Source organism: Peromyscus eremicus, chromosome 9 (assembly GCF_949786415.1).
Source record: "Peromyscus eremicus chromosome 9, PerEre_H2_v1, whole genome shotgun sequence".
Classification (NCBI taxonomy): domain Eukaryota; kingdom Metazoa; phylum Chordata; class Mammalia; order Rodentia; family Cricetidae; genus Peromyscus; species Peromyscus eremicus.
In genome coordinates, this window is record NC_081425.1 from 99,332,319 (window position 1) to 99,404,407 (window position 72,089).

Genomic DNA, 72,089 nt, shown 5'->3' on the forward strand with positions numbered 1-72,089 from the left:
AATTTGGGACACCATGAAAAGACCAAACCTACGAATAATAGGGGTAGAAGAAGGAGAAGAATACCAACTCAAGGGCACAGAAAATATATTCAACAAGATCATAGAAGAAAACTTTCCCAACTTAAAGAAGGAAATGCCTATGAAGATACAGGAAGCCTATAGAACACCAAACAGACTAGACCCCCCAAAAAAGTCCCCTCGCCACATAATAATTAAACAATTAAACGTACAGAATAAAGAAAGAATATTAAGAGCAGCAAAGGAAAAAGGCCAAGTGACATATAAAAGCAAACCTATCAGAATAACACCCGATTTCTCAATGGAGACTTTGAAAGCCAGAAGGACCTGGACAGATGTAATGCAGACATTAAGAGACCATGGATGTCAGCCTAGACTAATATACCCAGCAAAACTTTCAATCATCATAGATGGAGTGAACAAGACATTCCATGACAAAGCCAGATTTAAACAATATTTATCCACAAACCCAGCCCTACAGAAAGCACTAGAAGGAAAATTCCAACCTAAGGAAGTCAGATACACCCTCGAAAACACAGGCAATAGATAAAGCCACAGCAGTAAACCCCAACAAAGAAAAGTACACACACATCACCACCAAAAAATAACAGGAATGAACAATCACTGGACATTAATATCCCTCAATATCAATGGACTTAATTCACCTATAAAAAGACATAGGCTTACAGAATGGATACGAAAGCAGGACCCATCTTTCTGCTGCATACAAGAAACACATCTCAAATTCAAAGATAGACACTACCTAAAAATAAAAGGCTGGGAAAAGACTTTCCAATCAAACGGTCTTAAGAAACAAGCGGGTGTAGCCATCCTGATATCCAGCAAAATAGACTTCAAACTAAAATCAATCAAAAGAGATCAAGAAGGGCATTACATACTCATCACAGGAAAGATCCACCAAGATGAAGTCTCAATTCTGAACATTTATGCCCCAAACACAAGGGCACCCACATATGTAAAAGAAACATTATTAAAGCTTAAATCACATATAAAAGCCCACACATTAATAGTGGGAGACCTCAACACCCCACTTTCACCACTGGACAGATCCCCCAAATCGAAACTTAACAGAGAAATAAAGGACTTAATTGATGTCATGACTCAAATGGACTTAATCGACATCTACAGAACATTCCATCCTAACAAAAAAGAATATACTTTCTTCTCAGCACCCCATGGAACCTTCTCTAAAATCGACCACATACTTGGTCACAAAACAAATCTAAACAGATACAAAACAATTGGAATAACCTCCTGTGTTCTATCAGACCACCATGGTCTAAAGTTAGATTTCAACAACAACAAAAACTACAGAAAACCTACAATCTCATGGAAACTGAACAATACCCACCTGAATCACCAATGGGTTAAGGAAGAAATAAAGAAAGAAATTAAAGACTTCCTAGAGATCAACGAAAATGAAGACACCACATATCCAAACCTATGGGACACTATGAAAGCAGTACTAAGAGGGAAATTCATAGCACTAAACGCCCACATAAATAAGCTGGAGAAATCTCACACTAGTGAGTTAACAGCACACCTGAAAGTTCTAGAACAGGAAGAAGCAAAGTCTCCCAGGAAAAATACATGCCAGGAAATTATCAAAGTGAGAGCTGAAATCAATAAAATAGAAACAAAGAGAACAATACAAAAAATTAATGAAACAAAGAGTTGGTTCTTTGAGAAAATCAACAAGATAGACAAGCCCTTATCCAAACTAACCAAAAGACAGAGAGAGAGCATCCAAATCAACAAAATCAGAAATGAAAAGGGGGACATAACAACAGACATTGAGGAAATCCAGAGAATCATCAGGTCATACTTCAAAAACCTCTATTCCACAAAACTGGAAAACCTAAAAGAAATGGATAATTTTCTGGATAGTTACCACATACCTAAATTAAATCAAGACCAGATAAACTATTTAAATAGTCCAATAACCCCTAACGAAATAGAAACAGTCATTAAAAGTCTCCCAACCAAAAAAAGCCCAGGACCAGATGGTTTCAGTGCAGAATTCTACCAGATCTTCAAAGAAGAGTTAATACCAATACTCTCTAAATTGTTCCATACAGTAGAAACAGAAGGAACATTACCAAACTCTTTCTATGAGGCTACAATTACCCTGATTCCCAAACCAAACAAGGATACAACAAAGAAAGAGAACTACAGACCGATCTCCCTCATGAACATTGATGCAAAAATACTCAATAAAATACTGGCAAACAGACTCCAAGAATACATCAAAACAATTATCCACCATGATCAAGTAGGATTCATTCCAGGGATGCAAGAATGGTTCAACATACGAAAGTCTGTCAATGTGATACACCATATAAACAAACTCAAAGAAAAAAACCACATGATCATCTCACTAGATGCTGAAAAGGCATTTGACAAAATCCAACACCCCTTCATGATAAAGGTCTTGGAGCGATCAGGAATACAGGGAACATACCTAAACATAATAAAGGCAATTTACAGCAAGCCAACAGCCAACATCAAATTAAATGGAGAGAAACTCAAAGCAATTCCACTAAAATCAAGAACGAGGCAAGGCTGTCCGCTCTCCCCATACTTATTCAATATAGTACTTAAAGTTCTAGCCAGAGCAATAAGACAACATAAGGAGATTAAGGGGATACAAATTGTAAAGGAAGAAGTCAAGCTTTCCCTATTTGCAGATGACATGATAGTATACTTGAGCAACCCCAAAGATTCCACCAAGGAACTGATACAACTTATAAACACCTTCAGCAACATAGCAGGATACAAGATCAACTCAAAAAAATCAGTAGCCCTCCTATATACAATGGACAAAAAAGCTGAGAAGGAAATCAGAGATACATCACCCTTTACTATAGCCACAAATGACATAAAATACCTTGGGGTAACACTAACCAAGCAAATGAAGGACCTATATGACAAGAACTTTAAGTCCCTGAAAAAAGAAATTGAAGAAGATGTCAGAAAATGGAAAGATCTCCCATGCTCATGGATAGGCAGAACTAAAATAGTAAAAATGGCAATCTTACCAAAAGCAATCTACAGATTCAATGCAATCCCCATCAAAATACCAACACAATTCTTCACAGACCTGGAAATAATAATACTCAACTTCATATGGAAAAACAAAAAACCCAGGATAGCCAAAAGAATCCTGTACAATAAAACAACCTCTGGAAGCATCACGATCCCTGACTTCAAGCTGTACTATGGAGCTACAGTAATAAAAACAGCTTGGTACTGACATAAAAACCGACATGTGGACCAATGGAATCGAATTGAAGACCCTGACATTAATCCGCACACCTATGAACAAATAATTTTTGACAAAGAAGCCAAAAGTGCACAATGGAAAAAAGAAAGCATCTTCAACAAATGGTGCTGGTAAAACTGGATATCAACATGTAGAAGGCTGCAAATAGATCCATATCTATCACCGTGCACAAAACTTAAGTCCAAGTGGATCAAGGACCTCAACATAAATCCAGCTACTCTGAACCTGCTAGAAGAGAAAGTAGGAAGTAGTCTTGAACGCATTGGCATAGAAGACCACTTTCTAAATAGAACACCAGTAGCACAGACACTGAGAGAAACAATCAATCAATGGGACCTCTTGAAACTGAGAAGCTTTTGTAGGGCAAAGGATACGGTCAACAAAGCAAAGCGACAGCCTACAGAATGGGAAAAGATCTTCACCAATCCCACATCTGACAGAGGACTGATATCCAGAATATATAAGGAACTCAAGAAATTAGACATCAAAATGCCCAACAGTCCAATTAAGAAATGGGCTATAGAACTAAACAGAGAATTCTCAACAGAGGAAACTCAAATGGCTGAAAGACATTTAAGGAATTGCTCAACATCCCTAATCATCAGGGAAATGCAAATCAAAACAACTCTGAGATACCACCTTACGCCTGTCAGAATGGCTAAGATCAAAAACACTGAAGACACCTTATGCTGGAGAGGATGTGGAGCTAGGGGAACTCTCCTCCACTGCTGGTGGGAATGCAAGCTTGTACAACCACTTTGGAAATCAATATGGCGATTTCTTAGAAAATTGGGAATCCATCTCCCCCAAGATCCAGCTATACCACTCTTGGGCATATACCCAAGGAATGCTCAACCACACCACAAGAGCACTTGTTCAGCTATGTTCATATCAGCATTGTTTGTAATAGCCAGAACATGGAAACAACCTAGATGCCCTTCAACTGAAGAATGGATAAACAAAATGTGGTACATATACACAATGGAATACTACTCAGCAGAGAAAAACAATGACATCATGAGGTTTGCAGACAAATGGATGGACCTAGAAAAAATCATCCTGAGTGAGGTATCCCAGACTCAGAAAGACAAACATGGTATGTACTCACTCATAACAGGATACTAGATGTGGAACAAGGATGACTGGACTGCTACTCACATCACCAGGGAGGCTACCTGGAAAACAGGACCCCAAGAAAGACACAGGGATCGCCCAATGACAGAGAAATGGAATGAGATCTACATGAACAGCCTGGACATGAGTGGGGGTAGTGAAGGGCAAGGGTCGAGGGAAAGAGAGCTTGGGTGAGTGGGAGATCCCAGCTGGATCAACAACAGAGAGGGAGAACAAGGAATAAGAGACCATGGTAAATGAAGACCACATGAGAATAGGAAGAAACAAAGTACTAGAGAGGCCCACAGAAATCCACAAAGATACCCCCACAACAGACTGCTGGCAATGGTCGAGAGACAGTCTGGATTGACCTACTCTGGTGATGGGATGGCCAAACACCCTAATTGTCGTGCTAGAAACCTCATCCAACTACTGAGGGATCTGGATGCAGAGATCCATGACTAGGCCCCAGGTGGATCTCTGGGAGTCCAATTAGCGAGAATGAGGAGGGTTTATATGAGAGAGAATTGTTGAGACCAAGGTCGGATAAAGCACAGAGACAAATAGCCAAACAAATGGAAACACATGAAATATGAACCAATGGCTGAGGGGTCACCAACTGGATCAGGTCCTCTGAGTGGGTGAGACAGTTGATTGGCCTGATCTGTTTGGGAGGCATCCAGGCAGTGGCACCAGGTCCTGTGCTCATTGCATGAGTCGGCTGTTTGAAACCTGGGGCCTATGCAGGGTCCCTTGGCTCGGCCTGGGAGGAGGGGACTGGACCTACCTGGACTGAGTCCACCAGGTTGATCTCAGTCTGTGGGAAGGCTTTGCCCTGGAGGAGATTGGAATGGGGGGCGGGCTGAGGGGAAGGTGAGGGGGGCGGGAGGGGGGAGAACAAGGGAATCTGTGCCTGTATGTAGAACTTAATTGTATTTCAAAATAAAAATTAAAAAAAACAACAACAAACAAACAAACAAACAAGTCCAGTTAACTTAATGAAACCACTACCTAATGAACAGATGTTTGTTTACCAATTTTAGGCAGGTTGAAGAGTATGAATATAATTCTAGATTGAATATAATTCTAGATGGCTAATCACAGAGGTTAGAACTGCAGCCTTTGCAGAGAGACTTGGATTTGACCTTCTGCTTGTAGCTATAGTTTTCTTGGTCCTGCCTGGCCCACGATCAGGACAAATCTCTCTCACCCATCAGTCCTGCAGCTGCTCAGACCCAACCAAGTAAACACACTGAGACTTATATTACTTATAAATTATATGGCCATGGCAGGCTTCTTGTTAACTGTCCTTATATCTTAAATTAACCCATTTCTATTAATCTATAAGTTGCCACGTGGCTCGTGACTTACCAGTATCTTAACATCTGCTTCTTACTGTGGCGGCTGGCAGCATCTCTCTGCCTCAGCCTTCCATTTCTCAGAATTCTCCTCTCTCCTTGTCCCGCCTATACTTCCTGTCTGGCTACTGGCCAATTAGCACTTTATCAATCATCCACAGCATCTGCTAGTGAGAATTCTGGTGAATCAAAGATACCTTCTCCTCCATTTCTTCCATCCAATCTCACCAGAGGAGAACTCAACCAGAAGTTAACCACATGTGGGGGAAAGGAAAGTGGAAAGATTAGAGTGACTTAGAGGGTATTTAGTGCACAGAGCAAGAAAAAATTTTTCACATGTATTTTGTTCCACATCATAATATTTTAAATTAAACCTTTACTTACAAAGTAAACATTCTAAACTCAGGCTTAGAATGCGGTAAATTAAATCTCAGGGCTTAGGGAAAGATCTCTATGCTCTACATGAATATAATCTGTGGTGATTTCACAGCATGAACTAATAAAATAAAGCAAAGAATTCAGGGTCATGTAAAACGGGTAAGTTTGGGCTCTTTCTTCTCCACAATAGACCAGTGGAAGCTCCTGAAGAAAACAGCAAATATGGGCATACAGAATCAGCAACAGATCCTAAGGAGGCCCTGGAAGAGTGTCAAGAAGGCCCAAGATTGACTGGGGTTCTGAACTGTGTGTGAGTTGAAGGGAGTGTGAGCATTGGAGAAGGCCTAGATGATAAAATGGCAAACAGAGCCAGAGAAAGTAGTAGGTGAGAAAAGTCTGGCCAATTTTGCTCTTAGGTGACTCTGAACATCTTTGCAGGTCCTTTTATTGATGAAACTGGCTGCAAAATGGAGGGAAGAACTGGTATTGATCCAGAGCACACTGTGTCTTAGACTAGAGGGGGAAGAGGTGGGAATTGACTGGCCTCCCTCAGTGTTCATTTCTCTGAATTTTCTTTTAGTTTCAAAGTGAGAGTCTCCAGTTATAAGGAATACTTTTCGTTTTGACTATTTGAACAAACTGCAGAATAAACGAAAATAATGAATTATTTAAAGATATTTATAAATATCTTTAAAAATAATTTTCCAAGTAATGGAAGAAAATGGATACTTTAGTTTGAAAAAGTATGAGATAGATTAACATAATTAAGTCATAGAATGATGATAGCTGAATGTTGGAGGCATAAAGATCCTTGGGCTCACAGATCACTAGAGAAATCAGGAATGTTAAACACACAAGGACTCGTCTCAAAGGAGGAAATAAAATACCTTTTATTCCAACCCAGAAGGATGGGAGTGGATTTTATTAATGATCTGGTGACTTTTTTGCTATCTATGTAGACAGAGTGTAGTGTGAGGTCTTTCTGTACACTGTGAATATATGTTGCTCAGATTAGTTGATACATAAAGCTGCATTGGCCTATGGCAGGGCAGGATAAGGTTAGGTGGTACATTTAAACTGAAGATGAGAGGAAAAAGGGTAGAGTCATGGAGACGCCAACCTGCCACCCAAGGAGCAACAAAATGTCAGCAGACCAGTAACTCCATGGCCACATGGCAACATATAGATTAATAGAAATTGGTTGAGTTAACTTATAAGAGCTAGCTAACAAGAAGCCTGACTCATAGGCCATACAGTTTTTAAATAATATAAGCCTCTCTGTGTTTATTTGGCCTGACCATGGGGCAGGCAGGACCAGAGAAACTGCTGGCTACAGCAGAGCTTAACTACCTTTTGTTGTAGAGACAGACCTCACCCAAATCCCCTAGAATGATTTTCTCAGACACTTCCCTCCCCAGACCATAGGGGAGATTTCACATGTACTTTATGGCCTGCTGGCCTCTATGCTATTGGTCAGAGACCACACTAGATTCTAAGCCTTTTAGCTATAGAACTCACCCTCATAGTCACATGTACTACATAAAATAGTCTCTATGTAGTCACACCTTAATCTTTATTGTGTACCTGGAATCAGAATGTTTATTGCCTGGAAACCTTTTGCCAAATTTTACTGTGTTTTAAATATATTGACAATGAACTATCTGGCATGAGACTCCTGGGAAGTATGATTCAGGTCTATGAAGTCAGTCTGAAGCAATTTTTCATTCTCATTTCTTTATGGGTTTGCTTCCCTGCCTGGATACTGGCAGGGTCCCTTCAGCTGAAGAGTGAATTAGTTGAAAGATTATTTTGGTAGCTATTCCTTAAATTAATAAACTACAAGAGTCATAGGCAATATAGCATAAATTCTTAAACTATGTGTGCTATATTTAAATAGAAATTTAATATAAGGATAATAGAATTTCAGATGGAGTTTCAATGAATTTGAAAGATATATATTTATATATACATCTTTAAAATTATATATACCTTTCAAATATATATATCTTATATAAAATTTTATATATATATATATATCATTAAAATTAAAACATGAAGAATATGAATTGGAAGGAATTATGGAGCACTTAGTGAAAATCTATAAAATTGTATCCTGGACAAATTCTGAAATGTTTGACTCTCCAAGGAAGGATAGAGCATTCAAAACCATTCTGAGCTAAAGAGACTATTGTCTACAAAACTTCTTCTTTTACCAGGGACACAGGAAGTGGGGCCAGGAGTTAAATAGGCGTGAAGGGTCTATTCTCAATGACCTTCATCTCAAGCTTGCTAATTGCTTGCAAACTACTTAACATCTGGGAAAAAATGAATTACATTCTATTAACTATCTAAGGTATACCAATTTCAAAGACCATTTGGATTTTAACATTACCATTACATTGTTTTTAAGTTTTTACCTTTTCTTATTTTGTGTGTTGTTATATGTGTGCACATGCATGTTTTTACTGAGGAAATGATGTTTACTTTGACCTCAGAGAAGGATGGGCTTGTTCTTTGGAAAGAAATTTGGTTGAAGAGTCTTTTTTTAATCTGTTGGCCAGTGTGGCAGTCTTTGAGGCGGGAGAGTGTATTTCACAAACAGGAAGAGGAGCAAAGTGACTGGAATCCAGAAATTTAGAGTATTACCAGTCATGGCAGAGAAGTTGGATCTAAGACAAAGGTAAGGACTTCTGCTTCTGCCTTAGGTAAAATGGGAAACTGTGTTATAGTTTTCATATTCAGTAGAAACAAGAACAGAACTTTATATTAAGAACATTCTGGCTACTGGAAAGGTTTAAGGAATGATAAAATGCAAGGCAATGCCCTAAAGAAGTAGTATCATTGTCCTGGGGCAGAGGGTCCACTGGTTTCATCCAGGAGAGAGCAGGGAGGTAGAGCTGACTCAATGGACTGACTTGCATTGTGGAGGTAGATTTATGAAAGTTGGTGATTAGCACTGGGTGATGAACTTGAGAGATACTAATTATGAACATAGTAACAAAGTACTGAGATGAGAATCACAACACAGTCACACTGCTCAGAAAACCCAGGGTTCGGTTTGGTTCATTTCCAGTTTGAGATGCCTATATGATGGCCATCTAGGAGATGGAATTAAAAATCTAGAACACATGAGACTGAAACTCAGCATTAACCAGAGATATCACTTCAGAACACATATGAGGCATACAGCAATTTACAGAGATGATGTCATTTAGAAGACAGCCTAGGGGGCTGGGGAGACGGCTTAGTTGATAAAGCAGATCACCATGATCCACATAAAAGCCACGGGCCAAGGGGCTCTGTAACCATATTATTTGAAAGGCAGAGATAAGAGATCCCAGAAGTAAGCTGGCTAGCTAGATTGGCTGGGTAGCTTCAGGTTAAGCAAGAGAATTTGCCTCAGTAAATAAAGTGGAGGATGATCAATGAAGATACCTACACATACACATGTGTGCATGGAGCAAAATACAGTTCTCTCTCTCTCTCTCTCTCTCTCTCTCTCTCTCTCTCTCTCTCTCTCTCTGTCTCTCTCCACACACACACACACACACACACACACACACACACACACACACAGCAAGAGAGGGGGGGGATTTACAGTACTAGCAGAGGGCATTTGCATTTGGAAACCTCAAATGTAGACACAGGGCTAGAAGGGGAGAAATGAAGCAGCTTGTTTCAGGAAATAATCTGCTACCCACCCTGGAACACGGAACTGTGATAAATAAATTCAGTGAGCCACACATAGAAAAAGAAGACATCAAAGTAGGGGGATGCTTGAAGATAAGTTTCCAGAGGAAGAAAATAAGGATGAGGGAGCAAAATGGAGAATAAAATGACTGAATTTCATTATTTAAACATGTGAACTGTCAGACAATAAAAATAGAAAAGAAAGAGGTGAGAAGCTGTTGGGAGATCTAAAGGTGATAAAAAGGGAGGAAACTTGGAGAGTTTGCTGTTTCTAAGTCAGGAGAAAAACTGCCAGGAGGAAAGGAAGGGTTTTGCCTTGTGAGATATCACAAACTTGCCAAGCAAAGACAGGGACTGAGAAAGTGACCTGGAAATGAACGTATAGGCAAGAGGGATCATTGGTGATGGGTTTGAATAGGTATGAATACATAAAACCATCATTTTATCCTGTCTGCCGAGCCTGTGATCCAAGGAAGTAACTGCAGATGGTCTGTCTCTGTTCTCTGAGCTCTGGGACCTCTACTAGACTAGACCTGAAAGCTAGGAACAGCCCCTGGAAGGGAGTGTGGAGTCTAAACATGTCTGTCCATCCACTGGGACAGCTGTTCCTGGAATAGAAGCTGCAAGACTAAGCTGGCTAACCACAGTGACCACAGTGCTGCTCTTAGTTTGCCTTTGGCTTCCTCACAGTCTAGCAGCTTGAAGGGCCATGTTCATTTAACATGGTAACTCAGGGCTCTACCTTGTACAATTTTAGAAAGTAAGACAGGAGCTTCACCTTTCTGACCTGGTAGTCTTGAAAACTATCATATTTTATTGATTACAAAGGAACCAGTGTGAGCTTGTTATTCCTCACTAATGGAGGGATGTCAATGTATTTGTAGATGTTGGATTTTTGTTTTTGTTTTTTGTTTTGTCTGTTTGCTTGCTTTTAAGAAAGCTGGCTGTGTAACCCTGGGTGGCCTAGAACTCCTGATGTAGACCATGCTCACATCAAACTCATAGAGTTCCACCTGCCTCTGCCTCCAGAGTGCTTACCACACCAGGCATTTGTGGATGTATCTTAAGATCATCTGTGGAACTTCATTCACAGCCTCAATAGAGAAAGAACAGGACTCAAAGTATTGTGAGGGGACTGTGAAGGGAATAGAAAGCAAGTGCAAATTAATTCTACAGTAAGAAGCTGTGAAATTTACTGAACTTAGTATAAGGAGATTGATTTAAGATCCCAGAAAACCAGAATATTAAAAATAGGGAAAAAGAAAAAGAAAACCAGGGTATTTGCTGAACCTGCATTTGAAAACTATAACCACACACACAAACTTTGAAAGGAGCCTTTCAAATACATCCTGAGTTTCAACATCTCCTAGCTGAATAATTGGAAATAATTATCACAGCCATTGAACAGACAGGACCAGAGAGTTAACTATTGTGTCTAGCTCTAAGGAGGGTGACTTTAATGTCAGCCATTGATTCTCCTGGCCCTGTGGTAAAGTGCTGTGAACACCAAAGGCTATCATTCAGAACTTTTCTTCAGCAACTCAGGTTTCTGACTACTTATTCTGATTCATTTTAACAATAACCTTCAAAATTTGCATGTGTGAAGTGTATATACCCTTGTGTTTACATATCATCAAAACTCTATTGATACTGCTATAAATATCGTTGAATATCACATCTTGAAAGAATAAGTAGAAATTTGCAGCACAATAACTCCATCAAGATCTTTAAAGCTCAGCAATTAGCCTTTCTTTCATTGTTTCAGAGCTCTCCAAGCTCAGTCATCTGATCAAACTCCTCTGATTATTTGCTGGAAAATTATTTCAAACTTATATTCAACTATTTGTGTATGCATTTAGTTACAATTTGGCCTACGCATATTCACTAGTTTCACCCACTCAGCAACTACTTACTTTTTGAGCCATTTTTTCTCTACTTTTAAAAAGAAAATTGTAGAATAAAATTTAAATTCTGGCCATAGAAGAGTTACAAAGTAGTTACTCTATTCAATACCCATTTCCCTGATCAGTAACATTTTCATTAGGAAAGTTTGCCAAAGCTAGTAGCAGAGTTGATAAACACTAAATAAAGTCTGCTTTTTACTCTGTTTTCCTAGTTTTTATATAAAGTCATTTTTTCTATCAGTATGTCATACCACCCTTAATTTTCATGTCCCTCAAGCCCCCCTATCTGGTTTTGAAGACCCAACACTTGAACAGGTCTAGCCAAGTTTTCTGTGGAGTGTCCATCACTTTAGGCTAACCTAATACATTGATCATGATTAGAATTGTTAGGTGTAGGGGGTGGGAGAAGACCGTAGAGGCAAAGTGTCCTTGCCACACAATAAGAGGGCAAGTGCTGTCAGCATAACTCATCACTGTTAACATCAAGCTTGATCATGTGGCTCAGGATTGATTGTTGAGTTTTTCCTCTCCAAGGTGACTCATTTGTCTTATTTTTTTTTGTCAGTAAATAATTTATTCTGACAATAAGTGTTTTTAGAACAACAACAAGAAGTCATGAACTCAATACTAACCCATTCTGTACACCTGCAACACTCTTTTTTCTCTTTTTATTGAAAATAGTTATTTTTTTCTCACATAATCTATCCTGATTAGCTTCCCCTCCCTCTACTCAGTCCTGTTCCTCCCAACTTCTATCCAGATCCACCCAGACTCTATTTCCCTTCAGAAACCAATCAGGCTTTTAAGGGATGAGAGTAAAATAAGATCAAACAACACCAACATATCATAATTAGACCAAACAAACAAACAGAAAGAAAAGAGCTCAAGTCTCTTCTATCCTGCACTCTTTAAAGGAAGTCACAAGCCTTCCATACATAAGGAACAGGGAGATGTACTCCACATGCTCTAGGGGGCAGTATCTGCTCAAAGCTCTGCAGACTGAGGCTCCGGGAACCAAATTGTCCAAAAATGAGATAATTTATACAAAGTACTTAGTACTTGGCTCTCACATAATAGGTACTCAACAAAATTATCTCTTCCCAAGAAGCTACAGTATAGTAATAACTCATATAGAAAAGTATAGAGAATATGTAAATACAGAATTATTTTCACTTTTTATCATGAATTACTTCAGAGTATCATTTTAGAAATGTTTATGAGGCCCAGACTAAGTAATTTTAGTAGATTTCCATATTTTGCCACATATATTATTAAGATTCTTTTTAAATTTAATTTTATTTTATTAACTTTTTTTTCATTTATTTTACATACGGTCTACAGTTTCCCCTCTCTTCTCTCCTCCTGATCCCTCCCCTCAACTTCTATCTACCTCCTTTCCCATTAGAAAAAAAAATGCTGTTATAGGAGTTCAGAATCCAACCCCTCACTCTCCTATCACTATTTTTCACACAAGCTCATATATGTCAAAGTTGCTAGGTTTGTCTAGATATTGCTATTTTATTATTTCTACATGTTGGAGTTTTACTTCTTCCTTTCCAATTCACATGACAATTTAGCTTTTGTTTTGTTTGGTTTTGTTTTAAGAAAGAAACAGATTTAGTGTTAAATTGATTAAAAAGAGAACAGCTTTAGGAGTCAGTCTCAGAATTGGAGCTCAGCTCTTATCATTGCTGGTGGGAATGTAAACCAGTGCAGCCACTGGGGGAAATAGTATAAAGTTTCTTTGGAAACTTTAAAATAGAACTTTCATACGATCAGGCTAAACCACTCCTGCTTTCTACTCCAACAAGTGAAAATGACCACATCATAGATACTTGCACATCCGTGGCTTTCAGTCTTCACAACAGTAAAGTTATGTAATTAATTATTACCACAGTTGTGATAAAGAAAATAAAGTTATATAATTAATCATTGACGCAGATGTAATGAAGAAAACATCACACACACACACACACACACACACACACACACACACACACATACTGGAGCATTATCTATCTACAAAGAACATAATTATGTCACCATGATAAACCAAACTCACAAAGACAAATACGAAATGTATTTTCTCTTATTTTCTTTTCCCTGTAAATTTAGTGTGAAGAACATGAGGGAAAAGAAAGGCGGAAAGGAACAGGGTAAGTAGAATTGGATTGGAAATAAAAAATTATAACAGAGAAAGCAACAATGATATAAGTGTATTATATTCATATGTGAAAATGTGTTATTGAAATCCATTTGTTTGCACAATTAGTATGTACTAATATGAAATATGGGCTGTAGGACTACAGGTTGTTTTTCTAATCAGCAAGGCCACAGATCATTTAGGTGGGGCTACAAAAATTAGTTGAGGCAAAATGGTGACACAAAGAAAAACTAGATGAAGTGAAGCTCTTTGGTTTAAAAACATATATAATCCACCCAAAAAATATCCATTTGATATCTGTGGTTTCTTGCTCCCAAAGGCTGGGCTTCTGGGGCAGGTGTGAGAGAACAAGACAAGCCTGTACCCAGAGTGATCCTCCCATGCAGCTGCAGCTAGCCCGTTATTCTCAAATGACGAGGCTTGCACTCTGTCTTGCGAAGAACCTACTCTTATGATCTCAGTGGACGCATTTCAGACACATTCAGCAGGAAGTCGTGGAGAAGGGAGGGAAGAAGACCTGCCAAAGCACAGAGTAAGTATACCCCATCCCTCCTGGTCACACTGTCCATGGTTCTGAAACCACCTGCTTGTAACTCATGGGTTCTGAGGATGATGTTCACACTGCTTGATGCAGTTTCCATTTCCCATGGCCACACTTAGTTGACAATGAGGTCACATCCTTATCTGGAAAGAGAAATCAGAATCTGTGTCCTGCATAACGCATCTGCCTTTCACGTGACTGCTGCAGAAGGCAAATGCCTCTACGAAATGATCATTGTCCTCAGTGGAGCAGACTTGAAGACAAAGAAGAAAGAAAAGCAAACGGAAGTACATGGGGGCAAAATTTACTGGACATGGTCGCTTGATATTTGCTTGTGTAGCTGGAAGGTAGATACCAAAGATGAGCCTGACCTGCAAGCCTTGTGTCTGGGAGACTACTAGTCTACTAAGGTGAAAACATATCCATATTTTAATATTTCAGGTGCTACGCAACTGAGTGTGTAATTTTGATGTAAAACTAGTGAGCATGAGAATAAAACTTACTGATGTTGCATTGATCTAAAAATTTTTTAAAAAGTAGTTTTATGTTCCTCAATTTAATTTTATTTAAGGGGATTTCTGAGCCCCTAAAGGCAAACAATACATGTCTGGTGCTGTGGCATGTCTTTCTGTATGCTGTGAATATGTGTTGCTATGAATGGTTAATAAAGATGCTCCATGCTATGGATAATCAAGTTATAGCCAGGCAGGAAATCCAGGAGAGGGACAGGAAGATGAAGGGCAGAGTCAGGAGTCACTAGTCAGACACAGAGGAAGCAAGATGACAAGGCAGAACTGAGAAAAGGTACCAAGCCACATGGCTAAACATAAGTAAGAATTATGGGTTAATTTATATTCTAAGAGCTAGTCAGTAATAAGCCTGAGCTAATGGCTGAGCAGTTGTAATTAATATAAGCTTCTGAATGATTATTTTACAAGCGAGCTGTGGGACCATAGGGCTAGATGGGACCAGAGAAAATATCCAACTACAGGTTGATATGAAATAGATGAGACTAGATTATAATTTGATAAATAGGATTTTTAAAAATTTAAATTATGAAACATGATCTGCACCACTTTCTTATACAAGTGATAAAAACAAGACAATATTCCTTATGCTATTAAATTTAAAAAACTAGTTTGTTTTTTGTATCAAAAGTATGTTCTGGATTTCAAAGAGGAAGGAAAGAAGAGAGAAACAATGAATGTGTAGACAAGGTTTTATTCATTTAGTCATTAGTATATAGGTGTTTTAAATATATCTAAAAAAATGAAGAAAGTGAAAGAAAGAAAGGAAGAAAGGAAGACTGGTTAAGAAGTTTGAGAAAGCAAGAGAAAAATCAATGTTCACAGCTAAAACAGCAAAATAAACTCTGATTTCCAAGTTAAGATTTTTATTTCTCCATTAACATTCTGAGCTCAGAGAAAAGCTACTTAGAACACTGAAAATCCATATAAATTCAGTTTTCCCCATTACACAAGATCATGGTTTAGATGGTGTTCAGTACTGACAAGAATGGCTAATTATGTCAAATTATAGCTTTTAAATGCCAAATGAAACCTTGTTTCAGATTAAATCCTGTTCAGGCCTCAGCTGGATTTCCAGCAGAAAACCTCCTTTTAAAATGAGATTGGAGCTTTCTACCACAGAGGAAAGAAAACTGACTAACTGCAGGAAAATGAACATGAGGTAATGTCAGATAGATAATGGAATCGCTTGAGTGGTCATTTCTGGTTACAGCCATCTGTGGCCATAAGAAATACTACAGAATTGTTACATTAAGTATCTGTTTTAATGAAAATGCCTGTACTCAAGAGGGATAGCTTTCCTTAGAACTTCAGGTGGATTAGTATTTTATGGAGAGGAACTATTACAGTTAGTTATCACTGTGAAGGAGACCATTCCAAACTTTGTGCCTCAGGACTGCACATACTGGTATTTCTCAATGTCTGTGGTAGATCCACGTAGATCTACTTACTCATCCAGGCTGGGTTAATAGGCCCTTTATCTGTGTTGGCAGTCAGTTGGCTGGGCATGGCTGGTCTTAGGGAAAGCCTTGGCTGAACAATTTGGCTTGAACAAGGCTGTCAGCAGGAACCTTAGGTTCTTCTTTTGTTAGCATGAGGACTCTGAGGAAGACTGTGAGTCTTCAAGGGCTCTTGGAAGTTGGGCTTCTTTTAACCTGCAGTTAAAATAAGCCACTAAGGCAGCCTATAAGAAGTGTGTATGTGTGGGTGTGTGTGGGGGTCTTCATTTCCTGCTGGGAAGAGAAGCAAAGTTACATGTAGCTGAAAGTTTTCCTGTGTCCTGGCCTGGCCCACAGCCAGGAAAAATCTCTCTAATCCGCAAGTCCTGGAGCCGCTTGGACCCAAGTAAACACACAGAGGCTTATATTAATTAAAACTGCTCAGCCATTAGCTCAGGCCTACCACTGACTAGCTCTTACATTTAAAGTCATCCCATTTTTGTAAATCTATATGTCACCACGTGTTCTGTGGCTTTACCTGTGTGCCATTACATTCTACTCCCTGGATGGTGGGCTGGCATCTCCTGACTCAGCCTTCCTCCACCCAGAATTCTCCTCTCTGCTTATCCCACCTATGTTTCCTGCCTGGCTACTGGCCAATCAGCATTTTACTTATCAACCAATCCGAGCGACACATATTCATAGCATACAGAACATCCCACAACAGTTATATGTGAAGGCATGTGAACAAATGGAAGGGTGGATAATTTGGATCATGCTCAACTCCAATCATGCCAAAATATTCTCTTCACAGAGCCACGTGCTCACTGTCATGCCATGTCTTCACATGAATTTTTCCTTATTTTCTAGATGATTTTCTCTACAAGAAACATATCTATTTTTCTCCACAATATCTTTTTTAGATATATATATTCACAAAGAGCTTCAAATATTTGCATTTATGTCTGTCTCTCAAACCTTTCCTTGATTTTCAGCACAACACGAGCTTTCTCTGCTCTGCTGCTATCATTTCCATGCTGTGTGTCTCTTGGATGCTACACACCCTCATTTGACACTCCTAACCAGACTTACATTAATTTTAGTTCCCCACTGAATTTCAAACATGAGCCTTCACATTGACATTAAAAATATTAACATTTGCAGTAGTGCCACAATGCTGCAGGGCATGGATGTCTGCCCCAAATCTCTCCAGTTTTTCTCTGGTTCTATTTTAAAAAGAGCAAGGCCGAGGAGTTTGGCAGAGCAATTGAAAGTGCCACTCAGAGCAGCTCAGGAGAAGGAAAGCTAACCCCATCCATATCGCCTACTCAGTGGCAGCAAATCTTTCATTCAGCGTCTTTGTATGGAAAGGCAGTGCTGTCCAGCCCTCATACTCACCCATATCTGCCCTGTACATTGCAGACAACTTTTCACTCAGTTACAAAACTGCAGATACTTTCCATTTTTCTAAATGCTTCTGAAAAATCTGACCTTTAATATATTCTTTTGTGCCAAGTAAGATCTCCACTTTTCATTTACAATAATGCAGTCTCAGAAAAGAGCTTTGCCTCTGATTGAGGTGTGGAGGGATACACTTGTTTATAAAATATGTATTCTAAATTGATCCCTTTGTGTAGGCAAAGCAAAGAGCAACAGAGAACATCTCCTCTTGAAGCCATTTTCCACCCCTTTCAGCCCTGCTCATTTCCATCATGTTCCATCACCATTATTACCCATTATATTTATATCTGTGTTTAGCAGACAGACTTGCTTGGTGTCTATAAAGGTGTAATGAGCAATTTGGTTAATGATTTTCTGCAGCTGCTCTAAGCAGTTGGTACTAACGTCATTCTTTATGCCTTCCAAAAGAAATCAGAGCAAGGCATCAGATGTGGACAGGACTGGCTTTCCTGGTGAATGGCAACAGCAGAAGCATGGATGAGGTAGGTCACATGTGAATTAACCACTTCACGTGTTTTTCATTCCCATGATAGAATGTTAAAATACTCTGACCATGGGAGAGGGGAAGCTGGGACCAGTATCTCTCTTCAGCAGCATGTTAGCTAGGTGATATTTAGGGGTTCCTGTAAGTTTCCTGAGTCTCACTTGTTCTCTCAGTAACAGGGATTCTAAATATCCCACAAAATTGTTGAATCTAAAAGCTGTAAACAAAAGCCATATTGCAGTGTTACACAGAGGCTGCACTATAGGACACAGTTTTAGGTGTGTTTTCTTCATACTGCATGCTCATATAAAGCTGTAAAGGCCCCACAGATAGCAAGGGCATTAGGCCTGTCCATTTGCCCCAGCACATTATCTATTAAATAGAGCCCTTTCGTTGATGTAACATGCCATTACTGGTGTAACGCCTAATTGGTTCCCTACTCTCCATATCTTCCAGAAGCATGACAACTTAATCACATGTTACCTTGTGTGGATAATCCTCATACTCCAGGAGTTCAGATTTTGAGAGGAAAGTAATTTAAATTTGGCAACCTATAAACACATACAGGGAGCACTTTAGAGAGAATTTTGGAGCAGAGCTTTGTTAAGAGTACTGCCAAGTTCAGACCACCCCCCTCAACTAAACCTTTACAGAGATAGATGCCTTTCCTTCTTCACTGCTCCCCTTCCCTTTATATCATTCTATGCTCAGAACCTTCTTGATTTTCTTGACCATAACTAAATCCATTCTCCCCAGAAGTGCATCCCATGGCTACCAGCCTCAAAATGGCATTAGCAACAAGGAGCCAAGTAGATACTGAACCCATAATCACTGCTGGCTAGATGGATGGGCCTGGCTGTGGAGACAGCCAATCTACTCTGTTAATTGGAGCTAAAGGGTTAATTAGTATAAATGAGTTCATGGATTGTACCTCCCTGGCTAGAAATTTGCCTTCTGGCTGGCACCTTCAAATGTCATAATCCATGGAAGTGGCAGATGGTAAAAAGTCTTTGCAACCCTAGGGCAGGCCTTGTGGGTGGGTGAGGTGGGTGGATATTTCTGGACAAGTAACCTTGATGTGCTGTTTCCACAGTTTTATGATGGCTGATTGCCCAGGTGTGTATTTCTTTGCTGGAAGAGATGGAAATTACTGCCTCCTACTCTCGCTTCTGAAGTTGCTCAGATATTTCAATTTCACAGCTTTGTAATTGCACTGAAAACTAAGGACCAACGTTCCTTGGGACCCAGTAGTGGTTGATACTTATGAGAAGGATTTAGTTCATATGACTTCATTTAACTCTATTTTGCATAATAATAACCATATGCCCTCTATAAAACCACATCAAAGATTAATAAGTTGTATATAGACGCACCATTCATAAGGACGAGGCAGGAGTTAAACCTAGGAGTCTTTATCTGTTTCTTCCCTATGATCACATAATAGTGAAGGCACAGAAAAGAGGTTTACAGATTTTCAAGAGCAGCAGAGTCAGCCATTTCCTAGTGGGAAACATCCTGAGCCCATGTAAGTTGAGAATATTAGCTATACTTTATGGGAATGACTGAAGACAGCTTCATGGAGTCAGCACCATGTTTTGAAATGTAAGAATGTCAGGATGTTAACAAAGCACTGTGGGCATGCCAATGTTTTATTTATTTATTTTTTTACATTGGGAAGTGTTCATTGTATAAAAATGGGGGAGGGAGCATCATTATGATATTGTTACCTATGTGCAGCATGTACTTTAATCTTATTCCCCCTTTATCCATCTGCTGTCCTTTCCTTTCTTCTCCAGCCACCCCAACCTCTTACCACACAGTCCTCCAACTCCTTTCATTTCTTTATTTGTTTTTAAGCTGTATATTCTGCATCTGAGAGAAATCATGCAGTGTTTGTCCTTCAGGGCCTGGCTTATCCTTAACATGTTGCTCTCTAGTTCCATTCATCTTTCTGCAAATATCATGATTTTATTTTTTTGGTATCTGACTAAGACTTCATTTTTTGTATGCACTATACTATCTTTCCCATTTGTTTATGGGAACGTACCTTAGGTCCACATAACTTGGCTGTAATGAACAGTGCTGCAACAAACATGATTGTGTGGGTATCTATGTTTTGACTTAGATTCTCTCAGGTATTTTATTTGTTGAAGAAGCACCATACCGACTTTCATAGTGCCATGCTGGCTTTTCTCCCTATCCTCATAATCATTTGTTGTTAGATTTCTTGATAACTGCCACTTTGTCTAGGGTAAAATGTATTTCAATTAAGGTTTCATGTGTGCAGATATTTTAGACATGAAATTTTCACCATCAGGAGAATTGGTAACTTCTACATGGACACACAGAGACTAAGCAGTATGTCTGTTTAAGTAAAATATCCACTCTAGGCCATTAGGAGGCAGGCTGAGGAAAATGGCCCCCATCTGGAAGCAATACACATGATTAATAGTTACCCAAGCTTCTTGCTGGTGGGTCTGACTACAGTCAACTTTTACCTGGAAGATGATTCAGATACTGCAGCCATTAGAGAAACTCCCCTAAACTCTCTTGTGTATATTGACACTTCTTATTTATTATTCCTGGCCTAGAAAGACAGCTCAGGAGCTGAAATGCCTGATATGCAAGTAAACTCCAGTAAGTTTATATACCCAGAACTCACATAAATACCAAGTGGGCATTGGCAGACAGTAAGGGTTCCAAAAATCAAGCTGGCTATCATGACCATCTATATTTTTGATACCTGTGTTTGATTGAAATACCCTGTCTTAACTAGTTAGGTGGAAAAATCTTGGAGGGTTATTTCTGACATTAACCTCAGGTCTCTGCCCATACTAGCACATGTGCAAATGCACCTTCACATGGGTGTCCACACATATTCAAACATGCATGCACATGTACACCACAAACACACACATGGGAAAAGTAAAAAGAACATACCTCAGGGTGAGAGATGCAGACTTTATTTTATTCTTCTACATATGGACATTCAGTTTCTTCAGCACCATTTGTGGAAGGTCTATGTTTCTTGCCTCATTGTAAAAAAATCAGTTGCTCACAGTCTCACACTGTCTGTGAGTCAGGAACTGACTGGTGACTCAGTCAGGCAATTCACTCATGAGGCTATTGCCTAACCTTGGCTAGGACTCAGTTCATCTCACTTCACTCCTAACTCTGGTATTATAGTGAGGAAGTCAATGAGTAGGAGAGTGACTGGCTTGCTGGGACCAACTTCAGCCAACTCCTGAAATCCAACTGTTAAATATTCAAGAATCAGGTGAGTTAAATTTAATCGTTGATATTCTAGCATTGACCATGCATGAAATGTTTAATTTAGAAATCAGCATCTGCTACAAATCAGAACTTTTTTTGTAGAGAGATATGGTTCTACTTACTCTAGTTGCTGCCGTGATGAAAGGCCAGACAAGAGCAATCTAAGGAAGGAAGGGATTCATGTAGTTCACAGTGGAGAGATGTTCCATCATGGCAGGAGGATATGTCCATAGGTACATGAAGCAGCTAATCATATCAGTTCACAGGCAAAAAGCAGAGAGAAAAGGATGCTGTATTCATTTACTTCCCCCTTTTTATACATTCAGGGATTCTGACCTAGAGAATAGTCCTGCCCACATTTATGGCAGGCCTTCCCACTTCAACCAACATAATCATGATAATCCTAAACAAGCATATGCAAAGACTTGTCCATTTGCTGATTTTAGATTCTGTCTAGTTGATAATCAATATTAACAATCATAGTTATTTTACTTTTTCTCTACAGGATTGGATAAAGAATGATCTGAGGGGATCTCCTTTCATCTTTCTATGGATTCCTTGTTATATCTCCAGCACAGCAGCTTTAAGGGAGCTGACCATTAACTCAGGATTCCAAGGCATATGCTCAGAGATAGAGCCAGGAAAAACGGGCTTTTATGTTCTAACTTTGTTTCTGATTTAGTTCCAGGCCCTCTCACATTTAAAAATAGGGAGCACAGATACCACCTATACACTGGGGAGTATACCACCACACAGTTAAGAACAGTCTGCTGGTAGTGTGGTGAGGAATACTTGTTATCCTTGTATTTTGGAGGAGACAAGCTTGAGACCAGCCTGGCTACAAATTGAGTTCTGGGCCAATTATGGCCTTATAATGCTCAAACCCTGTCTCAAAAAATGTAAAAACAACCACCATAGTGAATACAAATCCCAAAGTAGCAGTATTCTACTTCAGAGAAGCATCTTACCACCTCATGTGGTGGGTGGTCAATGCAGAAATTCACAACTGGCAAAGTGCCAAGAATGGTGGAATGCTAGGCCCCAACTGGAACAGCTAGAATATTGCGGTGACACTGCTACCACCACCCGTTCACCATGTCCAAGCGAGGGGCTGTGGATTAAAAAATAGAGACAAGTAACAGCGGGTCATTCGCCCCAGTAGAATGCTGAATGTCATTTATTGAAGGAGGGAGGAAACCTTAAATACAGGCTTACAGCACAATGGAGGAACCCCAGAGGGCAGAAGTTCGCTACATTCTTGCATCTAAACTGTTTACACCAAATGCAGGATACACAAACAAAGAACCTCCAGTGAGCGTTCAGGAAGAAGGAAACCGCCAGGGAATCAGCATAAGGAGGACATCTAGTCAAGGTCAGCAAGCAGGCAACAGCTTACTCAAGATGAGAGGGCCAGGGCCCTATACTAGAACATCTTCTCCAAGACTCAGGGAATATCTCAGAAGAGGTTGTGTGGGTGTAAGAGCCAAGGATGGGGAGATGTACAGCAAAGAGACATCTCCTGGGCCTGACCTAGTAGTTTTACTCATAAAGTCACAGCAGATTAGGCCCATCAACATTTTACAATGGCTGAGGGAGGGGTCTATGAGACTCCATGTGCAGAGAGCCTATCAACAACAGATGCTTACTGGGGAAGGAGTATCACTTCTTTTAGTGTCTGCAGATAAGCTATCCTTCCATTGAATAACTTCTCATTCATGTTTGGACAAGTAACTAACCAGACATTGTGAGCCATACACAAAATGAAGATATGGAAGTAGGGGAAGAACTCATTGAGAAGAAGTGTTCCAATGGGAAGTGGAGGGGGGTGGTAAGAGAGGAGAATAGGGGTTGGAATGACTAAAATTCAATATATAAATTCATGAAACTATTAAACAACAAAGAAAATGGAGAAAAAAGAATGCAAATATTTCAAAGTTATAAGAAAAGTTATGTGGATGAGAAGCTTTCTGGAGTTATTCTTGGAAAAGACAACTGCCACACCATTCTTTTTTAAAAAGTTTGTTTTATGTGTATGTTATATTGGCTGCACATATATCTGAGCACCATGTACCTGGTACCTGTGGAGGTAAGAAAAAGGTATCAGATCCTCAGAGACGAACTTGCTGGTTGTTAGTGGCCACGTAGGTGCTGGGAATCAAGCTCAGGTCCGTTCTCTGCAAAAGTGGCCAGTACTAGTAATCACCAAGTCACTACTCCAGCCCCACCCATACTCTTCTTGTTAACATATTGTTACAATTATTCAAGTAATGATTGTTGCAATATACTGTAAAAGGAAGAAATTAGAACACATCAGCTATCCTGCTGCTTTAAGATGAATAATGCTACTATTTTGCAGGTAATATGTTTATACACCTCATGAAGTACACATGTACCTGTAAAATTGAAGGGGATTATGTCATAGTTGTTGTTAGACACTCAGCATTTGCTCCAGTCTTCCTTTGATATTCCTTTCTCTTCCTTTCTACCTCATTAATTTATATCCTACTTATCTCACTTTGACATACCAATAGAATATCACCACATCAACTAACAAAGACTCTCTGCTTCCTAGGGCTGCTGCAACAAATGATAGCAACATAAAATCTATAGCCATGCATTCTCTCTAGTTACAGAAGCAGAAGCCTGAAGTTGGTGGTATCAAGATAATAAAGGCCAGTTGACTCCATTTTTCTACCTTTTCCTAGTTTAACGTAATGTTAGTCTTTGATCATATCTGAATCTGAAGGCCAACTTGTTTTTGTTATTCATTCTTCCTCTGTAACCTTGTGATTTACACATCATAAATTGTTTCCATTGTTTCATGATATATTCTGAGAATTTACTGACCATAAAATGTTTCATGGTATGTTCTGATAACTATCTGACCATAAAATCATAACACGTACCTTTCCCATAATCATAAAATAACGGCAAAAGTCCACTTTTGTAGTCATTTGCTCACCTGCTATAAAGAGGCTACTCTCCCTTTAATCTGCGATGCTTCAGTCTCCTACTATAAGAGACAGAAAGTTTGGCTTGTTGGTAAATAAATTTTTATCTTGAAACAGCTCAGTGTTACCTCCTGGTTTTCAACACCATAACAATGGGGCTAGAGTCAAGATGTAAGAATCCTTCCTGCTCTCTCAAAATCTCTCGGAGAAAATCAGTTCCTTGTGCCAACAAGATTCTGCTGTCTCCTTGCATTCCTTGATTGTGATCTTGTGATTAAAATCTCCATTTTACTGCTGCCATTACCTTCCCTTGTAATGAGTGTCAAATCTTGATCACTGCTCTTATAAGGACATATGCACTTACAGCCTACCTGTATCATCTCAAATGCTATCCAATACTGAGATTCTTGTTTTCCCCTAATTTTTTCATATGCTTATATTTGATCATATTGTTTCTCTTCCTCAGAACTCCCCAGCTCCTTACTCCACCCAATTTTTTGTTATCTCTTTCCCTCTCTTACTTTCACCCTCTTCCTCCCTGTCTCCACCAAAAATAAAAATAACAAAAGAAACCATCATACAAAAAAACCCAGTAAGACAAAAGACCCAAACAAAACATGCACCAAAAAAGCACAAAATCAATTTTGTGTTGTCTACCTATGAGAACATGAGGTCTTCTCTGGAGTGTGGTTAATACATCTAGTAACATTAATTTGTGGAAAACAGATTTTTCTCCTCCCAGCAGGTGTCAATTGCACATCCTTAATTCAGACTACAAACTGCTCAAGACAATTTCGAGATGGTTAGCTGAGATGATCCAGCCTTACAGACTATTTGAACAAGGACTTGAGACAAGCCCTGCACTTTCAAATTATGCAGAGACTGGATAACAAATGATACAGCTACCTCTTCCAGGACTTGACAATTAACCCAATATTTTTTTTCTTTTCAAGATCCCCTAAAGATGCCTTCACCCACAAATAGCAGGAAGCAATTTTAAGAACATGACACCCATATTCCCAAGAGGTGGGGTAAGTGGTTTTTGGTCTTTCAATGGGTTTTGGATAATTGTCATTGTCTAGGATGGTTGGTTACAAGTTGTTATTGTTAATAGTCAGGAAAAAGACTAAACAAAGGAGATTAGATTTAAGGTTCTTGTTTGAAAAAAAGAAAAGAAAAAAGAAGATATAGATATGTGGATTATTGAATCTACTCTGAAAAAGGAGATATAGAAATGATACAATAAAGGATAGATTATTGAATTTACTCTGAAAAGAAAAAAGAGAGTAAATAGATATGGTACAGATAAAAAGGTAGATTATTGAATCTACTTTTAGGAAGCAACCACTAGTTTTAAATATTTTACATTGGATTGGGTTTTTGTGTATAGTATACAAATTATATATAAAATATATAAAATATATATATTTCAAGACAGGGTTTCTCTGTGTAGCTTTACACCTTTCCTGGAACTCACTTGGTAAAAATTTGAGATTGAATTTGTTAGAAAATACTGTACATATATTTCTAATCTTGTTCAAGATATTGTACCTACACAGTTCATTTAATAATATGATGCAATTTGTTAATCCTTGAAAGTTATTATTGCTAACTATTAGGATACAAAGAAATATAAGTTAGTAGTTAAACATTACAATCGAATAGACTCTTACATGTAGTCATATTAGGTATTTTTCAAGGTCAAGCAGAGATATTTTAGATAGACAGGTCATTTTCAAACCCTTCAGAGATCTACAGAATATGGCATTTAAGATGTTTTAATAAAAGATTTTTTTCTTTTTTTTTTATGACTATGAAACATGTCTGCTCCTGGCAGCACCAATCTACTTCATAGAAGATATAGGCATTGAAGAACCTCCACATGGAGTAAACTTCTACTGTGGCAAAAGTTAGCCACTGGGCAAGAAAATGCCCTTGCACTGACTGCTGACAGTATGCTATCCAACATGGACAAGCAAGACACACACACACACACACACACACACACACACACACACACACACACCAAAAAAAGAAGGACTATCAATCCTTGCCAAGACAAGTGTGGTTGCAGCTTTGGCAACAGACATCCTATGGGGCCAGGAGAGTGTGGCACCATCGCTGAAGTGTCTTTGCAATCCAGAAAAGGTACAGTGCCCCTTCCTTCGAAGGCAGCTGAGCAGGCAATGGGCTGATGGCTCCTGGTGTGCAGTAGAACAATAGCTGAAATAGTTATTCTTGGAGGAGTAACTAGACTGACGGACTCTGGCCTCTCAATAGTAGAATGACATTTAATAAAGGAGATGAAGCCACCCACAAGCTGAGAAAAATGGGAAGCCAAATTTCAAAAATACCAGCACTTCCAGAATATAAAATCCTGAATCATGACATGACATTGGTAGAACTCAAGTTTATCTGGTACATGGAATACTCACATTGAATGTGGGGTTGAGCTGTAGACCTTGCATACGTCCTGCTTCACAAATGAGTCTGTCAGATTTGCTAAGCCTGTAGGCTGAAGATGATGCCCCAACATTGCACAGAAGCCTCAGGTGACTGTACAGGAAGCTGGCTGTTTCTGTCATAACTCATAATTTTTGGAAGTAGTTTGTTTGCACTTCCTGTTTTACTAGGTAATATTATTTCCTTCTCAGGTCTTTGGGGAGTTGAATATTAGATAGTTATAGTTACAATTTTCCTTGTTAAGAAATTCAGAAAGAAACTCACTAAGAGGTGTTAAGTGTTTAAATTTGAAAGACATCATAAGATAGTTTTCTGTTAGTAATACAAGATAGGATAGAAAGTGAATTAAATACCTTTTAGATTCACAAGAATAGGATAGATAATGGAATATTTTCCCTGAATTTGTCAAATGCAAATGGACTAAATATTGTTGATGTATTTATTGCTTGTATATATTGTATATAGTTATTGTACTTATTCTATATAGTTTTTCTTATATTAGTTATAACTATTTTATTTTTTATTAGACAAAAAAAAGAAAATGTGGTGATATATTTTGTGCCCCAATGTACTGTGTCTCCCAATAAAATTTACCTGAGGATCAGAGGAAAAAGCCAACCATTATATAGAAGTCAGGCAATGGTAGCACACTTTAATCCTATCACTTGGGAGGCAGGGATCTATCTGTCTGGATCTCTGTGAGTTCACAGCCACAGAGAACAGAGCCAGGTATGGTGACAAATGCCTTTAATCCAAGCACCAACCATAGAGGTCTGGAGGTCTGTACAGATAGACAGGAAGTGACAAAGCTGGGCAGGAAGAGGAAGTGATGTAGCTGGACAGAGAAAGTGAATCAGAGAACAGAACAGAAAGGCATATAGGCATGAGTATACAATAGTAGGTCACTTTGGAAGCTAAGAAGTTGGTAAGGTGAGGTTAGCTATGGCTTTTCCTATTCCTCTGATCTCTCTCAGGCTTTAACCTCAATTTCTGGCTCTGATTTTTTTTTTTATTAATAAGACCATTTAGCAATTCATCTACATAGGTATGAATGAGAACCTGATATAAAGTAGCAATTATTTCTCCTTCTACCATGATATATTTTTATTTTGTTTAACCGTGCATAATATTCTTTGTGTAGAAATAACACTTCAACCATCCTCTAGTTGATGGCTATTTATTTTGCTGCCTAAATACTCTTAAAACTTTTAAATCATAGAAATAAATGGTGTAAGAATTTACATCTGAGACATTTTTCTATGCCAGCTAGCCTTTTGGTGAAAGGGCTGATGCGAATCAGAGCTGTTCCTTTCCCCTTTGTTTTACACAGGTTGCCATGGTTACTCATAGATAGGTTGGCCCCGCCCATTGGCTCTGGCAAATGGATTCCAGCCATGGCAATGCTACCCTGGGCTGGGAGAAACAGGTGCTTCTTTTGTGTCTTCTATGAAATATTAGCCTCTAATGTTAATTACACTAACAAATGTAGAATAGTACACCATTTCTTCACTTCTTCCTTAGATTTCCCAATGGTTTAGCTCTTCCCCTTTGTAATCCCGGTAGCTGTCCCTTTAAGAGATATGATACAAACAGAACTTTTGCAACAGCAGCTACTGCTGGCCACCAATCAAAGCTGACAAGTTTATGCTATGTATATCTTGTATTTACAAAGGAATGCTTAGTGACCCTGAGAAATAGCCTTGTAGCCTTTTTTGTTGCAAAAGTTTGTTATTATGTATGTATATAAGCTATGGAAGGTTGAAGCTGAAAGGAAGAAGAATAAAACAGCACAACCCGAAGAGTTTCTGTGTGAATTTATTCTATTCCTAGAAAATATCCATCAGATAGAAAAGTCCTAAATTAAGTTTTCCTATGTTGTGGACCTTTCCCTTGAACCCTTTGTAGCCTTGAAGCTGTTCTCCGTGGGCTACAATAGTGTAACCCATTCCCAGATCTGGAATCTTTATTGAGTGGCAAGAGATGATCAGTTGGAACCGTTTCTCCCATTATTTGGCAATTTTATTATATTGCTTTCATATACGTATATATGTTACTAAGTTTCCATTTTACCCTCCAAATACCCCTTAAGTTTGTCTGTCTCTCCTTGTATTTTCTTCCACAGTCCCCTCACCTCTCCACTTGATTCTCCCATTCCAGGGCTAGCTTAATCTATTCACAGCTTATGTGTTGTATTTCCCTTTCCTAATGAGATTTATCTGTTCCCTCGTGTCTCTTCCTCTATACTTACCCTCTGTGGTTCTATGGATTGCAGGCTGCTTGGTTGTAATTGCCCTCTCAACTAATATCCACATATAAGTGAATACATGCCACATTTGTTTTTCTGAGCCTGGGATAGCTCAGTTAGGATGATTTTTTTCTAATTTCATCCATTCACCTTCAAATTTCATGATGTCAGTTTTTTAAATGCCTGAGTAATACTCCATCATGTAAATGTACAAAATTTTCTTTATTCTTCTGTTGAGGGACACTCAGGTTGTTTCCAATTTCTGGCTACTAATAGAGCAGCAATGAACATGGCTGAGCAAGTATCTCTGTGGTAGGATGAAACATACTTTGGGTATATGCCCAAGAATGGTATAGCTGGATCATGAGGTAGATCAATTCCCACCTTTCTGAGGAATGGCCATACTTATTTCTGTAGTGGCTATACAAGTTTGCCCTCACACTAGCAATGGATGAATATTCCTCTTACTCTATATCCTTGCCAGCATAAGCTGTCACTTTCATTAATGATCTTAGCCACTCTGATGAGTGTAAGATGAAATCTCAAAGTAATTTTGATTTGCATTTTTCTAATGGCTAGGGATGTTGAACATTTATGAAGATGTTTCTTAGCCACTTGAGATTCCTCTATTGAAAATTCTCTGTTTAGATATGTATCCCGTTTTTAATTGGTTTATTTTTTAATATCTAGTTTTTGAGTTCTTTATATGTTTTGGAAATTTAACCCTCCATTGGATGTATAGTTGAAAATATTTTCCTATTATGTAGGCTGCTACTTTGTTCAAAAGACCATGTCCTTTGCCTTGTGAAAGTTCCTCAGTCTCATAGAGTCTGCATTTATTGATTATTGATCTTAGTGCCTGTGATAATGTTCTGTTTAGAAGTCTTTTCCTGTGCCAATGATATCAAAGTTATTCCCCCACTTTCTCTTTCATCAAGTTAAGTGTATCTGGTCTTATGTTGAAGACTTTGATGTATCTGAAGTTATTTTTTGTTTTTTCAATGTGTTAAGTGATAAGATCTATTTTGATTCTTCTACACACAGCCATTCAGTTTGACTAGCACAATTTGTTGAAGACACTGTCTTTCCCCCCCCCCCCAGTGTTTATATTTGACCTCTTTATAGAAATTCAGATATCCAGGTATTTGTGGACTTATTTCAGGATCATCAACTAGATTCCATCAATGTGTCTGTTTGGGGGCCAATACCATCTTGTTTTATTACTATAACTTTGTAATACAACTTGAAATCAGGAGTAGTGAGACCTCTAGCCGTTCTTTAATTATTCAGGATTATTTTAGCTATCTTGAGTTTTTTATCATTTCATATGAAGCTAAAGATTGTCCTTCCAAGATCTATGAAAAATTGTATTGGAAGGATGGTGGTGATTGCCTTGAATCTGTAGATTGATTTTGGTAGGATGGGCATTTTTACAGTGCTAATCCTACTGACCTACAAGCATGGGAAATCTTTACATTTTCTGATATATCCTTCAATTTCTTTCTCAATTCTTTCTTTTAAAAATCTCTCCTCCTCCTTCTTCTTCTCCTCCTCCTCCTCTTTCTCTTCCCCCTCCTTCTTCATTCTTCTTCTTCTTCCTATTCTTCAGTTTTCTTGTGAACTGTTAAGTTACTTTTATTAGATCTCTCCATTAATTGTTTTTACGTAGTAGGTACTTGGTGCTATGAACTTGCCTCTTAGAATTTCCTTTATTGTTTGGCACAAATTTGAGTATATTGTGTATTCATTGTAATTCAGTTCTAGAAAGTCTGCATTTCTTTCTTGACCCATTTTTTCTTCAGTGCAAAATTGTTCAGTTTTTATGAGTTTGTTAGTTTTCTGTTGTTATTAATATACATCTTTAATCTACGGTGGTCAGATAGGATTCAGAGTGTTATTTTAATTGTGTTATATCTGTCGAGACTCATTTTTTTTTCTTCATATGTGATCAGTTTTGGAGAATATTACACGAGGTACTGAGGAACTATATTCTTTTGTGTTTTATTGAAATATTCTGTAAATATCTATTAGATCCATTTTTTATAACATCAGATAGCTCCAGTATTTTCTTCTTTAGTTTTTGTGCAGATGAGCTAGCTATTAATGAGAGTGGGGTACTGAAATTGCCCACTATCATGGTGTAAGGGTCAATAAGTGATTTAAGCTATAGAAGTATTTATTTTACAAACTTAGGTGCCCTTATGCTTGGAGTATAGATGTTAGAAATTGCAATATTCTTTTGGTGGATTTTTCCTTTTCCAGCTACTTGGTGTCCTTTGCTTTCTCATCTGTTTAGTTTACGTTTGATGTCTATTTTGTCAGATATTAGAGCCACAACAGTTTTTTCTTAGGTTCATTAGCTTGGGATGTCTTTTTCCATCCTTTCTGACTGAAATGATGTCTATCCTGGATGTTGAGATGTGTTTCTTGGATACAACGGAAAAATGGATCCCATTTTTGCATCCCATCTGTCTCTTTTTATTGAGATATTGAGGTTGCTGATGTTGAAAGATACCAATAATCAGTGGTTGTTGATTCCTCTTAGGCTGTCATTGTTGTTGTTGTTGGTGGTGGTGGTGGTGGTGGTGGTGGTGGTGTGTGTGTGTGTGTGTGTGTGTGTGTGTGTGTGTTTCCCCTTTTTTTCTTTGCTGGTTTGGATTTCTTTATTTTCTCTGTTTTCTGGAGGTAGTTAACCTCTTAAGTAGAATGGAATTTACCTTCTAGTACCTTCTGTGATACTAGATTTATTGATAGATATTGTTTAAATTTGGTTTTATCATGGACTCTTATTTTCTCTATCTATTGTGATTGAAAGTTTTTCTGGGTATAGTCATCTGGAATGGTGTATATGGTATCTCAGAGTCTACTGAACATCTATTTAGACCTGTCTGGGTTTTAGTTTGTTTGTTTGTTTGTGTTTTCATGAATTTCTTTAAAAGATTTATGCATTTCTTCTTCAAGAAACACTATCATATGCATAAAGACTATTTTAAGATATTTCCTTTGTGCTTCATTTATGTTGGACTGGTCAAGGCCTGCTGTGGTAGGGTTGCTGTGTTCTCATGGATATATATTGTTCTTGCTGTTACTGATTGTGTTTTTACCTTGATGTCTAAGTATCTGGAATTGAAAGGATTGGAATTCTAAGTGCCGTTATCTGGTCTTGTCTTTGTTGCATGGGTGTTTTGTTCCTTGGTTTGTTTCCTCTCTGGTTATTAAGAGTGTCTATTGGCTGTGTCTTTCCTGTAGAAAAGTCTTCTGGGATCCTAATTGGTATGGGCATGGGATGGGGAGGTTCTGGGTAAAATGGTTTTTTTGGCATTAGGACCTGAGATGTAGGAGTAAAGATGGTCTTGGCCCAGTGAAAGAACTACACAAGAGATAGATATGCAGGATTTTCCACCAGGCTCTGCTTAGTTATTCCCCTAGGAATGAGGGCAGAGAGTGAGTAGAGGCTCCAGCAGAATATTTGCTCCAGAGCTGGAGATGATAAGGGGGACTGGATTTGGAAGAGCATAAGGAGAGGTGTGGGTCTGCAGTTACCCTACTTGCTTCCCTGGTTGAAGTGACCTGTGTGTTTTCTGGGAGTGTTAGCTGGACTTAGGGGATGGGGTAAAGCAACAAGTTTGGTAAAGAAACTTAGAAAGCAGCCTAGTGACTTTGAAACATCCAGGGTGCTTCCATCCAGAGATGGCCTGTGGGCGGCTGGCAAATTGGAAGGCTTAGTGATTCCTGACTGCAGGTATTATGCTTCTAAGTAATGTTTTTCCCCCCACGGGAGTTAGACTGGTAAGGTTTATGTGGTCCACTGGAGATGAGGGTTAGGGTAACCTCAGCAATGGTGTGCTGCAGAGCTAGGGACGAGACTAGGGAACTGAATTTGGAGAAATGGAAGGAGAAGTGAAGATTTGGTGTTAGCTCACCTTTTTTCCTTACTAAAGTCTTAATTAGTTCTTAAATTTTTTGTCTTTGTATTTTTCATATTGTATTACAGATGTGGTTCTTTGTAGCATGAATCTTAACAGTTCTTATTCATAAAATCAAACCTGAGGCCAGTTATTGGGGTGAACACTGGAAGATCAGAGAGACAGAACAGGCCACAGCCACCTCACCTCGCCAGTTCCTCAGCTGGTCCTGTTTCCTCAGACTGGAAGCTTCTCAGTCCTCATCCAAATGAATCTCAGCTGAACTGTGCTGCTCAAAACCTAAAAGTTTAAGCAGCCAAAAGCTTAACCAGCCAAATGCTGCTAGTTTCTGGTCCTCATGCCTTATATACCTTTCTGTTTTCTACCAACACTCCCTGGGATTAAAGGCTTGATTTCTGGGATTAAAGGCGTGTGTCACCATGCCTGGCCATTTCCAATGTGGCCTTGAACTCACAGAGATCCACAGGGATTTCTACCTCTGGAGTGCTAGGATTAAAGGTGTGAGTGCCACCATTTTCTAGCCTTTGTATCTAGTGGCTGTTCTGTCTCTGACCCCAGGTAAGTTTATTAGGGTGCACAATAGTTTGGGGAACACAATACCACCACAGTTCTTAATCATATTTAATATGTATATGACTGTTGCATGAGCTTTTTGGGGATGGGAGACAGCAATAAATATCTACTCACTCCAAATAGGAAACCAACAACTGACACAATATCATGATTTTATGATAGTCCAATTTAGTGAATCAATGGAACTATTAGGCTTTCTTATGGAACATGGGTGTGGGGTTTGATAAAGAAAAATTAGTAATTCCAATACAGTATCTTCACTGAAGAGTCTTAGCCTATCGTGGATGACAATTTTCCTGCATAAACGAAGTCCTTTCTTTAGTTTACCTTGTACACTTTCTGTATTTTATCACCTCCAAGATCAGGGTACCACATGAAGCTTGGTGAGAATTGCATATATCTGAGAGACAGGTGTGGGAGTAGTGGCTAGCTAGAGTCCTCGGTGAGGTCTAGTGATACTTTCCCTCCCTCTCTTATGAGGAAACACCAGGAAGATGATTCTTTTTTTTTTTTCTTTTTGGTGTAAAAGGTTTATTGGGGGTGGGACAGAGTGAAGGGCTGTGTCAGAGTGGGGACACGAGAGAGGCAGGCAGGCAAACAGACAGACAGAGGACAGGGGAAGAGACAAGAGGAAGAAGAGAGGCAGGAGAGGAGCACGAGGCAAGAGCAACAGGATGGCTTCTGAAGAGCTTTTTCTGGTTGCCACAGCGACTTGGGTGCAGATTTTAATGTCTGTTGTGTTCTGAGGGTAGCATTTCACAGCAATGTCAAACATCAACAGGAGATGTGGCTTTCAGTGTGAATTTGAAGCTTTTTGTACAGGCAGGTTTCAGAAATGCCACTTATCTTACTGATAAAGGATTTGCTCTTTCCTAAGGGAAAAGGTGAGTGGTAGCAGAAGGACTATTCTTTACTTGACATGCCAGCTACTCAGATAGAAACACTTTTAGAAGTATAGGGGAAAAGCTTAGTCCTCACTTTACAAATAAATCCAGACAGCACACCAGTTTGTCTCTCATTAGAGACCAGCCATTATCTATCTGTGTGAAACTCAGTAAGCCATGAGGCCTCCCTGGATCCAAGGTCCTTGATTATTTAAATCTATCACTTCCTTCCAGTCTTTTGAATTCTATGGCTTAATAAGGGAAATCAGAAAACATAATAACTTCAGTTAATAAGCATAATTAGGGTTTTTAGTGTAGTGCTTAGTAGAACAGCTACTTTGAAATGAAATTTGTGTTGTCTTTATTTCTTGTGGTGTGGAATATGCTTGTCAGCTTAAGACAACACTTTTATTATTATTCTCACATATTTTTCAGGGAAGCAGTTTAGGTGGAGCCCACAGACATCTTGTCCTTGTCCCACACCCTTTCAGTGTTCTCTTCATGACTCAGGCTGATTAAAGAATGGCCACTGGGTACTCTGGTAAGTACGGCCTCTAAACAAGGGTTCTAGGACAACAAAGGAGAACTCTGGCTTCTCTATGAAGATGCATGAAATCATTTTCACCAATCTTGATTGGTGGAAACATAAATAGTCCTGCTCAAGTCCCAGGGGAAGGATCACAGACCCTCTTATCAGTGGTGAAGGGAGTGTCAGATTTGATGGTAGGTTGTAGCGCTGTCACAGCCTAAGCAGTTTTTTTCTGTGATTCTTGTTTTTAATAAAATGTATTTGAGTTTGGAGGGGTCAAGTGGCAGGGCAATGCAACGGGTTAGAACATTTCAAAATGCATAGAGGACTAGAATAGAGTATTTAATAACACTTTCCAGTAATAGATACATTTTATTAGTCAAAATCCATTCGCTAAATAAAGAGTCTGGTCTTTGCATGGCTTTCTCTCGTGTCACAGCCTGTTACTTGGCAATGCCGTCAGGCAGCTGTTTCACTTGGTCCAAATGAAAGGTTAGCACATATTGTCTTGAAAAGTTCAGTTATTTTTGTTACCTCTTGAGCTCCTAAGGAAACACTGATTTTTTTTTTTGTTATTGTTTTCTGAACTTTGAAGCATGTATGGTAACTTTACCTATAATATATAATTTCTTTACGCAGTAACATTTTCCACACAGGAATTACTAAGCCTACTTAAAAATGGGGAAACTCAAATTTAGAGGCTGTATCTCTTGTTTATGTTTTCTTTGGGACTAAATTTTTTTTTTTTACAAATAAGTTTAGTATTTGCATTAAGGTATTTGTAAGAAGTTGTTAAGAGAAATTTCTCACTATGGGGAGATGTAAGCAATGTCTAAAACTGCTAACTTCCAAGAACAGATCATAAGCAATGTTCATGAGGTTTCAGTGACAAACCAAAGTATGGTTTCATCAATGTTCATACTAGAGAGCCAATGAATTTATTAGATTTATTCACAGAGCATGGGTGAGGGATCACAGTCCAGAGTGTGGGTGTACCAAAAGCAGCCTCACTAGAAGACCTAACCCAGACTGCATGATAGCTCTGAATGGCTGTATAGATGGAGTTCCCCTCAGTTAACCGTCCCCATCCTGTATCCTCTAGCATCTCCTCTCCCCAGGCCATTAAGCTACATACAGTTAGGACGGAACGGCTGGAAGGAGCAGCTGGAGAGTCAGGAGAGGTTCCAAAGATCATCTTCAGCCACTCCTTCCATTTGTTGAAGATGGCATCTAATTGGCTCAGATAACTTCATTCTACCCCAGAAACAGAAAGTAAAATTCAAAGTGGCTCTTTCAAAGACTAGATTCTTGACTGTTTTCTTGTACTCATTGGTTTTGTCATTTATTCCTCAACCTTGCAACAGAGTCTCGAAGTCAGATGTGGCCACTCTATCAGGGCTGCTTTTTCAGTAATTATCTTAATAACGGAACATTTTTGGTGGACCCAGTCAGGCCAATCACACAGAGGAAGTACTAAGACAGTATGTTAAGTGCTGAAGCAAAGGTGGCCAAAGGGTCCCCAGGAGCTAAGTTAGAATATTAGGCTCTGTAAAGACAGACAGGCTCCATAAATTCCCAGGGGATCAATAGTTCAGCCGATATGCAGGGATCTGGGCTGGGGTCTTTTTCAACAGAGAAGGAATGGAGAAACAGGATGCATGCAGTGCTCTGAAGCTTGCTATAAGGAGCATGATCTTGCTTTGAGGTTTGTTTGTAAGAACTGTAAGGGTAGCAGGAATACTTGACAAAGACAGAAAGAAGGTGCAATGAAGTGGCTGTGCCTTGGACAGAAGAGGTCTGTAGGTCTTTTGAGGTGAGGGGTAGGAAGATGAAAGATGGAAGATGAAAGGGTCTCTTTCTTGCAGAGGGCCCTCAGGAGACTTGGGGAGATATCACTTCCCTTTAGACATCTGGAGGCCCTGCCCTTTGTAAACTTCTAGGTGCTAAACATTGACATGGACAGAATGGTTGTGGGAAACAAAAGAACACAGATCTTTCATTTTTTCTTTGTTTCTCTGTCATACTTGCAGGGAGCCCTGTGCCTTGCAGGTGGAGACAGGCCCAGGGTGTGGGCATCCTAAGTCCCACTCGTGTGGCTTCAGGAAATCACAGTGATGGAAGGCCATACACAGATTGGGAATCAAATTTCTTCTATATGGCCAATGCTAATATCTCAGTTCTGAAAGCTTCCTGGTACAGAAAAGACACATCTGTCCATTTTTCTTTTCTTTTTTTTTTTTTTTTGGTAATAATTTTAGAAGATCATTGTAATGGGAAAGGGGAATATGTAATTATAATTTTAATCTCAAAAATTAAAGAAAAATTATTTTTAAAGCTTTATTCAAAATAGAAGGAAGTGATGTCCTAAATTAAGTGAATGCTTGTTCATAGTGAATGCTGTCAACTCATAAGCAAAACATGAGAAACAATTTTACACTTGAATATGAAAGTTGGTCAAAGGGAAAGATTTCTTTTTCTCTCTCTCTTTTTCCCCCTATTATTTAAAAATTCCAATCACACACTTGGAGAGGCTGGAGAAACTTTTACTTTTATGCAGGCTGAAAGCATATGTAAATGTTTGGAAAGTGTATAGCACTACTCTACAGTTTTTAAAAACATATTTATTTCCATGTATGGGTGTTTTACCTGCATGTGTATTTGTACACCTGGTATGCTTGCTACCCACAGAAGTCCAGAGGAGGGTCCCTAAGGAATGAAATTACTTATGACTGTGAGCAGGGAATTGAACCTGGGTCCTCTGGAAGAACAGCCAGTAATCTTAATCACTGAGTAATCTCTCCAGACTAAAAGGTTTTTTTTTTTTTTTTGGTTTTTTGTTTTTTGTTTTTTTGGGTTTTTTTTGTTTTTTTTTTTACAGATTATACAGGTCAGTTAACTGATAGCCTTTGAAACCTATGCCCCACAAAAGGAATTTTCCGTCATAGGCCCTGGGAGCACAGTGGTGAAGTTACAGGCAGTGGGCTGCCCAATGTGGGTCTGGGAATCAAACTTTGCTCTTCTTCAAAAAGAGCAAAAATTCTTATCTAATGAACATTTCTCTTGCCCTAATTTTTTATTATTCTCTTAGGTTCTTGTTTTCATCGTGGCCTTTTCTCAATGCTTTTGGAATCTTGACCCGGTGCATTTAGGCTTTCTTATTTTCTGTATTTGTTTCTCTGCCAGTCTTGATCTAAATTTCACCTTTTCTTAGTAAGCATTTGTTTCTCCTTGGCTGCTGTTCCAGACTTGAGCTGCTAAAGAACATGGAAGGATATCCTGGAGTCAACTCTAAATGCTGTTTCCTGCAGTTTATTTAAGTCAGTGAGAGTGGTTTTTATGTTAGTGTTTTGGCTGCTTGCTTTTTGGCTTAGTCCGTGGATTTGGATTTCTATTTTTGTATAGTTTGTGACCTGCAAACCTCCAGGGACTCAAGATCCTCTTTGTACTTGACTAATGGTCACAGCATCCTTTCTGAAAGAACTCTTTCTTTGCCAGATCACTTTGCTCTGGAAATGTTTCCCACATTGAAGTGTATGAGTGCTGAAGTTAGTCATAACATCACTTCACATCTACAGTATCTTCATTCTGATCCTCTCTCCCTTTTTTTTTTTGGGGTTTTTTGAGACAGGGTTTCTCTGTGTAGCTTTGTGCCTTTCCTGTTTCCTGGAACTCACTTGGTAGCCCAGGCTGGCCTCGAACTCACAGAGATCCACCTGGCTCTGCCTCTCGAGTGCTGGGATTAAAGGCGTGCACCACCACCGCCCGGCCCTCTCTCCCTTTTAGGTGGCTGGACACTTGGAATTGTGCTCAGTCTTCTGCTATTACATTTGTCCAAAAATCAATTTTTTGCTAGCAAGTACAAAGAGCATATTGAGCACTAGAGATTAACATGGGAATATGGGTGTGGACTTCTAGCTGAAGTTCAAATTCTGCCTAGTATTACTAAGAACACAGAAACACTCATTCAGCAGTGAGGTTTACCATAGTACAATCACAGGAGTTACTTCACAACCTAGTGTAAGTTGCCAAAGATCAGAAATAGTGAAAACTCAATGGGTTTTGTGTGAGCAAATGATTAAAGTCTCATTGCCATTAAGAGTAGCATGCTAGAGAGAAAAACAATGTAAAACGTAGATAGAAGACAGAGAAATGGGTGGATAGACAAATGTTAGATACATTGACAGACAATCAATTATAGGTAGATAAGAAGATAAGTGATAAATTGAATGTTGTTTGAATTATATCAGTGTTTTTAATTAATAACCATGGTGTATATTAGTGTTATCTACTTGCTGTTAGGCACTTGAAGTAGGCATAATTTATTCCTGTCCTATTTATTCTTTTCCTCGGGCCATAGGATTGGCATATGACTATTCCCACCCCTGGATTTAGAACTACACTAATCAAGTATTCTGTGTCCCTGGTCATATCATAACCACACAACCTTAGCCAGGACAATGCAAATACGTCCCAACATTCTTGTAACTTGTAAAGACAAATATCTGCTTTTCCAGTGGGATCCCAAATGTTCCCATTTCCATTGTTGAATGTGAAGAAAGGAACTAAGAAGGCATAGGAACAGGAGAGATAGGAACCCCAGGATGGAATCCTCCAAACCTTTACATTTCACTTGAGACTTTATAGAAACACAACCTTATTGTTCACTGTCTTGAAGTGTATTAGAGTTTGTTTCTTATAAAAGATCTTTCACAAAAGGTGAAAATAACTTTGACTGTGTAAAAGCCTTCAGAAAAATGAATTTCTATCTAGGAGTCAAGGATGAATAGAAGAGGAGAGGGTGGGTATAGAGTAAGAGACCACTGTGTAGAAGAACACATCCTCACAAAGAGTGGAATGAGAGGGGAAATGCCTTAATTCTTTTGATAATTGTAGCAGAAGCTGTTACTTTTCCTACCTTCACCCATTAGTTACATATGATATTTTCTTTAAAAAAAAACTGTACATATGTGACATCTACATGCAAACAGACTAGGGTTTCTCTAGACTGCACAAGTTGGAAGTAGATGTATTACTGGGTAAGATTAAGATAAGAAACAAGAAACCCAAAGATACTGGCTTAAAACACAGGAATATTCATTATAAACTTAGCCACCCATCTGTATCAGTGGTTATGAATATAAGTAAGCTCAGTAATGCAATAATCAAAGGAATATTTGTTATAAACTTAACCACCCATCTTTATCAGTGATTGCAAATATAAGCAAGCTCAGTAATGCCATCAGAGATTCTTCCTTTTCTCATTCTCCCTCTCTGCAATTATTTTTTTCTTAAAGATTTATTTGTTGTTAGTTTATGTGTATTAGCTTTTGGCTAATGTATTTGCACCATGCACATGCCTGGTACTAAGGGATGTCAGAACTTGGCATTGATCTCCTGGAACTGGAGTTATTGATGAGCGACCATGTTGGGGGTGCTGAGAACCGAACCAGGGTCCTGGGCAAAAGCAATATTTTCTCTTAGTGCTTGTAACCACTGAGCCATACCTCCAGCCCCATTTTTTTTCTTTATGAGGAAAATATTTAAGCTAATTTCAATTTAGCTTTAAGATAATATGACAGATCTTTAAACTTTATGTAACAATTTGTTTATCATTTAGTATTCTCCAAGAATATTCTGTACACATTTATTTGTAGTAGAATTTCAAAAGGTTATGAAGGTATAGTTAGGAACATTGTTGGGTTTAGCATCACAAAAGTTAGATTTGCATCTTCACTGTGCTTTAATTGAATGATTTGGGGAAATTTCTTAGTTTCTATCAGAAGGGGTTTTCATAACCACAGCACAGAAAGGGTGATGATGATGATGATGATGATGATAGAATGAAGCTCCTCTATATTTTTGGTTTTCTGTGAAATTGGAAAGATTGTAAATATAATTTTTAAATCACTTTTTTTCAGCATTTCTTTGTGGTATTTCACCTTGTGCTGTGTGTGTGTGTGTGTGTGTGTGTGTGTGTGTGTGTGTGTGTGTGTGTATCTCAGGTATTGTTCCTCAAGAACCATTATCGTTGTGTTTTGAGTCACTGGATCTAGAGCTTGCCAATTAGGCTAGTTTGCTTAGCCAGGTAGCTCCAGAGATTTCCCCTCTCTTGGCTTTAAAAAATGTGTACTATCACATCTGGCTACTAATGTGTGTGATGGGAATCAAACTCAGATCCCCAGATTTGTTTGGCAATCACTTTATCAATCTGTTTTCCTCTGCAGCATCTACCCTTGATATTTCTGCCTGACTGAATTTGAAATACAGTTCTGGTTTATGTTTCTAAGGCTGTGTGTGGCACTCTTTCAACTAGTACGTTTATGAAAAATCTTCTAATGTGCCTTTCTCAGCTCAGACTTTTGTTAGCTCAGGATTTCTCAACCTTGGCATTATTGACATTTTAGAATGGGTTATTCTCTACTGTGAGAATTGCTTGTACATTACAGAGTGTTCTTCAGCATTCCCAGCTTCTATTCACTAGACATCAACAGCCCTGCCTTTAGTGCTCATTACAGTTTTTCCAATATAAAATAAATATATCCAGATACCACCACACTGCTTGGGTAGGAGGCAGATAGGATTACTTCCAGGTATGAAGCCCTGGCCTAACTTGATATGTCATCTGCTTCCAGCATCAGAAGATCTGTGCTTGCTCAAAACAACTTGTCCGTGTGAAATAGCTGGCTTATTAGAACAATGTCTAGTTCAAAATTAATGTATATTTATATTATTCATAATTCAATGCTCTTTGTAAAATTATAGACAATGTGCTTTGGAAATTTATCAGTTTACCAGCCAAGAAGTTGATGTACAATGTGAGTGAGTCTTATAGTAGCTAATCAAAATTTTCCTGTCAGATTATCTCAATCTGTGTATGCTAGAAAAATTTCTCTTTAAAGGAATAAGGAATTATGTTATCACAATATATAAAACTATTTTTATATCTCATGAAAATGAATCTTCCTTATGTAGCACTTGCTAACATGACAGATGGCATTAAACAATGAAAAATGTCTATTTGTACTGAAGAATTTAGACTGTGAGAGAGACATTTGTGTGACATATACATTTAGTCTTAAAATCTTGACAATTATAATCAGCATGGTTTGAGGAAGAAAATGTAACTTAAAAATCTAGATGCCCTAAAAGAAACTATAATATTTATAATAAAAATGAAATAAAGTACATTTTTTAATCTTTACTCTTAAAGAGCAGTTTTTGTACCAGAGACTTAAATTCACCCTGCCACAGGACAAAATCGTTCTCTGACATGGTGAATAAGCCACTTGTCTGATACGTTTGAGTGCTCAGCAACTCTGACATTTGAATTGCTATTGAAAGACCTTCTCTCCCCAACTTTATACAAATAAGAAAAAAGTCTATTTCATGCCAGCAAGGCCAGAAGGGCTGAGAAGTGATTGCAGAATAATGCCCTTTGCCCTTGTTTGCACAGCCTCCACAGAAGCAGCATTGATGTTTCAAAGCCTTTATGAAATATTTAGAAGGGAATGTTTGGATTTAGATGGGCAAGTAGGGACGTGTGTGGAATGTTTGCATAAGGGTCCCTTGATCAGTTAGGGTGGTTCTGTTTCTAGGCATCTTGCTGTAAAAAATATGTGTTGTCATATCACGTACTACTTACCTGTCCTTCTGGCCATAATCTAACAAAAAGAAGTCATTTGTGTTTCTGTTTCTAAAGTCTATTCTCAGACTTCTATTAGTTTGTTTCCTACTGCTAAATTTCTAGGTGAGAGGTCAGAGATAGTGTGAATGAAAATGAGAATGAAAAAGAGAACAGATCAGAAATTTCATCTGATAACAAGCCCAGAGTGGTGTTTTGAAGGGCACAATTCCCTTGCCTGCAGACCTTCCATACACAGGGTCTCTAAACCTCTGTTCTCCTATTTCTATGAGCATACACCCATGAACTGCCTTGTCGAATTTTTTTTCCATAAATTGAATGGCCCCATCAGCAACTTGTATCTTCAGCTTTTTCAAGAACAGTAATTCATGAGAAATCTTTACCCTTTGGCCCAACATCAGTTTTTAGCACATTTTTAGTCTATCAATTCTCTCAGGATCAGATGCAAACATGAATATGAATGGTTATTGTCTGGATGTGGGGCTGGGGTGGAAACAGGGGGAATCCCTGTCATTGCAATGAGAAGCCACTGGAGGTGCTGTAAGAAATTCCTTTATTTAAAGCTTGTGTGTTTGGTGTTGTACCTTTTCGTTTGAGGTATAAAAGGTGTGTAGTTTTCTTATGGTGGAACTCATGACAACAAATCATTGTATTTTGATCTGGTGATCTGTTCACTCCCATATTCTTTACTTTTTCTGTGAATGAACTCTTTCAAGAAGGAAAGTTGCCTCTTCATTCAGTCTTGCCATACCTTTTTGTTCACACAAACTACATCAAAATGACAGTCCTTCTCTGGCTAGCCTCAGTGTTCATGTGTCATAGACGACAGCAATGTGTTTGTTTGTCTTCGTGGAGAATGGGATGTCTGTCTGGTTTTTCTGACCAGAAGATTCCTGAGAAGTTTAATCTCAACGCTAAGAAAGATTAATGGGAAATTTCATAGTTATACATCCATGCTAAGAATTCAGTAATGCCGGGCGGTGGTGGCGCATGCCTTTAATCCCAGCACTCGCGAGGCAGAGCCAGGCGGAACTCTATGAGTTTGAGGCCAGCCTGGTCTACAAAGTGAGTTCCAGGAAAGGCGCAAAGCTACACAGAGAAACCCTGTCTCAAAAAACCAAAAAAAAAAAAAAAAAAAAAAAAAAAGAATTCAGTATTTCCATTTCAAAAATCAAGTGCTATTGGTAAAACTGAGTCCTGCCTTTTCGATTTTCACATATACCATGGCCTTGTATAGCTAGCTGTCTGTTATGAGCAAAAAATTAAAAAAAAAAATAGATTCTTGTTGGGATTTTTAAAAGCTTTTGATATTTTCTCTGTCTCAACTTGATGTATTTAAAAATTATCACAAACTGTCACACAATAAAATAAAGCCAAAAGAATTGACTCTATGTAAGGCCTTATTAGACCATCAGATAACTTTCTGACTCAGTATCTGTGACTATAGAATAGATAGCAAGCTGTGAGGAACATAAAAGAAACTCGATTTTAACCACGTTGTTTTCTTTTTCTTCTCAAAATCTAATTTCTATTTCAGGAGGTAGAACTTCATTTTGACAGCTTGATAAGAAATCTTAACTCATCAGATAATTTGAAAAATAGAGAATACTATGTGCCAACAATTAATTTACACTAAGATTCATCTTGCAAATCTGCTTGGGGGCCCCCTGACGGTAGAATCAGAATCCATCCCTGGTGCATGGGTAGGCTTTTTGGAGCCCACTACCTATGATGGGACACCTCTTGCAGCCTTGAGGTGGGGGAAGGGCTTGGACTTTCCCCTACTGGATGTGCCTCTCCATGGGAGGCCCTGCCTTCTTGTTGGGGGGAGTGGGAGGTGGGTTGGGAGGGAGAGGCTAAGGGGGGCCGGGAGGAGGGAAGAGGGGGATCTTTGGTGTGTAAAATGAATGAAAAAATTTTCTAAATAAAAAAAAAAACACTTCAAACAAACAAACAAATTAAAAAAAAAAAAAAAAGAATTTCCAAATTCTGGAGCCAACATACCCAGGATTATTTGTTGCATTTCATCTCAAAACATTTTTAATGTGTTTTGAAATCCTTGGACTTGAAAAGATAATTACTGTAAAATAACTATTACATTTTCTTTGAAAAAATGCAAAGCAAAATACAATAATCAGTGTGCTATCAGTGCACGTGACCATATGGTTCAGGTTATAGAACCAAAGAGGGGCTGAGAGTACAATCAGAAGCTTTTTGAAGTGCAATTAGTAAACCTTTACATTGCTAAAACAGTAAGTTTTTGTGTTGTAAACACAAGTAGTATAAGCTCACTACTATTTTCATCTATCTTATCTAAAGCTCTGGTTTCTTTTGATGGGAAGAAAATCTTAGTATAGTTGAGTAGAACGGTTTCCGAATGTAACAGGAGGAACATTCTAAACACAGGCCAGGAAAAAGGCAGAAGAATGTGAAACTGTGCCCTCTCTAACATCAGTAGCAGTTGCTCCCTGCTGTTTTTCCTTGTCAACATTTTGAAATCGACCATTACTAATAATGACACCTGATTTTGAAAGACAGCAATTTGGCTTGTAAGCAGGGTCTGTGTGGTGTAGAAATGCCCAAAGCAATTTCTGCACACCTTAGGCCTCTGTGGGTTCTTCTTATTCTGCTGAGACCTAACAGTGTCACAGTGTTTCAGGCTCATCAACAGAGAAACTGGTCTTAGTCTATACTTCCTATATTTCAGCTGTGTGCTAGTGGCCAAGTGATTTAATACTTGAAGCCTCAGTTTCCTAAATGGTTAAAGTAATATTCACTTTTTTAGTATTAATGGACTAAAACAGGATAAGGAGTAGGGCAAAAAGCTGAGAAAGAAACAGTATCAGTATTTCCATTATCATTACTGTGTTATTTTTGTACTTTCCCAAGACTTGTTAATTTTTCACTAGCCTAAGAAATCACCATAATTTGCATCCTGGAGGATATTCAGACTTTTGGGGCTGAAGATGCTATCTTCCAGCTCAATAAGTGGGCTAATTTGACTAAAGTATTTTTTTAAGTATTTTGAAACTGAATTCATAAAATTATACAGTGAGAAAGGCCAATTGGCATGCAGTCCAAATACATACTGACAACTAGAGTTACAGCGACATTTTATTTGTCCAATCACATAGCCTCTTAAGGTGGAGCTACTGTGGGCTTTCTGACTCAGACAAGAGCTTATGTGTTATTCCATGTGGTGTCACAGAGCTGAGGTGGTGTGAGAGGTAGATCCACACAGAGCTTTAAGTTCTACCTGCTCTGTAGCCTCCAGGCCACAATTCAAGCCATTCAAAAGGAAACTATAATGGTTCCATGCTACAGAACCTGTCACCTGTCAATACAACGTACAACAGACTTCAACTGCCAGATTGGTAGGAGAGTTTGTGTTCAAGAGAAAGATTAAACCCTGTCTTAGAGAAGATTTTAGACATGGTCAATGAAGTCCTTTGTAGTCTTTTTACAAAATAATCTGAAGCTGATTTCTGACTTAAGCAGAGGTCCAGTAACTCTCTGAGTTCTCTTTCCTCCTTTGACACACCCAGGAATCTCAGTTGCTTAGGGAGTGGTATGAAAGCAAAGGGTTTACCCACTAACTTCTCCAAGCAGAAAAGAGGCCTCTGCAATCCTGTCAACCTGATTTCTCTGTGCTTTCCATTCCCAGTTAAACCTGAACTTTCTAGAATGTGCCACAGCCAGCAGACGCTGCATCTTGTATCTAAAATGTTAAATCGTCATACTCAGCTTCCTGTTTCCTGAAAGCCACCATTCTTTATGATGCTAGCTGCTGCCATGGGAGAACCTCAGATTTCTCTGCCCTTGTTTGGGTCTACATAGTAGAAACCCATTCTCTTTCCACTTTGGAACACAGGTTCATGTCATCCTTGGAAATCACAGAGCTAGCCATCCTCCATGCTTCAGTTGCAAGCTACCTCAAAGAAACACAGTGAGCTCTGTGTGGGGAACAGGTAGACTCCTGCTACACTCAAGGTCACTTCCCCACAGCGCTGCTCCAAGGACAGTGTCTGACACTGAACTTGGCAAACAGAACATTCTTTGTCAACGTTCTTTCAGATGATTAGGTAAAAAAATCTCAAATGTGAAGTTTGCCTTGATCAGTTCATATAGTTGTAAAAGCTGAACCATTTAGATACATAATTTTTATAATTTCTTATCATTTTGTGCGCTAATCTCTATCTCTGTGAGATCAGGCACAGAAATTTGCAGTGTGATCCTTTTCTTCATTTAACAGCTGATTTTGAAATTTGTTTTTAAACGTAATATGTATGTCATGTGTAATGTGTGTGTTTATGCTTGTTTATATCCTTATGCTTACACTATTTTGATTTAGCAAAGTTTTAGGGAATTTGACTTCTCTGGTGTTTTTATTTTGACAGCATTCATATAAACACAAACACAAGTGTGATACAATCCCACGAGTTTACCCATTATCCAGCTGCAGCTTCAAACCAACTGTTTTTGATAAGTGTCCAGATCAGTCTTGAAGGCAGTCCCGCCTCTGCAGCCATTTGGATCATAAAGCAGTTCCTGTTTCGAGTGTTTTTCCAGTAAAGGGAATAGTGTGGATGGCTGTGGGTTGCACTTCCCACGTCATCTCATTCTCTTGTCAGACATGGTTGAGAATTGTCTGGAGGGGCTGTAATACTCTCTTTGGATCTGCATCACCTCAAGAAGAACGTGGGTATGGTGAAACAGGCAAGGAGTTTAGAAATCCAGAGACAAGGCAGAGTTGCAAAGAAGCAGCTAAATACGTTCAAGCACTATTTCAGTAAGCAATGTTCAAATGGTTTGTCACTGCTTAGTTAAAAGTAAATCAGAAGCCTAGATGTGCCTCTCAAGTTGGTGTAAAGTTAAGGGTAAAATGACGACAGCCAATTAGCCAATAACTAATACAATTAGTTATTCCTTTCTAGTCCAAAACTTAAAAAAAGAAAGCTAAAAGTAAGCTCACAACAGCAATGAACATGATTAGCTAATTCATACCTCAACATCCCTCCTGAGGTTTAGGCCACTCTGGACAGCCTTTAACCTACTGCAAGTTAAACCAACAGTAATAAAATACAGGTAAGTATTTCTTTTTTTGGTCTGAGCAGGCAAAATACAGTTTTTTATACTCAAGACTCATATTATCCTGGGTGTAATGCAGTTTTCATGCCCACCTCAATACACCCTCATTGGACAAAGACTCCAAGAACTTGAGTCTTTAGTTTAATTAAAATGGTGCTTAAACCTTTCTGCTGATCTCCTTTGTTTCATTGCCTATAAGGTGCTTTAGGGGAGATCTCCTTGACCTTAGGCCTTCTCATTCAAAGGTGGACATCATTTTCCAGTTCTCTGGTGACAGATATTTGAGAGCACCATTCAACTAGGAAGACAAAATGACAGAGAACTGTTATGCTCATCTATGCCTGAAGTCTGAACTGAAGATGGGACACAGATGCTCTGAATATCTATAACATAATTCTGGTAATTTCTGCATATTATTTGGCCAAGGAAGCTTTGATGAAATTGAGTAAAATTTGTTCAGTGTCACAATGAAGCTGAGAAACTCACAAATGTGATCTTCCAAAAGAAAGAAATAAAAGAAATAGGCACAAGTTCCACATTGGTGACACCAGCTTTCAGTGTGCTCACGTCAGTCCAGATCTTTGATTTCTCCTTGGTCAACATTTGCAGACCAGGCATGCTTACTATGCACATGTCCTATAATTGGTTCTCAAGGAAATAATATTTTTAAATATTCTAGATATTTGAGAAATAACATAATTTCAAAGAAAGTAGATCTTTAACTGGGGGAAAGACTAGAATGACAATTTAGATTTATTACTAGAAATAAAATTTTGAAGTATTACTAAAAAAAAAAGAAATAGGAAAATTAAGGAGATCCAACAATATGAGCTTCCAGGTTCTGGGATGGGAAGAAATTCATTCCATGTGCCCTGGGGGTAAATTTTCCTACTTGCTAGTCCTTGCAGGCTTGCCTCTAAGTCCTGGTCATAAAACTTAAAGTTGAAATATAAAGGACAGTGGGGAATGGTCCTCATCTCTGTATTTAGATGCCTTCTGCCCTAATTCACTGAAATCTTCTGTGTGGTCCTTATCTAGGGACTTTTATTTCTTACTCTGCTCCTATGTTCATATACTTGATTTCTTAGGAAACACTTCCAGGAAAGCATGATTAACTTTAAGAAATGAGATGTTTCCCATTTGCTGGTCCTAGGATGTTTTCTTGATATTACATCACATTTGTAATAATTGATATTAATCTATTTTATTATAATCATCAATATTTTTTCTTACCAATTTCATGTATGGCTTGCATAAGTTCCCTCTTTTCTTCCCATACTCAGGTATTTCACATTGGGATTCTTTTCTTGTCCTCTAGCATATGAAGGACTCATTATCAGTTAAAGATAAGCAATGGCCTTCATTCAACCTTTACATCTTTAACTCTCCACTCTTGCACTTTTTTAAATCTCTTAGCCACACATTTGAGACAAAATTCCTCTATTGATGACCTCTTCCTTTCTACATGCTTTATCCTTATTAAGCTGCCAGATGTGGTTGTCACTTAAATGAATCACAACAGGATTCACTTGTGGTTTCATCTTTTGATGTGATATAGGGAGAATTAGTAGAAGAAACAGAAACAGAATAAATAGGTCTTACACAGTAATTCAGAGCTTTGCTACAGGTGAAGGTCGACTTACATTCTCCAGCACTATACTGTCTAGTGTGGGGACAATAGATTCATGTAGTTCTTGAGAAGCTGAAGTGTGACTGATGCCATGGAGAAAGTAAATATTTAATATTTCATTCTAATGGACAAATTTAACTTTTAGAAAAAATACTTGATTCAGTTATTGGAAAACTTTTAAGTATGCTTAGAGCAACTTGAGTATGTCAACTTACCTTTTCAGCTATAAATGTTATAAAATCGATATTATTTTTATTATATTTGAGTCAATAATTCATTAAATATCAAACATTTGTATTATTTAATACAAACCCTATAAAAACTAAAGTGAGAAGATGGGGTATAATTCATCTTGAAGCAATATCTGTGCGACACCAATGACCTTGAATGCCAAGAATGAGAACTATGAATGTGACTCTGTGGCACAAAACTGGAGTGTCTCATTTCCTTCCCACTTTCTCTATATTTCCCATAATTCCTCAATCGGGATTTCCTAAAGTGAGTTCCAGGTGGCTAGTTCAAGAATGGAAGGATCTGTCTGAAAAAAAGAATCAGGCTCCCATTTCCAACAGTTTTAATTGTCCTGGTTCTTTGCTAACAACCATCTTTTCATGTAAATAAGGAATAAGCAGGAACTAAAGAGGTGGCTCAGTGGTTAAAAGCACTTGCTCTTGCAGAGGACCAGAGACCAGTTCCCAGTACCCATAAGAAGTCACTGACAATCATCTGTAACTCTGGCTCCAGTGGATCTAATGCCTTCTTTTGACCTCTTGGGACATTACACTCACATGTACACACACACACACACACACACACACACACACACACACACACACACACAATTTTAGCTTCTGAAGTCTGAAGTCTAGCTTCCTAACTAGGAATGAGGCTTTAGTTCAGCAATCTTACCTTTTATTTCTTCATATATAAAATGTGGGTACTATTTGATTTTCCTGAGGATTAATGAGATAATATGTAGACACTTTTTTGTAATGTTGGACCTGATGAGATATCTTAACAGGTGTTTATATAATAGATATCCTCTTCTGGGTTTATATAATAAATATCCATTGAAAATACACTTTTTTTCAGGCAGGGTCTTGATTGCATCCCTAGGTTTTCTGGAGCTTGTGATTCTCCTGCCTTAGCTCCCTAGCTGTTAGGATTACACAATGTGTGCCAACCTGCCTAGTAAATAATATGGTTTCAAATCTTGAATCTTAGTAGTTAGTTATTTGGTGAGGAATGATTCTTATTTTCTTTTTTACATGAGAAGATAGAAGTTCAGAGTTGATGTAAATTAATTTTCTTGGGATAGCTACATTGGATGGATTGGTCAAACTGCTTGAATCAGTCAAGAACACAAGTCATCTCTCAGTCTTTTGTTAGAGTACAGGGCCTTTCTCTACCTGTTTCTACATTTGTAAAAATAAGAATCACTATGCTTACACATTTGTCTAATGAATTAGTATTTGTAAACACTTAGAAGAATGTTTATAATATGAATATTATGAAAGGCCTCATATGACTTATTATATAAAATATTACATTTTCAGTCTATTTATGAATCCAACAGAAAATCAGCATTACCTTGGTTCTTGCTAAATATTTCCTCAGTATAGACAGAAAGTATAGGTTCTCTGGAAATAAAGCTTCATATCATTTCACTACAGCTCCTATCTGGTTCAGATTGCCGTGTGCCACAATACAATAGAAGTAACATTTTTTTCTCCTTTTCTTTTCTTTCTATATTATTTTTTCTTTTTTTTCCTTTTACTTTGGTCTTTAAAGAGTGGCAGCCTTTTGTAGGGCATTGTAACCCTGGGACCAGACCTCTTTCCTATTTCTTCCAGAAAATGCCAGCCTTCCCCTATGGTTGAAATTCTTACTCCACATGAATGACAATTAACACATTCTCTTCTGCCAAATGCACTCTTTTCCTTTGGCTGGGCATCTGGGCTTGATACCAGTTTTCATTTCACTTGAGAAATGTGATGTCAGTCAAGACTGTATTGCTGGGTGAGATAAGTGGGCAGAGAGCAAAAGCACATGAGAAAGCCAATTCAGAGAGCTTGGATTATACCTGTGCTATGAGGGTTAGCAGAGAGATTTCAGCTCTCTGTTTCTTTCTGAGTTGCTGTGACATATTACAGCAAATTTTTCTTTGACTTTTATTAAAGGCCAAATCCCTGTCTGTATATTCAACCAGACCTGCCCTATAAAGTGTGTTAGTTACTTTTCTGTAACCAACTACCTGACAAAGGCAACCTAAGGGAGGATGGTGTTATTTTAGCTCATAGTTCAAAGGTACAGTCCACCATGGTGGGGAAGGCATCGTGCAGAAGCTTGAAGGGGCTGCTCAGTTTATATCCACAGTCAAGAATCAGAAAGAGATAACACTGTTGCTCAGCTTGCTTTTTCTTTTTCTCCTCTCTTTTTTCCAACCCAGGACCCAAACCCATGGGGGTGGTACTGTCTATCTGTCTATATTTTGGAGGTGGGCTGCCTTAACTCATTTAACTCAACATGATTTTGTAAGCATGAAATATGAAGATGCATGATCAGAGGCCCCATGTTTGAGATCCTCTCCAAGCATTGCTTAGAGTCTTTCCTTTCAACAGCTCATGCCCACAGGCTATCAGGAAGTTAGAATTGAAGTATAGAAAAGTATCATCTGCAGACAACTAGACAAAGCCAGGGTTTAATTTTTCTGAAATAGGGTTTGTTTTACTCAAGGACTTTATTTGACTTGTGTGACTATATATTGTAAAGAAGGAGAAATGTTGGAAGCACTGTGTCATGTTGGCACCACAGACTTCTCCATGTCCAATTTAATCTTGATTTTAGAATATACTAAGGGTTCCTTATGTTCTTCAGATACTGAAGAATTTCACGTAATTTTATGCTCTCTTTCCTGATTTTCATTGTTTAGAATTATCTCTGCCACATCCGTGAGTCAAATATTCTTTCCATTACTTTTAAGAATTGGGTACCCGGGACCAAAAGCTGTGAAAACATCTGTTTTCATTCTTTAACCCATGAAAAAGGAAAGTATTCTAAGCAAATGATAACATCAGGCCACTGAAGTAATGCTGGTGCTAAATGCGATCCATCTCAAAACTTGCTGTGGAATTCTGGCATATTCACGGTATGTATAGTAGACTCGAAAATACAAATAATGACAAGGGCAATAGATCCATTGCTTACAGTCATAATCTCCTTGCTTTCTCCTCTAACATATACATCCCGTTTCACTTTCACCACATCAAAGCTGCTAGTTCAAAAGCAAGTCTTGCATTTGAAGCACCCCAAGCAGAGATCTACCTGTGCTTTGTTTGACTGGAATTCTTACCCAGTGGGGTAAAATTACAGTGAATGATAACTCTTCCAGTGTGTTTGCTTCAGGTTTAGGGAGAAGAAAAGGTTCACTGTTATTCATACTACTTGGAGTGGTACTACAAATAAAGCAGGTTGTGTCGTGGCTCTCAGTCATCAGTAAGGACAAGTTCTCCTTAAAGCACACATTATTTTAGATGAAAAAGACTCAGGCTGTGTTTCTAAAGCAAGGGCATGTGTAGAACAGCCACAAATGACACAATAGTGAGACACAATCCATGGAAGCTTTTGGTCAGGGAATGAGCATCTCAGAGCACTTGTTTTACTTTAATTTTTAGTTTAGAACATTTAGAAATTAAGACAATTTAGAAATAATGTAAAATGTTTTCATATAGAAAAAAATAGAATCTTACTTTAGAAGAGCATGAGAATGAAGAGATACTTTCAAGATATTGTTCAAACTCCAGATTGTGTTCATTGTGGATAGACACTGCTCTGGCTTCATTTGGTTCTTCAAGGGACACTCTCTGCGGTTAAAAAAACAATAATAATAATAATGTGAGGCTTAAAGAGCAAACATATAAATTTGAGCCCAGGCTCTATTGAGTTGCTGTTTTGAGATACTGAATATGCTTTTTAATATCTTTGACACTCAGTTTCTGTATCTGGAAAATGGGGGATTATGTATTATTATTTATATATTTTATTTTTTTTAAGATTTGCTTTTAATTTGTGTGTGTGTGTGTGTGTGTGTGTGTGTGTGTGTGTGTGTGTGTGTGGTGGAGTTACAGGTAATTGTCAGCCAGCAGATGTCAGTGCTGGGAACTGAACTTGGATCCTCTGGAAGAGCATTGCACTAGTTTTTTTTTTTTGTTTGTTTGGTTTTTTTTTTTGTTTTTGTTTTTAATTCCTAAGACAAAACACTGACCAAAAGCAACGTGGAGAGGAAATAGGTTATTTGACTTACATGTACTGATCACAGTCATGTACTGATCACAGTCCATCATTGAGCAAAGACAAGGCAGGAATTCAAACAGGAACAGAGGCAGAAGCCAGAGAGGAAAGCTATTCCTGCACACAGATAGCACCTCCCACAGTGGACTGGACCCTCCTGTATCAATCATTACACAATAAAATGCTCCATAGACTTATCCACAGGCCAGTGTGATAGAAGCAATTCTTCAATTGAGGTCTGTTCTTCCCAGGTGATTCTAGTTTCTTTTCTATGTTTTTTTATTTTATTTTATTTTATTTTTTTGAGATATGGTTTCTCTGCATAGTTTTGGTGCCTGTCCTGGATCTCCCTCTGTAGACCTGACTGCCATAGAACTCACAGAGATCCACCTGGCTCTGCCTCCTAAGTGCTGGGGTTAAAGGCATGCACCACCGCTGTGATTCTAGTTTCCAACAGATTATTTAAAAAACTAACTAGAACAAACAGAAAATACTCTGAACTACTAAACTATCTCTCTACGCTCAGTATCATACATTTTAAATATAGTAGATGATTTGAGAACAAACAAAATCACGTGTTGTATTAGTTACTTCTTGTTCCACTGTATAATCTTGGTAGAAGCGATTTAAGGGAAGAAGGTTATATTTGTCCCAAGCCAAACTATTGCCAATTACCCTTGATTGCCATGTCTTTGATTTTTAAAAATGTAAAATATCTATGATCCCATTGACCTGAAAATTTATTTAGCATGTGTTGTTTGCAAATTGAAATCCACTCCTTTTACAAAGCTAGTGTCCTTCAGACTTTGGACGGGAAGGACTGGACATCAATGAAACAGAGCTATTTTCAGCTCTACTTAGATAGAAAAGAGCCAAAACCTATTTCATATATGAGGAAATACTTAGTATGTCACTCTCATCCTTCTTATTGATACATGATGAAGAGGGTCTCAGTTTATCATGTCACGAGAGGTTTGATGTTCTTAGCTTTGGCAACTAGTCTTCTCATGGCAGCACACAGATAGGTTGGCAAAACCCTAAAATGGTATTATGGTAAAGGTCCACACCTTGTGGTCTACTTTTCCCAGGAGGCTTTACCTTCTTACAGCCTTTAAATGGGCTCACAAATGCTCAAATGTAAGATTTGGGGGGAGGGGGGGACGGTATTTCAGTTTCAAATTGTAACCTATGCAAAGTAAGCCAGAGAGAAATCCCAAGATTATGTGAACAGTAAATCAGTCTGAATTATATTTTTTTTTCTGTTTGTGGATTTAGTCCATAAGACAGAAGAAGGTACCAGACACATGCAAAGCCTGCCCTCTTTGATGAGCCAGTTCTTGCTTTATGTATTTGTTGGTATCCTAGAGAAATCCCACAAACAACCACCATCTAGGTATGCAATCAACAAGAGCATTTATTATCTTGAGAGTAAAGGTACCAGAATGCTGGGGCTGCACATCTGACACAAAGGCAAAATGGCAACCCCAAGAGAAGATTGTATGATCTTTTATACACAGCTAATGGAATTCTAAAGGAGTAAGGTCATTCTATCTAGGATTGGCTTACATGAGTGGCAATCATATTAGTATGTTCTAGTTGATTAGGGCTAGTAGGGGTGGGTTAAGGTTATACAGTTTTTCCACTTACGGGAAAGCCTGGACAAGTCTCAGGCTCTGTCTTTATTTGGTTATTACCTTGAGCCACTATAGGGGCTAGCTTAGGCCAACATGCAGTTCCGCTCATTCTTGTTGTCAAGGGTCATTGGTGATTGATTGCCCTTTGTTCTTGGCTTCCTGAGAAACTGCTTGCTATTCCAGTTTCAAGAGGATTCTAGAGAGGCCTAATTCTTAACACAGTTATTAGGATCTGTTATGGCTTTTACCTGGTCTTCTCAGTGTCTACTTTAGCATGACTTTATATACCTATAGCTTTTGTTTTTTAACTGAGTAGACATTAAATAAAATCTCAATTTCCCTACTTCTAATAAAAATAGGAATTACTTCAGAGATTGTTTTGAGAATTGAGATGAAATAACACATGTAGAGTTATCATACAGGAACTAACAGACTGGATGCTGAAGCCCTAAACTCTCCCCTCTGCATCCCCATTTCTTTTCACTGATATCTGTATCAGTTCTGACAGGTTTTTTTTTCCAGGTGGAATAACAACACTCTCAGGCTGGAAATGTTTTAACAACTTCAGTGGCAGTTCTGGAAATTGTTTGAGAGGTACCAGGTTAAAAATTTACTGTGGACAATTAATTACCTGTGAGTAATTTCATCATGAGACTGTTGACTGCAGGTGGTTTTAAGAATAGCACTGAACGATTCATCACAAGCCATTTAAGAATTTATTATTCTCTAGTTGGGGAACTATTATGTTTGAGATGTGTACTGGGCTTGCTTATAAGGTCATTAGCTCTTTAGTTTTTTCTTAAAGTACAGGTAATGAATTTTTAGCATTTTCAAGATACTTATGTTTTGCTTTATTATGTGTGTGTTGCCTACATGTATGTATGTATGTATATGGTGATATTTTATTTGTACTGAAATGTGATTTTATTTGTATGTTAATAAATGAAGTTGCCTAGGGGTCAGAGCTAATAGCAAGCCATAGCAGAAGTCTGGCAGTGGTAGCACACGCCCTTAATCCTGATCACATGACAGGCAGATCTCTGTGTGTTCAAGGACACCACCAGCATGGAGACACACGCCTTTAATCTCAATACCAACCATAGAAGATCTGGAGGTCTGTTAGATGGACAGTGATGAGGAGGTCATGTGGTTGGGTTTACAACCAATGAGAAGGCAGAACAGAAAGTCTATAAGAAGACAGATACACAGGAAGTAGCACTCTTGCTGAGGAAGACAGCAGCATCAGTGAAGGGTAAGGTTTTCAGCTTTTAGCTATTGCTCTGACCTCTTGGGCTTTTAACTCTGCAATCGGCTCTGTGTTTCTTATTTAAAAAGATGGTTACATCTACATATGTATGTATGTATGTATGTATGTGCACCATGTGCTTATTTGATGCTTACAGATGTGAGAAGAGGGCATTTGATTCCCTGCAACTGTAGTTATGGATGGATGTAAGCCACTTTGCAGGTGCTGCGAGTCAAACCCATTTCCTCTGCAAGAGCAATGATTTCTTTTAACCACTAAGCAATCTGTCCAGCCCTTTATCAGTTCTTAATTGAGCATTTTTAAATTTACAAATTATTAAACTTTTTTTTTTTTAATTTCCATCATGCTATAGCCAGAGTTTGGTTTTATAAGCAGCAACTGCAAAGTGACTTTTGCAGGTTGGTTGGATCATAAATTTTAACATTTTTTTTTTTAAAACAAATACATATCAATCAAGGATGATTGGCAATAGTTTTAATTAAGCATATCTACAAAAGTAGTTCTTTCTTTTCTTCAGATTAAAACTTTTTAAATGGTTAAAAGATGCTGTGCACTCTACTAATAAGTTTGTTAATGATTATTTACTTATTTATTTGTTTGTTTTTTGACAAAGGAAATCAAGCTTTGGAAAAGCTATCTCAAGGAAAAGAAACTTAATTGAGTTTATTCAAGGAGGAAATTATATACTTTATTAAAATGTATAACTTAAACAGTTAAACATTATTAAAACAGTTGTACCATTATTCTTTTAAGCCAAATTTTTCTTTAATTTCCTTTATATGCCCTATATCTAGTTTCTTTCTTTTTAAAAGAAATACTTTTATTAATTCTTTGAAAATTTCATACAATATAGTCAAACATATTCATCCTCGTCCCCCAACTTCTCCCAGATTATCCCTCACCTTCCATCATATCATGTTCTTTCTCTCTCTCTCTCTCTCTCTCTCTCTCTCTCTCTCTCTCTCTCTCTCTCTCTTTCTCTTTATTTCCCCTTCCCAGAGTGATCCATTTGTTCCTCTTTGGGTTCTCCTTGTTAGCTAGCTTCTCTGGAGCTGTGGGTTGTAGTCTGGATATCCTTTGCTTTACATCTATTATCCACTTATAAGTGGGTACATACCATGTTTGTCTTTCTGAGTCTGGGTTACCCGACTTGGGATTATAGTTTCTAGTGCCTGCAAATTTCATGATGTTCTTGTTTTTTACTGCTATGTAGGACTCCATTGTGTATATGTGCCACATTTTCTTTATCCATTCTTCACTTGAGGGGTATCTAGGTTGTTTCCAGGTTCTGACTATTATGGATAACGCTGCTATGAACATAGTTGAGCATGTGCCCTTGTGGTATGATTGAGCCTTCCTGGGGTATATGCCCAAGAGTGGTATAGCTGGGTCTTGAGGTAGATTGATTCCCAATTTTCTGAGAAACTGCCACACTGATTTCAAAGTGATTGTACAAGTTTGCACTTTCACCAACAGTGTAGGAGTGTTCCCCTTGCTCCACATCCTCTCCAGCACAAGCTGTCATTAGTGTTTTTGATTATAGCCATTCTGAGAGGTGTAAGATGGTATCTCAGAGTCATTTTGATTTATATTTCCCTGATGACTAAGGATGTTGAGCAATTCCTTAAATGTGTTTTGGCCATTTGAGATTCTTCTGTTGAGAATTCTCTGTTCAGCTCTGTAGCCCATTTTTTAATTGGATTGTTCAATATTTTGATGTCTAGTTTCTTGAATTCTTTATATTTTGGAGATCAGACCTCTGTCAGATGTGGGTTTGGTGAAGATCTTTTCCTGTTCTGTAGGCTGTTGTTTTGTCTTATTGACTGAGTCCTTTGCCCTACAAAAGCTTCTCAGTTTCAAGACGTTCCATTTATTAAGAAGTTGTCTCCTGTGCCAATGCTTTCAAGACGACTTCCTACTTTGTCTTCTATCAAGTTCAGTATAACAGGATTTATGTTGAGGCCTTTGACCCACTTAGACTTGAGTTTTGTGAATGCCAATAGATATGGATCTATTTTCAATCTTCTACATGTTGACATCCAGTTATGCCAGAACCATTTGGTAAAGATGCTTTCTTTTTCTATTGTACAGTTTTGGTTTGCCATAAATCTTGTGTTCATTGGTGTGTGGATTAATATCAAGGTCTTCAATTTGATTCCATTAGTCCACATGTCAGTTTTTATGCCAATACCAAGATATTTTTATTACTATAGCCCTATAGTAGAGCTTAAAGTCAGGGATGGTGATGCTTCCAGAGGTGACTTTACTATACAGGATTGTTTCAGCTATCCTTGGTTTTTTGTTTTTCTATATGAAGTTGTGTATCGTTCTTTCCAGATCTTTGAAGAATTGTGTTGGGATTTTGATAGGGATTGCATTGACTTTGTAGATTGCTTTTGGTAAGATTGCCATTTTTACTATGTTAATCATATTTATCCATGAGCATGGGAGATCTTTCTATTTTCTGATATCTTCTTTAATTTCTTTCTTCAAAGACTTAAAGTTCTTGTCATACAGGTCTTTTACTTGCTTAATTAGAGTTACCCCAAGGTATTTTATATTATTTGTGGCTACTGTATAAAGTGATGTTTTTCTGATTTGTTCTCAGCTTGTTTGTTATTTGTATATAGGAGGGCTACTGTTTTTTTGTTTTTTTTTTTTTTGTTTTTTTTTGTTTTTTTTTGTTTTTTTTTTTTAGTTAATCTTGTATCCTGCCACATTACTGAAGGTGTTTATCAGCTCTAGTAGTTTCCTGGTAGAATTTTTGGGGTCACTTATGTATACTATCATACCATCTGTAAATAGTGAAAGTTTGCCTTCTTCCTTTCCAATTTGTATCCCCTTGATCTCCTTTGGTTGCCTTATTGCTCTAGCTAGAACTTCAAGTACTATATTTAATAAATATGGGGAGAGTGGACAGCCTTGTCTTGTTCCTGATTTTAGTGGAATCATTTTGACTTTCTCTCTATTTAATTTGATGTTGGCTGTCAGCTTGCTGTAAATTACCTTTATTATGTTTAGACATGTTCCTTGTATTCCTGATCTCTCAAATACCTTTATCATGAAGTCATGTTGGATTTTGTCAAAGACTTTTTCAGCATCTAATGAGATGATCATGTGCTTTTTTTTTTCAGTTTGTTTATATGGTGTATTACATTGACAGATTTTCATACGTTGTACCATCCTTGCATCAATGGGATGAAGCCTACTTGGTCATGGTGAATAATTTTTTTGATGTGTTCTTGGATTCAGTTTGCCAACATTTTATTGAGTATTTTTGCATCAATGTTCATGAGGGAGATTGGTCTATAATTCTCTTTTTTTGTTGTTGTTGCATCTTCATGTGGTTTGGGTATCAGTGTAACTGTAGCCTCATAAAAGGAGTTTGACAGTTTTCCTTCTGTTTCTATTATATAGAACAAATTGAAGAGTATTGGTATTAACTCTTCTTTGAAAATCTGGTAGAATTCTGCACTGAAACCATCTGGTCCTGGGATTTTTTTTTTTTTTGGTTGGGAGACTTTTAATGACTGTTTTTATTTCCTTAGTGGTTATTGGTCTATTTAAATTGTTCATCTGGTCTTGATTTATCTTTGGTATGTGGTACCTATCCAGAAAATTGTCCATTTCTTTAAATTTTCCAATTTTTTATTAATATATTATTATTATTGTTATTATTATTAAGAGATTTTCTATTCATTTTTACATACACCTCCCCTCACCTCCCTCCTCATATAGATTTTCCAGTTTTGTGGAGTGCAGGTTTTTGAAGTATGACCTGATGGTTCTCTGGATTTCCTCATTGTCTGTTGTTATGTCTCTCTTTTTGTTTCTGATTTTGTTAATTTGGATATTCTCTCTCTGCCTTTTGGTTAGTTTGGATAAGGGCTTGATTTTCTCAAAGAACCTACTCTTTGATTCATAGAATCTTTGTAATGTTTTATTTCTATTTTATTGATTTCAGCCTTCAATTTGATTATTTCCTGGCTTCTACTTCTCCTGGGTGAGTTTGCTTCTTTTTGTTCTAGTGCTTTCAGGTGTGCTATTAAGTTGCTAGTGTGAAATCTCCTCAACTTCTTTATATGGGTATTCAGTGCTGTGAAATTTTCTCTTAGTACTGTTTTCATAGTGTCCCATAAGTTTGGGTGTGTTGTACATTCATTTCCATTGAATGCTAGGAAATCATTAATTTCTTTATTTCTTCTTTGACCCATTGGTAATTCAGTTGAGCATTATTCAGCTTTCTGTAATTTTTGTTGTTGTTGAAATCTAACTTTAAGCCATGGTGGTCTGATAAGATACAGAAGCTTATTTCAATTATTTTGTATCTGTTGAGATTTGCTTTTTGACTGAGCATGTGGTCAATTTCAGAGAAGGTTCCATGGGGTGCTAAAAAGAAAGTATATTCTTTAGTGTTATGGTGGCATGTTCTGTAGATATCTATTAAGTTCACTTGAGTCATAAAATCTTTTAGTTCCCTTATTTCTCTGTTAAGTTTCTGTATGGCAGACCTGTCCATTGGTGAGAGTGGGGTAATGAAGGCTCCCACTACTAGTGTGTGGGGTTTGATGTGCTATTAAAGTTTTAGTAATATTTCTTTTACAAATGTGGGTGCCCTTGTATTTGGGGCATCAATATTCAGAATTGAGACTTCATCTTGGTGGATTTTTCCTGTGATGAATATGTAATGTCCTTCCCAATCTCTTTTGATTTATTTTAGCTTGAGGTCTTTTTTGTTAGATATTAGGATAGCTACACCAGCTTGCTTTCTTGAGTCCATGTGATTGGAAAGTCTTTTCCTAGGCTTTTACTCTGAGGTAGTGTCTGTCTTTGAAGTTGAGGTGTGTTTCTTGTATGCAACAGAAGGATGGATCCATTCTGTTTGCCTGTGTCTTTTTATAAGCAAATTGAGTAATTGGTATTAAGGGATATTAATGACCACTGATTGTTAATTCCTGTTATTTTTTGGTGGTAGTGTTATGTGTTTCCCTTCTTTGGTATTCATTGGTGTATGATTATCTATTGCCTGTGTTTTCATGGGTGTATCTAACTTCCTTAGGTTGGATTTTTCCTTCTATTGCTTTCTATAGGGCTGAATTTGTGGATAAGTATTGTTTAAATAATCTGGTTTTATCATGGAATATTTTGTTTACTCTGTAGCATGAATCTTAACAGTTCTTATTAATAAGATCAAACCCGAGGCTAGTTATTGGGGTCAATGCTGGTAGATCAGAGAGACAGAACAAGCCACAGCTATCTCACCTCGCCGGGTCCTCAGCTGTCTCCTCAGACTGGAGGCCTCTGAGTCCTCATCCAGAATGGGTCTCAGAATTGCTGCTCAAAAGCCTGAAAGCTTAACCAGCCAAATGCTTAACCAGCCAAATGCCTCTAGTTTCTGGTCCTCATGCCTTATATATCTTTCTGCTTTCTGCCTCACTCCCTGGGATTAAAGGCTTGCTTTCTGGGATTAAAGGCATGAGTCACCATGCTTGGCTGTATCCTTGAACATATGGATTTTTGCCTCTGGAATGCTAGGATTAAAGGCGTGTGCTACCACTGCCTAACTTCTATGTTTAATATTGTGGTTGTTCTCTCTCTGACCACAGATAAGTTTATTAAGGTACACAATATTTTGGGGAACACAATACCACCACATTCCTCCATCTATGGCAATTGAGAGTTTTTCTGGGTATAATAGTCTGGGTTGGCATCCATGGTCTCTTAGTGTCTGCATAATGTCTGTCCAGGACCTTCTGGCTTTCAGATTCTCCATTGAGAAGTCAGGTGTTATTCTGATAGGTCTGTCTTTATATGTTTCTTGGCCTTTTTCCTTCGTAGCTCTTAATATTTTTTTTTATTCTGTATGTTTAGTGGTTTGATTATTATGTGGTGAGGGGATGTTTTGAGGGTCTAGTCTATTTGGTGTTGTGTAAGCTTCTTGTATCTTCATACACATTTCTTTCATTATGTTAGGAAAGTTTTCTTTTATGATTTGGTTGAATATATTCTCTATGCCTTTGAGCTGATGTTCTTCTCCTTCTTCTATCCCTATTATTCTTAGGTTTGGTCTTTTCATGATGTTCCAGATTTCCTGGATGTGTTGTGTTATGCCTTTGTTGGCTTTAGTGTTTTCTTTGACTGATTAATCTATTTCCTCTATTGTATCTTCATTGCCATAGACTTTCTCTTCCATCTCTTGCACTCTGTCGATTATGCTTGCATCTGTAATTCCTGTTCATTTATTCAGATTTTTCATTTCCAGCATTCCCTCAATTTGTGCCTTCTTTTTACCTCTATTTCTGTTTTCAAGTCTTGAACTGTTTCCTTCACCTGTTTGATTGCTTTTCCTTGATTTTTTTAAAAAAGAGATTTATTGATTTCTTCCAATTTTTGAGTTTTCTTCAATTTCTTTAAGGGAATTTTTCATTTCCTCTTTAAAGACCTGTATCATCTTCTTAAAGTTATTTTTAAGGTCTATTTCTTCTATTTCTTCTGCATTGGAATTTTCAGAACTTGCTGATGTAGAACCACTAGGTTCTGGTGGTACCATATTGTTCTTTATGTTGTTGAATGTATTTTGCACTGTCATCTACCCATCTCTTCCTCCAATCAGTGAAAATGGTGTCTGTGTCTGAAGGAGCTTCTTTAGGTTCATCTGCACTCTTGTTCCAATGGGAGACCTTGGTCCAATCAGAGCTGGTGGAGTCTGTGTCTCAGGGAGGAGCTGTGAACTCTTGGTCCACTCAGAACTCTTGGTCCATTCCAAGCTAGTGGAGTCTGTGTCTCAGGGAGCAGCTGTGATCTTGGAGAATGGGTGGGTTTGGGGGATGGTGTGGGGTTTGTAGGTTGCCGAGTCGTGGGGGATGGTGGTAGTCTGGCCTGCTTGTAGGAGTCATGTCTACTGGCCTGCAACTGGGACTTCAATGGTTGGGGGTGTGGGGACACAACTTGTGCCTCTGGGACCAAAGCCTAGAGGCTGGCATGATCAGCTAGAAGAACAAAGACTCACCTCTTGTTCTACTGGGGGCTGGTGGAGTCTGTGTCTCAGTGAACAGCTGTGATCTTGGAGGATGGATCCAAATCTCTTATTCTCTTCATGTTGACTGGTTATGGGTTTCTGTGTTAACTGTCATCTACTATCAGAAGCTTCTCTGATAAAGTTTGCATAATGCACTGCTCTCTGGTTATTGAAATAAATTATTAGAAGCTATTTAATATAATGTACTTTTAGTAGAATAATAGTATTAAGTCTCCCACTAAGGCCAATGACTATTCACAGGTACTTGGCCACATTGACAGTTTCTAGCATAAGTTTTATCTCATAGATCAGACCTTAAATCTAATTTTAAGATATGTATGATTACTCACATAACATCTATGTTACTATTATACCAATGTATATGTCTTTCCATATAAGTCCTTATTTTAGCTTTTGGGGATTATAGATGTTTGAAACTAATGAGGGCTTTTCTTCTAGGTGAGCACTAGTTAGATTTCTTCATGACCCAGTATTATATGAACCCACATGAGTTAAAGGATCTCAAGAATTTATTAAGACACAAAATGGGGATAATATACTCACAGATACAGAACAAAATAAACACCACCACTTATCCAGCTGTCCTTGTCCTGTGTTCTGCCCAAGGGTGATGGGAACCAACTGCAAGCTGCTCCATGCCACCTGACCTGGTTCTCGATACCCAAGAGAGAACACAACCCCCCACACACACCACCCCACCCCCGTCTCTCCTATTAAGTGGCCACATATGCAGACAAGACCATGCCCATCAGGTCAGATATCCCAAAAGTCATTGGTTGAATGGAATGAATTACCACAACATACCAGGTGTCTTCATCAATAAGGTGTTACCATTAAGTTCTGGAGGATAACCAATAGCTGTAATGTTTATGGGTCTATAAGACCTATCCACCCTTTCTTGTAATTTGAAATATGGAAAACTAAAACAAGCCCAAACTATTCTCTAACTAATATGGTGGCCTCAAGTAACACACCAATTTGAGAACCAACTCCACACAGTATAACATATACAAAGTAAATAAATGAATAATTAAATAAATGTAAAAATGGGTTTCTTTTTATAAAAAATGATGAGGTAGTAAAAGATAGGAAAGATTTCTTCTACACACTTAAAGTTATTACTGTTTTATGTCAAGGTTAGTGAAACCTATTCATAAGTATAAGATTGTTGAATGACAAGATTTTTCTAGGGGAGATGCAGCACAAAACATCTATTCACCCCAGATATGGAGCTTCTGACAGACCAAATATTGATGTCACCAAAGTCTGATTTGGTGAACAGATGAGTTTTATTGGGGTTACTTACAGGCATATGGGTGAAGGTGACTTATAGGAGCAGAAATGATGGAGAGATAGCCGCATCACCAAGTCCATTCCAATATGGGTGACAGCTCACAAAAATTGGGAACCTGAATCACACTGCACAGCTTGCAGGCATATCAACAGACTGGAGAGTATCCTTTCCAAGTTCTAAGTTGACCTAAACCTCTTCCAGGCAGCTTGAGTCATTTCTGTTTCTTTCCAGCCAAGTCTCAGGGTCTTTGTTGCTTGCCTTCCTTGTTTCTTAGCTTGTCTACAAGTGACTTCCAGCAGCTTAGCATCTTTATTCTGACAAAGAAGGGCACAGTGAACCTGGTTCATTTCAGGGAATACCTGAAGCTATTCTGAGTTGCTCACATTCCTGCTTAAGGCACTTCCCTGAAGCATAGAATGTATCTTTCTCAGAGGAAACAGCAGCACTGCATCAACAGCTGTCTTTGCTTCTGTAAAATTTGCTTATCACTGTGGGATAGGAATGAAATGATCTTTGTTTTAGTATATAAAAAGAAAGTAATAAACAACTGAGGGAAATAATACAATTTTCCTGCCTATCTGTGGATTCCGTGGATAGTTGTAATACCCACTTTTCTGACATCTGCCTTAAAGCCCAGTTTAACCTGACCCCTTCTACACAGTGTGCTGTACTGGCTCTGTTGCTGCCATACTTCCCCAGCAGTAACAATAAGTTCATTGAATATAAATTTGAATTGAGCCTAAGCCTCTAGTTTCTCCCAGTTGATTTGATACAACAGAACTTACATCCTGTTGTGCTGGCTAAATTTTTTGTCAATTTGACACAAATTAGAGTTAGAGGAAACCTCAATGGAGAAAATGCTCCCACCATACTGACCTGTGGGCAAGTCTGTGGATACATTTCTTGGTTAATGTTTCATGTGGGACATGGATCCATTGCAGGTGGTGTCACTCTTTTATAGAAAAGCAAACTGGGAAACCATGAGAAATGAGCCAGAGGGTTTTGCACCTGCTTAATCGCTGCTTCAGTTCCTACCTCCAGGTTCCTGCACTGCTTGAGTTCCTGCTTTGACTTCCTTCAGTGATGGACTGTGATTTGCATACATAGACCAAATAAACCCTTCCCTACTCCAAAATTGCTTCAGGTCAGTGTTTTTTCATAGACTTAGAAAGCAAATGCTGACATTTGCTAAAATCTCATGTCTTAGTTCTAATTGTCTATCCTATCTATCTATCTATCTATCTATCTATCTATCTATCTATCTACCAGTCTGTCTATCATCTACTTATCTATCTACCTATATTTATTTATGGCAGTATCTTACTAGGTAGCTCAGGCTAGCTTCTAACTCCAGAGCTTTCTTCCTCTACCAAACAAGTACAGGGATACAGATGCCCTGGAGGAGTGCCACTTATTGGCTTGCTCCCCAGAGAAAAACAGATTAATTCTCTTAGACAAAGTCAAAAAGGGCAACACAGCAGGTGTTGGGGGAGGGTAACAGATGCATTATCTGCCAAAGGTGGGGAGACTTGTAGAATATTAGTTTAAAGAGTGTTTTGCATTTTTTCTGCTGCTTTTTTGAACAATTCAAAGATATGTTTGATTAAATAAAATCAATCTGTGAGCAGGAGGCTGAGTCAGTAAGTAGCTGACAGGAAGTGGTAGGGAGAAACCACATGTAGCAAGGGTATTTTAAGTGGAGGCTGAGAGGACACTGAGATTTTTGGAAGACACCAGCAAAGGGAGAAGGTTAGCTATTTGGTATTCAGCCTCTCTGAGTGAGCAGAATTCCATCTCAACCCTTGAATCATGAGTTCTTTAGATTTAGATAAAGTTTCTCTTAGTAGCTTTGAAAAAGTCAGTGCCTGAGGGAACAGAATCCCTTCAGGCTGCAGCCCTTGGAACATTCCTGGTAGAAGCAAAGTTGCAATCTCTGATTAGGACAGCCTTTGCTTAAGGGGCAGCTACTGTAGATAATAAAAAAAATAGATAAGAACAAAGACGACTTCCTCAAGTGGACTAGACCATCAGAGTCTGAGGATTTAAAGCTCTTAACTTCCTTAGAGTCCTCCCACACCTCCACACAGCACCATACCATCTCAAGGCACATGATGCCATTCTTTTCCAACCTTAGTTGTTATCTTAGTGCTCTTACCCTAGTTGTTGAGACTCTGTGGAAGGCCAGCAATTAAATTTGCACTATAGTTCACCTAACTACATAATGAGGCCTTGGATATAGTGTCATGCAATTTGAGCTCTATGGCTGCAGGAGATAAGACTATTTTCTATTGTATACTTAGAAACCTTTAGATTATTCATGTACATCTGGAGTCAATTTTAATTTTAATATTTAGCTCCTTTTTTGTAACTTTGTTCAAAGAAGCTAAAAGGAACCAACCAGAATTGTTATTTTCATTAGTTTTTGACAAATTTTCAGATGTTTGTACAGACTCATTAAAATTCTTATACCTCAAAGAAGGTAAATCAGGATTATCAAATGCCTTTATTTTGATTAAATTCTTTAAACAGTGTACACTAAGTATTCTTCTCAGACTCTCTGAGAAGTCTTCAGTGATTATAGGTTCTAGCCAGCTCAAGAGCCAGTTGTCGATCCACTAAGCCCACTAGAAGAAGTCATCCTTACAATTCTGTTTTTCCAGAAACATTTCTGGTGCCAAAATTTTCTATACACATCAAAAATTTGTAATTACAATTTAAAATGACAAAGACAGCCAAATCACTGGGAACCAGTACTCAATCCTTGAGGTTAGGCCTCAACAGTTGGAGTAATCCCAGAATAGCATTCTCTCACTGGTTAGTAACCAACTACTCAGTTTCCATGTCAGGGTGCCTCAGTAGTTCTAATCCAGTGATGGGAGCCTAGGAAGTTCCTGGGGAGTCACTGGTTCCTATTCCTGATGGAAACACTGATTCTGTTATCAGTGAAGAAATTGGCAGTGGCAGCAACAGCAGGGCAAATCAACTCAGGCAACAAGATGAAGGCCAAGCAAGAAAAAGGTGAGAAATTTTTTTTCTGAAATGTGAAGGTGCTACCCACAATTGAGATGAGTCTTCCCACATCAATCAAGGCGATCAGGACAATTGTTTAGGTGAGACTCCCTACTCAAACGATTCTAATTTATGGTAAGTTGGCATTAAAATCATCCATATTTATTTAAATTATGGGGCCATGACAACCAGCTTAAACTTGATGGCACTGTGATTTTGTCTGCCTGGAAATAGATACTCTATACCAGTCATTGGAGTGCTCAAACGTGAGTAATGATTTATAGAGGTCCCCTGTGATGACTAAAGAAACATAATATGGAACCAGGTACCCCTTAAGGGCTATTGACCTTTTGCTCTGGAATGCCTGGGAGATCCTAGTGGCCTGCAGGTGAGATAAGAATAAGACAATTGGCTGTAATGTATTAACAGCTGCTTTTGCTTTTGAAAACTTGCTTATCACCATGGGAAAGAGATTAAATGACCTTTTTATTACTATGTAGCTAGAAAGTAAGAAACAACTGAGGGAAGTAAAATAATTTTCATGCCCATCTGTGGATTCTGTGGATAGTTGTAATACACACCTTTCTGATGTCTGCTCTTAAAACCCCTGCTTACCTCCCTTCTGCACAGCATGCTATTTGGCTCTAAGGCTGCTGTTCTTCTGGTAGCAGTAAGAAAAAAATTCATTTAATCTAAATTTGAATTAAGCCTAAACCTTAGGTTTCTCCCGGTGGATTTGAACACCACAATACTGTAGTGAGTGCTGCTAAACATTTGTTGAATAAACAAATGTGTTCCTTTCACTATGCCAGTTTTGTTCTCAAGATGTTTACATTCTAGTGATGGAGACAGAAAATACTAGGGCTGGAAAGATATCACGGTAGGGAACATTGCTTGCTCTGAAAACAGAAGTATCTAAATGTGAATCCCCAGAACCCATGTATAAAGCCAGCTATGACTGGGTGTGCCTGTACCCCCAGTGTTGAGTGACGAAGATGAACAAACTCTGAGAGCTAAATTGCCAGCCAGCTTAACTGAAATGGTGAGGCGAGCTTCTGTTTCAGTAGAAGACCCTGTCTCAAGAAAATCAAAAAGATAGCAACAGAGAAAGATACCTTCTGTTCTGTTCTGGCCTCCCACTGTGAACTCACTAGTGTGCATATCTCAATGCTCACACACATGCAAGCCACAAATACATACACATGCAACCAGGGAAACCAAACAAACCTAATTGTAAGGGAGAAACACAGAGGAAGATAGAAATCACAAAAGCTGGGAGAGGCTTAGTGATGGAGCCTTGGTAGTAAGGCCTGGGTTCCATCATCAACACTTCAAGAAATGAATTGATAAATAATCAAAGAAATAAGTAAACAAATAAACAAATACGCATAGAAAATGGATCTAACTTACTTCTGATAAAATTCCAGAAAGGAAGTATCAGGAACAGGATTCTGGAGAAGGCATTATGAGTCTGGTTCTGAATAAATCAGGATTAATATATTAGCTAGATATCAGGCATCTGAGTATAAAAAGCAAAGATGAAGCTGATTGATGATGATATACATATGTGTGTGTGTGTGTGTGTGTTTGTGAGAGAGAGAGAGAGAGAGAGAGAGAGAGAGAGAGAGAGAGAGAGAGAGAAAGTGTGCATTTGAGTAAACATTATAATAAAAAACAAAATCTCAACCAGAGACCAAGTCTCCATTTATTCCTCATGTCTTGAGATTCAGGTTTTGGTGAAAAATGAATATAAAAAAGGTGAGACTGACATAAGCCAAAATGACAGCCTTTGTTTCTTGTCCCAAACTCAGTTTCCTGTATGATTAGCAAAGTCACCCCATGACTTTGGGCTTCTTTTCAGTTGCAAAACAGCCACTCTGGGAGTTGTTTCGAATCTAGGTTTATTAATATTTGCAAAAGCACTTTCAAGTGCTCTGTTGAAAAGCATTACAGAGGAGCAGAGGGTTATTATTAAGGATGACATTTGCTCATTGTGATTAAAAATGACAAAATGAAATTTCAAGTGCAGAAGTCAACACTGCAATTTAATGCACAAAGGTACCTTTGCACATTTGCTTCCAGCCACATGAAGTCCATCTGTATTACAGAGAGTTTTTTTCAAGTTTGCTTTCAAATGAGGATTGCTTTTCAAGTGGGGACTGAATGTAAGCAGACATCATCAGAGGCCAAAAATATATCATTTCTGTTTGCACAACGTTTTTTTCTTTCTCTTCCTTAATTTATCTTGGGCTGCAAATGGAGCCCATTAGTGTCTAGTCCACATGGTTTTATTTACCACTGCACACCGAATTTTATTGGGCCATAAAATAAATGGATTTTACTGAAACAATCACAGAAGTACCTTCTACAATCACCATGCTAATTAGCTCATCCCCATGGTCTTTTCCATGGAAGAGGCCAGTATTGTGCAGAGAAGTGTAGAAGGAGCCCAAAGAGAATAGCTGAGTGTTTCTCCTTATCTTTCTATTACTTTCTTGGAAAAGATGTCTATGTTCTCCAAGCTGAACCAGTTGTAGGCCACATTATAATCAATGTCATCCTACTCCAAGAAATAGACTTCGTTGACAAAACTACCTAAAACACAGCTGAACTTGTTTTATGAATAGAGTCTGGTAAATAAGGAAGAACAAAAGTAAATTCAATTGCTGAAGGTAGATTCCCTTTCTTTCTCTTTTAGGTTAAAATTCTCCAATGTGTTTGATTCATAATTTATTATACATGCAAAATTACATGGAGAAACTATAGCAACATTGAACCTCCTCCTCTACCCTGGTTTCCCCAAAGAGTCTTGCACAAGTTTATTACATTAATCTTGGCTAGTATCAGCTGAATGAACCTTGATTGTCAAAAGTCACCCTTCCTTCCTGTCCTACTTCCTGTTGCTGTGATAAAATCATGGAAAAAAAAAGCAATTAAGGTGAGAAACTGTTTATTTTAGCATACAGTTCGGGGTTACAGTTCATCACTGAGAGGAAGTTACAGAAGCAGAAGCTTGATGATATTTGTCACGTGGTTATGGGTTACCTGAAGAGAAAAGCTCCCAAGAGGCCTGAAGGAATTGAATGGAGTCTTTGTTATCTGCCAGCAGAATTGTCCCAAACAGATTAGTGGGAATTAACTTCTACCTCCAGGTTGTTTGAATTTTTAAGGGAAAAAAACCAAAATTGTGACAAATACAGACAGGCAGCTCTAGACATCTGCAAAAAGCAAGCCTTGTTTACAGAAGCAGAGAAATAACAGTAAAATGGTCAGTCAGTTAACCTTTAGCTCAGGGTAACATGGTTTAGGAAATTAGTTTGCCTTAGGAATTTATGTCCGGTCCATGATAAGTTTTTCTATCCCAATAAGGCTCTCTGCCGATGCAGCAATCCAAATCAAACCAAATCAGTCTGAATTACAATAAGCCCCAGTTTAATGGGTAAAGAATTCCCAGGTGGCCGGGCGTTGGTGGCGCACGCCTTTAATCCCAGCACTCGGGAGGCAGAGCCAGGCGGATCTCTGTGAGTTCAAGGCCAGCCTGGGCTACCAAGTGAGTTCCAGGAAAAGGCACAAAGCTACACAGAGAAACCCTGTCTCGAAAAACCAAAAAAAAAAAAAAAAGAAAAAAGAAAAAAGAATTCCCAGGTGATTCTCCAGCCCCCAGAGAGGAGACAGGGATGAGAGACCAGAAACCCATGTGTCTGTTTTCTGGGCTGCAGCTTAGATACTCTGTGGAAGTGGTCTTGGATCTTTCTGGGGGAGGAGCTGTGTTTGGCAGGCTTTGGGGGAAGAGATGGGAAAGGGGAGTTGAGGTAGATCTTCCATCAGAACATTCTAGACTCTTTGGGTATATGGATGTCAGGGCCTGAGGTGGGCTCCCACCTAAACAGTCCAGAGACCAGTTTTACCCAAGATAGTTTTAGCACTTAAAGTATGCTTAGAAATACTTTTAATGAGACAACATAACTGTA